Source organism: Pogona vitticeps, chromosome 1, assembly GCF_051106095.1.
Source record: "Pogona vitticeps strain Pit_001003342236 chromosome 1, PviZW2.1, whole genome shotgun sequence".
Lineage (NCBI taxonomy): Eukaryota > Metazoa > Chordata > Lepidosauria > Squamata > Agamidae > Pogona > Pogona vitticeps.
Genome location: NC_135783.1, coordinates 311,183,488 through 311,255,576, shown reverse-complemented (window position 1 = coordinate 311,255,576; position 72,089 = coordinate 311,183,488). Strand labels below are relative to the sequence as shown.

Here is a 72,089-nt window from a genome sequence, read left to right as displayed (position 1 = left end):
CAGCAACCTCTCCTAGAGTGGACAGGAGTTCCACACCATTATACCCTAATCGGCACTAAACTTTGTAGGCATAATTCTAAGTAAAACTGCATAGGCTTTCACTGTGACTGGTTCTTAAAAACTGTTCAAAGTACTTCCCATAGCTTATCTTGCTGGAACACTTCAGCTAGACATAAGTTTTTCAGATTCCTATGGCTATAAATTCTATAAATCTCCATTTTGTGAATTGCATCTAACAGACATTGACATATTGCTCACTGGGAGAAAAGGCCTATCTGGAAAGGTTTTGTGCCTCAGCATAGGCCTAACTCTGCTCTCGCTTCATAGTAAGAAAGGAAGCTGTCCCACTGCTAGCTAAGAGCTTCCTTTCTGAACAGGAAGCTAGGGCAGAACTAGGCCTATGCTAAGGCACAACGCTTTACCAGCTAGGCCTTTCTCCAAGTGAGCAACATTTAGATGTCTGTTAGTTAGAACCTCCACTATGGAAAATTATGGGGTTTGTAGTACAAGAATTTTTTAAAAAAATGCCTAACTTCAACAACTCTGTAAAGTAGGTCAGTATTGTCAATCCCATCTTTCAGATTTCAGAGGAATAGGCTAAGACTGCAATACTGTAACTCTCTTAAGACTACTATATTAAGTGACTTCAGATGAGGAAGTATATTTCAACCAGGGTATTTCTGGCTCTTAAACTCAGATTGTTAATTGTTGCTAAATATCAGATAACTGTGGTCTGAAAACAAATCCCAATTGATGTAATGCACAGTATTAAACAGTGTGTAGATATGCTTACAGTTTGAAATAGTAATGTTGGGTTTGGGACTAGGGAAGTGGGGAAGTAGGGAGAGTGGGGGGGGGTTAAACCTTTCTTTTCTTAGCAAGGTCCTGACATACACACATGACATTTGTATTGTTAAAGATTATCCTCTCAGCACCGGTGGTCATTTCCCTCCTATTGCAAACAACAGCTATTTTTTTGGGGGGGGGGGCATACATAATGTTTGACACAAACATAGTGGAAACAAAGGGTCAAATTGTCTTCTGCAGGATCTCAGTCTTGACTGGCTCCTCTTTGCTTTTGTGGAAACATTCACATGAGTTAAAAAGTGATAAATTGACAGCACATGGAGTGTGATCTTAATTTTCATCACCTTGCCACTTATCTAGCATTAACAGGAGGATTTATGGAACCCAAATGAGCAACTGTTCCAATTTGCCTTGCTTTTTCTCCCATAAACATCTATTTTGAAAACATAAAACAATGTATTCCAGCAAGAAGGCTTTTGTGTGAAGAGAAGTACTTTTACTAACCACATTCCAGTGGAAGATTTGAAACTTTAATTTTTTTCTAATTTTTTATGACTGGATAAAAAGTCATTAAAACTGTAAAGTGAAATTATTCTAACAGTTCAGCTATTGAATGTCACATAATTAGCAAACAAGAACATTGCCTTATTGTGAAGAATGATAAATTATTTGTCCTTGAAGGAAAAGCCTGCAAGCAAACAAAATATAGACTGCATAGTGATTTCCGTCCCTTAGAAGTATTGGCCACCCTGTGGTATTAGTAATGATCCTGTATATTTGGGGTTAATTACAAACCATTTCTAATATTGCAAGACCCTAGTTGTATTCAGAAGTCATCCATTATCTCTTATTTTGTTCTACTTTTTATCTTGTGTATGTTTATGTGATAAAGTTAAATGTTTTTCATTTGCACTGCATTGAACTTTCTTCCTTTATAATCACCCACATTTTGTTTTTGTATTGATCCACCTTTATCTTCATGCCGATAGAGATAGCAGTGTCAATTTGAGAACCAGTTCAAGTTTCTTTTATTTATCTGTGCTCAGATTAGTCCTTGTTTTGTATACACTGTTTTGTAACTGAATTTTATCTTTAGAGTTACCCTTTGCCCATTGGTTAGAACAGATAGAGTAGCAAGTGCAAGGGTCAGGGTGAATGTGGCTCAGTTGAGTTGAGTCCTAAAGTGATTAAAAATGAAGAGATGTCAGGACTGGGCCAAGAGATCTTGCTGCCTAAGGCCAAAAACAAGATGGCCTCCGTCAGAAGCCAGCCAAAATGGCAGCTAAGGTTTACTTCATTTCTAGCAACAAAGATAGCCTGCCTTAGGGGTTACAAGGCAATCTCTCAACATCATATCACTGCTCTGCCTCCTCTTCCAAGCATCAACTATGTGAAGTATCTGTATCAGTCTACCGAATGGTAGAGCCATCCCTCAGTCATGTACATGAATGTATGAATCCATTCAAGAAAAAAGGAGAGGGGGAACTTTAATACTCATTATGGAAGTAGGAACAGCAGAAATATTTGTGTGTGTGTGTGGTAGTCATATAGGTCATTTTTTCTACTATTATTTTTGTAATGACTTTTCAGAAACTGGCTAGAACAAAGTTCCTTTTGGCTATAATCATAGCTCTAATTCAGTACTTTTTTGGTGAAATGAGTCAAGAGTCTCTACATGTTACTGATTACTAGTGGTGTTGGGAATTCTGGTCTGAGCAATGAGAGTGATAAAGAGGAAGAATCATAAGATATTTCATATAGTGGTGGTACCTTGACTGCCTGCCATTATAGATGAAGCGTTATGCAGTGAGCAAGGATCACACAGGGAAGTGAATTAACTCAGGGAGACACAGAGAGTGAATGCGGGGGTGAGGTGGGGATTAGAAAAAGAACCCCCTATAGTTTTCTCAATGGAAATTGAGCTATTGGGTGCTCCTCTGTGGTATTTCTATTGCAGGTGATGAGGCATTTTTCCAAAGGTCATGTAGAAGAATCTCCTACATTTTTGCTTATCTTCCTCATCCCTCTCCACCCACTATCCCATTGTCCCTGATTTTATCTCCCTCTGTTCCACCTTCTGAACTGTGCGCCAAAGCAAATTTCCAGAGAAAAATCCTATGTCATTATTTCTTAAATATCCAAGGTAAGGGGGTGGCTTGTTATTTGGGGCCACAGAAAAGCCCAGAATTTCACACTCCCTTTGAATTCAGTGGGTTTTGCTTTTGTATATACTTAATGGAATGGAATATTTCCACAAACAAGGTTGTGAGAACTAAATCAGGAGCTTTGGTTGGCTAGTAAAACCTTTTTGCCAAGCTTTATGTTTGCAGATCAACACACATTAGCTTTATACCTTTTTGCTTCACCAGTGCAATATTTGAGCAATGTGATCAATGCAATTAAATTCCTTATCTCTTCAAGGAGGGACAGCAGATGAAAATAATAAGCTATATATAGGCCATTCATTCCTTATAGATATCCTTTTGTTATACCATGTAGTAAAATTAAAATTCATCTATTGGTATAAAGAAACAGTGGATTGTAGTAATCACTCAGATATATTTCAGCATGCATCCAGACTCATAGAGAATACAAAAATCATACAAACTCTGAAAGGGCAGCAGCAACTGTGCATTTTACAAAATAAATTTGAAAAGTGCTCATGCCTTGGTCTCACAACTTTTATGTTCAAAATCTGTGAACTACTGCTGAAAGATCCTAATGAATGGAAGTGGATGTCCTTCCTTCACATTGGGCAGCAGACCTTATTGCCATGAAAGAGCAGCAATTTATTTGTTGTTTAATTGACCAATGTTGTTAAATATTTCATGTTTTTACTGCTACAGATAGGTAGGGTGCTTGGGGGCTTTTTGAGTGGAGGGACTGCAGAGCATTTCCCAGCATTTTTCAATAGTGCAGTAGTTATGCTGATGTTGTAAAGTTGATAAAGAGCATCGCTACAAACTAATTTTCCAGGCTACATTAATGCTGATGATAGCAGCCTGATGCCCAGGCAAAGCAGGAAATAATGCAACTAATTTCTTTCAAAAGTAACATTCCTAACTCTGATCTAGATTCATTAGTTTTGCTCTTTCATACTCCTAAGTTCTGAAGCAACTTTGCTATTCTCTTCTGTTACCTGCTTTATAAATGGCATTGTTGTAACACATGCATTCTGAATGACAACTTCAGTTATTTCAGTGGCAAGAATTCAGAGGTTTGCTCATCATAAAAATGTCAAATGTCTGAATCCAATTAGAATCAAACAAAGAGGTTTTTTTTTTGCAAGATTTTGCAGCATTTCACAAGGTTTGAACATGTAGGTATCTGTAAAATAGATTTGTGCTCTTCATTTTTGAGACTCAAGTTGCGCAAATGCAGATTTGCTCTCTAAAATAATTGACTGGGCGTGGGACTCGTGACGGGCCGTCTGCTCATGAAGATGGGTTCCCTAACTTGGCACAACCACTAGCCGTGTTCCAAACCCATAGCTCCCCAGTGGATTGGGGCAGCAACAAAGTGGAGGCAGGAGACACCCTTGAAGCCATATTGGGCTCCAAATTAAGGGGGAGCAGAACCTAGCGGTTCAAAAGCATGCAAATGCAAGTAGATAAATAGGGACCACCTTGGTGGGAAGGTAACAGCATTCCGTGTCTAAGTCGCACTGGCCATGTGACCACGGAAGATTGTCTTCGGACAAACGCTGGCTCTATGGCTTGGAAACGGGGATGAGCACCGCCCCCTAGAGTCAAACACAACTGGACAAAATTGTCAAGGGGAACCTTTAGCTTTACCTTTTAGAAAGTGGTGGAGGAAGAATGCTGGACTGACACTGTTGACTGGGTGGCATGTGAGGCTCAGGAGGTGCTACCAGCTGAACCCTATTTGAAGGAAGGCTGGGAAGTGATTCATTGATGTGATCCTGAGACAGGCACATCTTGATGCAGTCTGAGAAATCTGCTCAAATGTGCCAAGATGAGACATGCTTGTAGATTGGAAGACCAGCACTGTACTCACTAGCTGCAGAAGAAGTGCCAGTCACAGCCAGTCTAAGCAGAGACTCTTCATAACACGCCACAGCCCAGTCCTAGAGACGGCCCTTGACCCATAGTGTCCCTTTGTCCACCACACAGGTCCAACAAAGCTGACCTTAGTTCTGCAGCAACTTATGGTATCATCATGGAAGGGGACACGGGGGCTGCTCACAATGAGAAAAAGATCTACTGTATATAGTTTCCCATTCAAGGCAAGCTGATATTGTTTAACTTTTATGAAGGTTATTAGCCATGGGACACCAATAGGAAAGTTTACTGAGATGTCGGTATGGGGTGAAATCTATTTGCTGAGGTATCCATTTCACCTCAATAAAAATACATGTCAGTGAGGTGGGCAATATGGGATTGGCAAGTTAAGTAACCATCCTTCACCATCCCTTCATATCTCTATTTGGGAAATGCCTTATCCTGCTGTTTGGCAATAAGGCTGCCAGAGCAAATGAATAAAAAGAGCTTGCAAAGTAATAAAGCTGCAATAAAATCAGAACTATAAAAAACAGAAGAACTAGAGAGCATATTAGTGCCAGGCCAGGTTAAATCAGAAGCTTAGGGGGGGAAAAGAGATCTTAATAAGCCTAGACATTACTTGGCCTTAAAAAATATCACTACAGGACAACATTTTCTGAGGCAGAGTTTGGAAAAGTTGTTTAGACTGCAACTCCCAAATCACCCCAGCCAACATGGCTGGGAGGTTTTGTAGTCCCCCAAAAGCAACTTTTCAAACTTTGCCCTTCAAAAACATTTCATAGTCAAGATTGTGGGGGGTGGGGTAACCAAACAAACAAACTTTAACATAGGGACTGTCAATCTCACCCCCGAAGACAAGGGAAATCCAAATAAAGGTCTGTAATGGTGGTCATGAGAAAATATGGTCCTTGAGATACCATGGAAATTTCAGCTCCCGTGAGATTCTGCCTTCTGTCCCCTACAGTCCTTAGAATGGCTATTATCTGCCCTTCAAACTAGCTTGAAAATAAGACAGGACAGCGCTGGTTCCCTTGGCCATCACATCCTCTACCTCCTGAGGGACATTGTGGCAATTTAAAGGGTCTCTTTGAGTTTGGCAAGAAAGAAGCAGATATCTATATTTGAGTTAAGTCTGCTACAACTCTTATTGCCTACAATTTATCACAACAGTAAATGAAATCAGCTAAAATGGATTTAAGCATCCATAGTGATTCCTTTAGCTGAGGGAAACAGGCTCATATGGAGACCTTATAGGTATGAAGTAGGAGCATCGGATGAACCAGGATCCTCATGGTGAGAGGACAGAATAAACCCTACATTTCTGATACAAATAAATTCAGAGTAGGAATGAATTCAAGCTTTGTTCAAGAAGCCCGTAAAGCTGGCTTCCATTTGTGCAGGTATGCTAATGGCCATCATGGAGACAACGCCTTCTGGCCATTCATCCATCATAGCTATGGGAGAACAAAGAATTGATTGTTTATCTGAAGAAGAGAAAAGTGACCTAAAGACAAGAATCTATGTGTGGTCAGTTACAGAAAGCTAAGGAAAGTCAAGATACCAAATCCCATATGGCTATATATCTGTCTATCCTCCACCTGTGGCAAAATATTGTGTTGTTGGACTTATTCAACTGAGGAGGACTTTCAATGTTATATTTCAACTCATCCATCCCTTCAAGATTTCTAGATTAGAGATGGGGACAAATATAAAAAAGTTTTGTTTTGTGTTTTTTTTTACAAATATAGCCAATTTGTTAAATATCTGTTGATCCTTATTTGTCAAATTTTAAGTCTTGATGAACATTTCCCCATTTTATTCATCCTTCATAATTAAAAAACACACATTCTGCCTACTGGCCACCAGTCAGCAGCCATCCACCCCCACAGCCACCCACTTCCACAGCCTACCTCACCCACTTCCTCTCCCTACCTTAGCCCCCCCCCCCGCTGACACCCCCTTACCATAATTGTCACTGCCAAGTTCTCTGTCAGGCCTCCACAGCCACGGCGTGTAAAAAGGGAAACTGGCTGCCCTTTGCAAAGATGGCAGCTGCAGCTTTCCTACCCTAAATGCTGAATCCACCATCTTTGCAAAAGGGGAGCCAGTTTCCCTTTTTACATGCTGTGGCTGTGGAGGCCTGATGGAAGCCTTGGCAGTGGCAGCAGTGATTATGGTAAGGGAGTTTTGGTGGGGAGGGGGAGGGGGAATAGTGGCAGTGCGGCAGTGGGGGCAGCTGGGGGGCTGGGGGCTGGGGTGTTAATAACCCCCCCATGAATTGACAAATAACTCCGTTATTCATTGATTCATGGGGGCAACTTCGTTCTTCATGAGTTGTCTATTTTTGAGGACTCAGGAAGTGGGATGACTCAGGAAGTGCGATGACTCACCAAAATGGTGACTCATCCTCATCTCTAGTCTAGATCTTAAACACATTCAAATCCTTCATGTGTTACAAGGACAAAGTAGAAAGGCAACATTTCTGACCCTCTCTGATGAGGTGTGTCTTCCCCTAGTTCCCAACATTGACTGATTTCTGTGGATGTGTAAGGAGGAGAAACATGACATAGGTTCTAGAATCTGCCTACAGATATCATTACACACCCAACTTTTATACAGGTCTGTGTGCAAAGACTTTCCTGTCTCAGACATCCATAAGAAAGGCAGAACAATGGGTCTGCAGGAGCTATGAATAATCAAGGAATCTGTAAGTTGACCCTGTAGCAAAACTGTCAGATTCTGTCTTTGTTCTAGTACAAAATAGTAGCCTAGACGTAGCAGTGCAGCTCAGGAACTGCTTTTGAACAACAAATCTAGCCTTTTATGCTTGTGGTGAAAGATCCCTGTCCACCTTCGTCCTTTCTACAAAGGAAGAAGTGTTCAAGGGACAGTTATCTTGCCCATGTCAAGCAGTCCTTCATATCTCTAAAATCTCCTTAGGGTTGCATTTCTGGTACTGATGCACCAGTTTCATGGATTCTGGTGATGGGTGTACTGCTTCAGTGCTGAAGCTAGGCTGAGAATCTGGTCCAGGCTCCAGGACCCTATGCTTCAGGGACTCTGCAAGATGTACTGTACTATGATTTTTGATATGAACAATACATGGGTTACCTAAATTCTTTGAATGTATCGGTGGAAGTAGGACTGTCACGGATGCAGACTGCAGCTATTTCACATTGTCACTGTGTTCATAGTTGCTGAAGTCAAGTCATCACACTGGCCAACCTTCTGGTGATGAACTTCTCTGTACTTAGGCTGGATCTTGGATAGTAGGCAGAGTCTGCCACAGGACTGAACCTGAAGCCTTACCAACTAGCTAGAATTCCTACTCACATACTATTCAAGATGAGAAAGCAATCCAGTAGGACTTAATGGAGAGCTAAAAGTAATAAAGGTTTAACTTTGTGCTAGTTGAGCTAAAGATTAGGAAGACAAGTAGTAAAAGGTGGACAGCACAACCCTATCAATGCCTGTTCTGATTGTATGCCCCATTTAATTCAGTAGGGCTTATTCCTAGCAAAACTGCATATCTCTGAGCTCTCAATCAAAATCTGTTTCAAGACATCTATTAGGTTCCAAATAAAATTGAGAAAAACCTTAAGATTATTTATTCAAACAATCAGCAAACTAATCTAGTTGCCTTCTGCATTTTTAAGAGCTTCTTTTGCCTATGTTGAATCAGCTATTTAGCTGATTTACATTGTAGTAACTCTCAGAGACTTTTTTTTTTGGTGGTGGTGGTGGTGTTGCTGGGGACCATTTTCATATATTATGTATGTTAAGTGGCGGTGGAGGGGAATAAACCAAGAAATACTCGGATTCCATGCCAAAGGCAAACAAAGGAGCAGGAGTTGTAAAATCAGAGAGTACTATACTAAAAGAAAGAAAGAAAATCATATTCAAAGTTTCTTCAGCATCCCCAGATTACTTCAAAGGTGATAGAAATCTGTTAAACTGTTTTGCTGAATCTGAAGACAAATATTTGTCCCCTTTTGTGGAAAACAATCATGGCATGTAACCTGCAATGGACTTTTCCTCTAGAAATGTGTCCAATCTCCTTTTAAAGGCATCTAGGCCATCACCACATCCTGTGGCAAGGAGTTCCACAGACAAACAAGGAAATATTTTCTTTCGCCTCTTCTCACTCTCCCATCACTCAGTTTGAGTGGCTGTCCCCTGGTTCTGGTATTGCATGAGAGGGAAAAGAACTTCCCTCTATCCAATTTACCCATCCCCTGCATAAATTTATGCATCTTAATCATGTCCCCTTTCAGGTGCCTTTTCTCTACACTAAAGAGCCCCAAACTCTGTCGCCTTTCTTCATAAGGGAGGTGCCCCAGCCCAGTCATCATTTTGAGTCACTCTCTCCTGCAACTTTTCCAGCTCCACTATGTCTTTTTTGAGGTGCGGTGACAAGAACTGTATGCAATATTCCAGGTGTGGTCTTACCAATAGGCCTACTCTAGTTGTAATTTACTACTGGATTTCAACTAGTGGTATATTAGTATGCTTACTATTCACTGTATATCCTCCCTATATCATGCCTAAAGCTATTGAAGTTTTGGATATGAAAGGTGTTTTCAAAATTTGAATGTATTGTTTTCATTTTATCCTTTGGCAGTTCAAGCAGGAATAGAACAAGGCTCAAGGAACTGGAAAAATGTGAGGTAGTGTTTGAAAAAAACAAGGAAAAGAGTAAAATAAAGCATAACATTGTTAGTTTGGTTAGTTACCTGTTAAATCTTTTTTAGCGGAATGTGAGAATGGAAGGGTCATGGATGGCTCTGTTGGCATGCTGTTTCATTCTGATCAGGGACCCAGATGACTTCAACTAAGCCACTCTTTACAAAGGGGTTGCTGGGCACTGCAGCCTCAGTGCCTCATACTTTCTGAGAAGCTGGAACACAAACTGAAGCAAGGGTGATCCTGCTGCTTCTGGGAGTTGGGACACAGTCTTTAGGAGATGGTGGATGAGGGAATATAAGAGCACCTTTGCCCCCAAAAGGGGCAGAAATGTGGAGAGGAACTGAGGGAGAGGGAAAAGGAGGAGCTAACTCCCAAGGAAAAAGAGCCGGATGCTTCAGAATGGGGAGAAATTCCTGTACCAAAGTCCTTATGCCAGAGGGGAAAGATAAGTACCCCTGTGTCAGAGGGAGAGCTAGACATCCCTGCACCAGAAAGGGAGGAAAACCCTCCAAGACACGGAAGGAAATTATGAAGGGAATAACTGACTTTCCTGTCTGGAAGGGTGAAAACCAACATAAGGATCAGGGAGAAAGGAAAGGGATACTAGAGATCAGGCAAAATCCAAAGAAACAAAACAAAACAAGACAAAAAACATGTGGCACCTTAAAGACAAACCATTTTAATGCGAGCTTTCGTGGACTGTTATATTTTATGGGATTTATATTATATTTTGTGGAGTCTAGAGAGAAAGACTGGGGAGAATGCTTAGGAAAAGTGGTCTGAGGAGTCCCTATTGGGCTGAGGAGTCCCTTGAAGAAGTTCCAGGTGAGTCGGACTATGTACAGTATATGAGGATCCCAGGTGAGCGGTCTGGGTCCAGCTTTGGGTGCCCAGCCTTCAAATATGAGTATAAGATAGCCCCTTGACCCTCATATTGGGGAGAAAGAAGGAGGGGGAAAAGGGGGGGAACTGCAACACTGGAGGGAGAGTCCCAACATATCTGCCCTCAGAGTGGGCATGCCACCTCTCACTCCAGGGAACACCTCTGAGAGGGAGAAACCTTTCAAGATGGACTGGACTAGTTGACTGAATTGGGGGAATCAGTGAAAGGAATTGAGTTGTCCTGAGAGACTCTGCTCGTCCTGGTGAATAAAACCAGAGTATGGCAAATTCACAAAGAGAATGGGGGACTAGTGCAAGAAATTAGGGTTACTGAATATCCATATAATTGTTTATTATCTTTCTCCATGATCGAACTTCCAGCTAACCCTGTTGAGTTTTATTCATTGTCTACAGATTGCATGAATGCAGGGATAGAAGGTGAGAATCCAGCTGAGGCTTCTGGGACTAGCAGGGCTCATAAGGAAGTTACATATTTTCCACTCAGATATCTAAAATGTTGGCTCTGAACTAAAATAACAACATCACAAAGGTGGTAATGCTTGATCAAGGATATAAGAGTGTAATGGAAGTCTGTTCTTTCACATGCCATGGAAGGATCATTCTGTTGAATGTCATATTTTGAAAGACCATTTGTAATAGGATTTTGTGTCAAATATATAAATTATAGCTAGAGAGGCACAGCACACTCTATTCTTGTTCAGTAAAATGCACTGAAGTATCAGAGGGATTTAGTGTGAACTGTAATAAACATTATATGGATGATACATTTAAAATCCATTTAAGAGCTTCACGCTTGGATTTAATGTGGTCAGTGGACCATAGCATCTCTTTTAGCTGAGCCTTTGCAGTTTTTTGGAGGGTGATCAATTTTAAAAGGGTATTAAGAAAGTTTTGATTCACAAGACACTGGCTGAAATAATAGCAACTTTAATAGTCTCGGGAAAGTTCAGCAGTATTTCTAAAGTTACAGCCCTCTCATTAGTGAGCATTCAAATATCAGTTCAAGGCAAACACACACACAAAATAATTCTATTTTTTTATATAGGTCAACCCCAGCCCCAATGTATTTCAGCATCTATTTTCAAGCTGCAGTGATGAGTGCCACTTTGAAAATGTAATTCTTTGTCTGGAAAAGGGGAAAATAAATTAGTTACGGGAACATGTTCATTAGAATGTGTATGGCTGTTGTCAAACCAGCACTTCTTGCATTGTTCAAGTTCCTATATCTATTGAAGGATATCTTTGTAGTAACCACAAGTGCTCTGTCAAGGATAATCCCTGATTCCAGATATGTGAAAGGAATTGCATGTTGGTTGTTCTGGGTTTTTCGGGCTCTTTGGCTGTGTTCTGAAGGTTGTTCTTCCTCAGGAAGAACAACCTTCAGAACACGGCCAAAGATCCCGAAAAACCCAGAATAACCATTAGATCCCGGCCGTGAAAGCTTTCACGAATATATTGAATTGCATGTTCTCAGGTGGTTTTGGTTGCCATGCATATGTTTTATCTTCAAGGAAATGTATTGTAACAAGGAAAGGCTAAAATTAGAGATGGGTTAGTATTGGTTCATTTTTCAGCCGAACAGGTGTTTGGCAGTTCCCAGCCCTGCCTCCTCTGGTGGGCAACCACTCAGATGTAGCGCCCAGATGAGGGGAGGCAGGGAAGCTGGGGTGCTGCCTCTGAGTGGGCACCTGCCAGAGGAAGCATAGCACCTCTGCTTGGCCAAAAAGCATACTGGCACGAACCACCAAACTGGCTGGGCGAGCCCATCTATCTAAAATACCGTGGAGGTGTTCAGCAACTCAAGCTGGTGGTTATGATTAGAGCTATGGCTATTCCATAAAGGGTTATTTTGCTGGAGGTCAGGAATCATATATATTGAAAAATCCCTCGTGCTATTCAAAATGCATGGATGACGTTTGAAATTATCAACTCGGTAAATAGTATTACTCTGCCACCTTGTATACATAGTAAAGGAAGTGGCACACAGCCTGCCTGTCTTTCAGAGGAAAAATTCTCCCTCTCTAACCTTTCTTCCTGTCATCTTTGTTTCACTCCAATCTTCTTTCAAATGCTCTATTTTCTTTTTAAGTTCTGAAAAATCAAAACTAAGAAAACGGCGTGGTCTCTGCACGATATAAATGCAGGAAGAATTTAAGGAAGTGGGCTTGGCCCTTGAAACCTTGCTGAATATTTGTTTTTTGTTGTTTTTTTTTTTAAATGGTCTAATAAAAGTATCTCCTGCTCCTGAACTTTGAAGTGTTTCTTCAGTCAGCTAATCAGACTCTTATGTCTGAGGAAGTGAACATGTCCACAAAAGCTCACATTAAAATATAGGAGTTAGCCTTTAATGTTCCACAACATTTTTGTCTTCTTTATTTTTCTTTTGTTTGGGCCTGATATTTCATAGATAAGAAAACCACACATCAGTGAGTACGATACAATACAGAGAAATATTGAAGATGAGTATATTGAAGCCACTTCCCTACATCTCTTATCTGAGGCAACCACCTCATTCTGCCTCTCAGTAGCAATAACTGCCCCTGCATGGTCAAGATTGATACCTTCTCCTTTCCATGCACCTTCCCCTCACACACATATATTTTTTAAAAATCCATTTAATGACAATAACTTCTTCCAGGAAATCGGATAGCAGAAGGCAGGAGATGCAGGCCTGGCTGCTTGGCAGACACAACTCTGTGCACAAATACCTCAATAATGCTCATATCTCCACCTTCTAACACTCTGCCATCAAACTTAGCCATCTCACCCTAATAGTAGAGCTGGCTCTGCGGCAAAATGCTGTGTTTATGCCAGGTACTGTGAAACTTGCATTTGATTACTGTTACTGCTGTGTGTAACCTCTAGACTCAGCTCCCTGTTCTCCATAGTATCAGATAATGATGTTTGCATCTGTTACATTCACCAAGTGTGGCATATATACTGCTTTCATTACTTTAAATAATTAGGTTGGAATCAGTCTGTTCAGTCAATGAGGAATGAGGAAGAAGGTGGTAAAAAAAACCCCACCAACCCCATTTTATATATAAAAAAGAGTCAGCTAACTATGTTTTCTAGTAAAGCTATAATATCCAGTTCCTCCTGAATGTTCTTGCCTCTCCGAAATGATTTTACTATGCAGTCTGATATAACTGCACCAGAAAAATAAATAAATAAAATCTTAATTTAACTTTGCAAATGGGAGCAAGCACAAATGAATCTGTTATTTCATGGTCTCTGCTTTGCTGCACATATATTAAATGTAAGAACTGTACACTGCTAGAAATGAAGAACAGAATTATTTTCTATACTTGGGAATTGATAACAGGTAAATTACTCTGGGTAATTTAAAGTTTTCTCCCTTCAGCTGGGTAGCTTGATTTCTTTGGTAATAATTCTGTGAATGCAGAGCGCTGAACAGCTCATTATGTTACAGCGCACGTTTTCTGAAACAGGACAAGCTACCTAGAACACTGTCTCTTAGTCTCTCAATCTTTCTTTTTCATCCCATTTACCTGGGAAGGAACGAAGTGATGAGGAATCAGATTTAGGGAAATGAGTAAAATTTGTTTTGTTTGCATTTTAAGATGCACTACTGCCTTTTGCACTTCTGAACCTAATACGCTGGCCAGAACATAATTATAATGGTCTCTCATTTTTTGGAGAAAACCACACACCAATGAATTGGGTATGATACGGAGAACATCTGGAAGAATGCTATATTGCCTCCCATTTTTTTGAAGTACATAAAAATGCATACATTGAAGAAAATTACACACAAAGTGCATATTTTAGGAACACCAGCATGCAAAATGGTAGGCATTAGGAAATATTTGGTTTTGCTTGCAGAAATACCTGTACTGGGGAAAACTATGCGGAAAAAATGTTTATGCATTTTTTTACGCAATTTAAAAATGGAAACCTCTTGGTGAAGTAGGTGAGAACCACCTTGTACATGATAATATACAGATGTCATAACATGTCAAATAGACAGATCCATCCATCCTCAATGGAAACTGATGGATGACCTGCCAGGACTCAAAAATGGTGCTTGCGATGTTGTTTGGCTCTCAGCTTTTCCAGGGCACAAATAGGGGGAAGGGACCCAAACTTTCATCTAATGACAAAATGGCATTAGATGAAATTCTCCTGAAGAATCAGCCTGTTTTTCCAAATAAAGGCTAATATGTTCAAAATACAGCACCTTATCCTCCCTGGAAAACAAACTTGTCTTTTTCTGACCCTTTCAGATGTCACTAGCTTTCCCTGTGAACCTCAGCTAGCCAACAAATGAAAATAATACTAATCAAGGAGGTAAGCATATTAATCTGTTGTAGCCAAAATATTCCTTACCCCTGTCAAGAGACTGGGAAATGAGGGAATAATGGGTGCCTTTGAAACTTAGGCCTGTTACTTGTGGTGGGATGGGTGGATCAAAAGAGAGAGGGAGTCATTGTTTGTTAATGGAAATGCTTGGCCAGCTGTATCTTACCTGTGTAGTCACAAGACATTCCTGATAGAACTTTCTCCTGGTACCATGTTAATCAGTGAGAACTAATTTCAGCAGAGAAGGAGTGAAGGGAGAAGGAGTGAAGTTACTTTAACAAAAGCTGAAGTTCTGTTTCAATGTAAGTAGTCTAGGATAGTTAGCTTTCTTATTTTCTGTGGAAACTGTTTTGCAATTGCCTTAGCCTCAAACTATTTTGAATGTGTTTTTGCTTCACAAATCTTTTGATTGCCTCTGAACCTTTTGGAATTACCTTTTGAAACTGCTTGTGACTTGATTTCTTTTGACTCTTTTGCAACATCTTTAATAAAATAATAAAAAATGTACAGCAGTTTGGTTACTTTGAAAAGAGGGTTTGCAGGTAGTAAACAAAGACCTTACCTCATACCCCCTACTCGAGCTTGTATATTTTGTATATATTCCTACCTGGCAGAGTTGGCATGAAACTTTGTGAATTTTGGTAACTTTCTGGAACTCTGAGGAGTCAGGTTATTCAGAGTGTTGAAGAGGGGACCAGGTAGGAAGACTTTCCCCATCCTTCAGCACATTGACCCTCCCCCCTCCAAGCTTGAAGAGTCTGGGTAGTGTGGCTAAGTGGTTTGTGAGGTCCTCTCTGTCCCAGCCATGATCTTGACACTTCCAAAATACTTTAAATGCTACAAAGTGTTTCAACATATACTTGGTTAGAGATCTAGTTGTAGTTGGACATGGAAATGCGATTTTTTTGTGAATGAATTTGGAAGAGCTAAGAGTGGTAGTGCCAAATACATTCTGGGAACCATCTTCAAGCCTATAAGAGAGAAAGTGAGAAATAACAGAATCTTTGAGGAAGGTGTTGATTAGATACCTGATGGTAGTTCATCTTCAAGGAAGCTTACAGACAGTGTAAGAATTGAAAGGTAAGGGCCAAGAAATAAGGCATAGGCCCATGGAAGACTTTGAAGGCAGTAGAAAGAAGTGGATAGAGTAGATACTTAATTACAATATTATGTGATCAGGGTGATGACAGATATGAATGATTTGAGCACTGGAATTTTGGAAGGTGGAGAGCCCAGAAGACTGAAGAGCTAAACACTGCTGGAATCTTGATGAAACATCTTTCAAGGGCCCAGAACACTTGGACAGTAGACTGGATATATTTTTGCAATGCTGACTCAGTGTAGGACAAGACATTGATATTTCAGGTCATTGCAGACCTGCACAAATTGACATTGTGCTTTCCTGGAACATGCGTAGTGTGGTCAGTGATCATACCTAGGATGGTATGGAGGGCATGGTGTGACCCCAGGTGCATTGATAAGGCCAGGAAGGGAGTTAACAGGGAAGTTGGCAGGGCCATTGGGGCTCAAGACGGGGGCGGGGTGTCAGTTATTTTGCATCCCGACATTAGAGCCTGTTGCACAGAATTATACAGGGAAGGTGGGATGCACTTATCTGATGTAGGGCTAGATTTGTTCCTTCATGATTTTCAGCCTTGGCGGGGGGGCTCAGGGCATACCGTGTAGCCCCATGCCATAGTGGGTAGTGCAAAGCAGGATAGGAGCAGGGGATTTACAGGGGATACACCCAGTAGGGACTAGACACCCCTCCTCTCAGAAATGTAGTAAGACTCTGCTGAAGGGAGGGGAAAATGGGATCCCAGGGGGTGTGGTTTAATTGTGGTCCCGACACTAGGGATCAGGCTCCGTTGCATATGGCTGAGAGGGGTGGGGCTGGAGAACAGCACCCCCCTTTTCGTGCAGGCTTCCTCTGGGGAAAGGTCTGGAGCAGTCAAGTAAGACTGATAACAATCTCAGGCCAGTTTTGCAGTACAGCATACACCCCTTAAAACAGGGGGAAATTAAGGTGTTAGTAATTTAATAAAGTTGTGGCCCTAATTTAACCCACTTTATAGTGTCTTGTCTCGTTATTCCGGGCTGGATGGGCAAAATCTGAAGCAAGAAAAAGTGTTTCTCTTAGTTGTGGATGTGTATCTTCAGGTCAACTGTGAAGCCTTCATGAAGCAAAGGTAATGAGAAGCTCCTCCTGTTTATAAAGGAAATTTCCAGTGTCCACTTATTTTCCTTGATTACTGTGATCTTGTATGAGATGTTCATCTGATTAATAATAATAATAATAATAATTTATTGTCATTGTAAGTATATACACAGTATACCCATACAATATAGCTTCCATATATATAAACTCTTGAATAGTAAGGAAATAAATCAGTGCAATTAAAGGGAAAATAGGTAATCTTCAATAGCTCTGAAACAGATTTGTGTACAGAATTCATCTTCAGCTCCTTGATAAAGATATGTTAATTTGGAACTGGGATACAATAAATAAAGTGTTATCAGCAGCAACATCTCCTCCTCCTTCAAAATGCCTGAAAACTGTACCAGTTTACTAAATCACTATTGTGATATTCAAAAGATAAGTATAATTAAATGATTACACTTGATCCAACTTCTGCTCAACTTCTCCATATTGTTATTATTAAATATTAAATGTTTAAAGAACAATATTTACAGAGGCATTATTTCCCCCCAAATAGGTTGTGCATAAACTTATTGAAGGTCAGTGTCTTTAATTCATCCAGTTTGTTATATGAACCCCATGCTGCAAACCGAAGCTCTCAACATTTGTGGTCTTTGAAGAAAATCAGTAATAATGTTAAATATATTTACACCTCTTCCCAATGATTACACCTCTTCCCAATGACCTTCAAAGATTCCATTCAGGAGCAATGGGTTTTCTTCCTCATACTGTTAATATCATCATAAAATGGAACAGCTTTTATCAGACTAGCTTGGAACTGTTTTGATAACTTCTTTATACTAGCCTGAACAAACTTCGTACTGTTACAGTGATTTTCGAATTCATGCACAAAAGCTAATATGGTTCCTTGCAGGATAACAAACAATTCATTTTCATGGACTTCATATTTGCATATATGCATTGTGGAAATTGACTTAGTTTTTTCTCCAGAAGCTGGTAGCACTTCAGAGGAAATTAGAAAAGCCTATCTCCATCAACAGCAAATGAAGCTGGCTCACATATTTCAATCATTTCTGATGTTTCTCCTGACAATATCTTCGATTGCCACTATTAAGCCTATAGATTTGATTATTTGGATACCTGTCGTGCATAACCGGAGGGTGGTTGTTAAACACACACACACACCAACTGGATTAATCAAAGCAGGATTATAATTTTCTGTAACACCTGTTTCAGCCAGCTGCCTCTGATTCCACAGGCTGCTTGTCTGAGTCTTCCCAAATTACAAAATAAAGCAACCTGGAAACCAGGAGAAAACTCAGTGTCCCTTTGCTTGGGTAGGAGAAAAACATTTGACGCAGAGAAATGTTGGAAGGTATTCTTGGTTTGGTTCATATTTCTTTCGCCTTGAAAATTGCATTCAGTAAATTAAATACAAAGTATATCCTTTGTCTATATATTTTCTTTTTCTCGTGCAATTATTACTGTGGTAACTTTCTAGCAATTATTTCCTTTGGCACAGATTCTTCTGCCTGCAATGAAGTGCTCCATTAAGGCAGGCTTAAATGCAACTGACTGAATCCCATTTCAGGCATTCATTTTCCTCATGTGCTTAGAATTGCTTAAGGAAATGGGCTAGAGAACATGCTAGTTTTGCCCATCCATTGAGTCTCTACTATCCTGTATCATTGTTAGGTCCTTCCTGGAAGAGAGAAATAAGAAGGTAGTGTTGGTGTTCGACACCATGGCTGCTGGTCTGTGGGATCCCTCAGGATTCTGTTTCGTCTCCTATATTATTTAACAACACGAAACCATTGGGAGAGGTTGTCTGGAGTTTTGGGGTTGTGAGAAAGTAAGAGCAAGAACTGAAGCTCTAAAAGTGTGCTATCCCTCAAACCTGACCTTGCCAAGGGATTTGAGACTGTTTATACTTTTTTGCCTCCTGTAGGGGAGTTACGTCGAAGACCCAGGATCTACATGGGTAGAAATAGTTCAGAGGGGAGCAATGGTCAAGGCGTGAATCAAATGGAAGAGAGAGAGAGAGAGAGAGAGAGAGAGAGAGAGAGAGAATTGATGGTGGTAAATGAGGAGGATGACATCATCATAGAAGAGGAGATAAGCAAGGGAGTTGTTTGGGCTGAAGAGGCAGAATGAGCAGAGAAAGAGAACAAAGAAAAGGAAGATGAGCTCTCCATGAGATGGTGATGGGTTGATCTAGAAGATTCTTGGACCAAGGAGACAGTCTGCATGAAGTTACCATCAACAGCAATATAGAAAACAGAGGATATAGGAAAGAGATGTAAACCAGCACCCAAACCATCATACTGGGGAGAGTGCAAGCAGAGGGAACAGCATAAAAGAGAAAAAGAAGGAGTGAGGATTCACTTATCAGAGCCAGAGGAGACAGAATGGATGGTTATGGTATATCCTAAGAGAGGAGGTCCCTGGAAGAGGGAGGGACCCTTGCCCATGCCTCCAGAGCAAGTGAAGCCAATAGAGGGGGAGTGGGCTCACCATCCCTGCTGTGGAACAATATGTACCAGCTGCAGTATGGACTACATAAACCCACCAACTGGGAGAGGATTGGCTGGTACTCATGAAATTGGAAGAGCAGATATTAATGGACCGTTGGTTTAATCCATCCAAGTTCGAAGACCCTTTTGGTCCCTTTGAAGTTATTATTGGTGTTGCCAAATAAAGATGGTAAGTTCTCGACCTGATTTGTTATTGAAGTCTGCATTTGACATGGAAAGAGACAGACTAGACTATGAACCCAAGCACAGGGGATCAGTGTCACCAATATTCAGATGACACTCAACTCTATCTCTCCTTGCCATCTAAATCTGAGGAAACGGTTTCAGCTCTAGATCAGTATCTAGTGTCAGTAATTAACTAGATGAGAGTGAATACACTGAAACTTATTCCAGGCTAGACAAAGGTGTTCATGGTCAGTCAGAACAGCATGCCAGGGAACAGGGATTCAGCCTGTGCTGGATGGGGTTACACACCCTCTGAAAACACATATGCTTGGCTTTGGGGTATTTCTGGATTCATCTCTGAGTCAGGTTTCAATTTTGGCAAAGAGTGCATTTGCACAGTTAAAACTACCTGTGCCTGTTCCTAGAAAGGCCTGATCCGGCCATGGTGACACATGCCTTAGTTACATCCTAGCTGGATTATTGTAAAAATCTCTACATAGAACTCCCTGTAGAAAATATCAGGAAACTTCAACAGGTCCAAAGCACAGCAGCAAGATTGATAACTGGGGCTTGACAGAGGGATCTGTTTATCTCAAGGACCATATCTCCCTTTATGAGCCTGCTTAAGTGTTAAGATAATCAGGAGAGGCCTTCATCTTGGTCCTGCCAGCTTCACAAGTGCATTTGGTGGGGACATGGAAGAAGGGCTCCTCTGTTTCTGCTCGTAGACTCTGGAACTCCTAGGCTGGCCCCATCTTTACTGTCTTTCCATAAGCAGGCAAAGACTTTTCTCTTCAGGTAAGCTTTCCCTGAGTGACTGGCTAACAGTTAGGGGTTTTAAATGAAGGAGTACCTTACTGCATTGAAAGTTTTTTGGTGTTCATTGTGTTTTTTAGTACTGTACTGTATTCATTTGATCCTTTTAGTATTGTATATTCACTGTTGTTAGCTTAACTGCTGCCTTTTAATTGTTTTAAGATGCCTTGAGTCTTTTTAAAAGAGAAAGATGGGTAAAAAATATTATAAATAAATAAATAAATAAATTTTGAAAAGTAAATATTAATTTGATCATTATTTATTAGTTAAAGCTATATCCCACCTTATCTCCAACTTGTTGAAAATCAGCCTTGACAATTGCTTTGTGTTTAAGTGAGAAGTAATTAACTAATGGTGAAAAAGTAGTCAGGTTGGGAGTTAGCAAAGATTTTCACTTGAAACTGTACTATCATCCATATGGCCAGTGACAGAAGGGGGGAGGATCAACTCGGCAAAATTTGATGTTGAAAGTGAGCCTTACAGATATCAAAGACCGCCATAAAGACAAATAAGTAGGTGCTCCATTGTCAAGTCTGAGCTCTTATTAGAGTAAAAATGAATAAATTGAAACAGTGTCCTACCTTGCACATATAACAAGAACACAGAACTGACCAGAAAAGACAAAACTGCTTGGAAACGTGATGTGGGGAGCAGAAGGAAAAGATGAAGACCAAATATGAGATATATTGACTCAACAAAGGAATCCACTGTTAAGTTTGCAAGTCCTGAGCAGAACCTGAAAAAGCAATATTGCTAGGAAGGTCAGGGAGTAGGAAGAGAGAGCAACCTAGTATGAGGTACTGTTGGTTTGCAAGAACTCAGCAGAGCTGTTTATGATCGGATGTTTGGGAGGTCATGAACTTACATAGTCCTCACACATTAAGTGTATAACATCTTTGGAGGGTTATTTACAAAGCAATTGGATAGTGACAAGATGCGTGGAATAGAGATTGTGACAGGACATAGACAGCAAAGCTCTGTTATTATCAAGTAAGACCATCCCCAGCCACAAAGCAAGCAAGCAGCAATTTCATAGCTTAAATGAGTAAGCTTCAGAATATTTGTTCTGTCTTCTTTTTTAAATGTATTTTTAAATATTTAAAATATCTTTTTTAAAAAAAAAAAATTTTAATTTATAGTCCCTTAGTAAAAAGTTATTTCCCTGGTTTCCTAAGATTTTAAAGGAAATTTTTGTATGTTCATGTTTTTTCCATTGCTTTGCCATTGCTTATTACTTTGTGTTATTGTCTTGCATTGTTTTACAGATAGTAGTGTACACAGTTCTGATCTCCTTAGGGAGGATATGTGGGATATAAATGATTTTTAAATAAATAAATTGGGTCTCATAACCTAAAAGCAGCAGCCCTGTGGTTTTCTATGTCTAGGCTGAAGATGGCAGTCAGAAAGGTAACTGATGCATGAGATGCCATAATAATAATGTATTTTCTGACTGTGGGCCAGAATTTATAAGGGTGCAGATGTGGACTATGAGAGAGTGATGCTAAGCTCGCTGCAAGGCTCCTGGACGCACTGCTTTGTTACTCATGTCACGATCTGTTCAGGTGAAGCAAGCTGAGGGGAGCAGGTGCAGCAGGTTGATGGGCCAAGAAGGAACGCTGTGCCTGGAATACATTATGAGTCACTGAGCAGCTGTTTATGAGAAACACAGTTTTTTTTTCCCTGTGAGAACTTTCATGAGTATTCCTGTCAGAGTCTGGTCCGTAATGCTGTCCCAGCATTCACTGTTCCTCTCAGGACAACATTTTATGTACAAAAGCGAAAGCCACATTTTTGAGCCAAGGATGCTATGAACTGGTACATGTTGAGAGAAGTCCTACGACACATTTGTATTCCCTACACATGCAGGTGGTGCTGTGGGCTCTCATTTCCTCTTTGAGTTTTAGAGGTTTCCAAGAAGATTAAGCACATGTAAGATGATCTGTGGCACAGATACAGTGCACAGAAAGGTGATACTTAGCATGGCAGGCTAAAGTCATTCCAGCAGGAGTTTCAGGGCAAGGACTGGATTGCGGAAGCAGTTGTGAAATCTATATTTTAGCATGCAGCTCTGCTAGGGGAAGCAGACATGTGTTTAGATGCTGAGCCACAGTTGTGCAAACTCAAAATGTCATCAGCTGTCAAGCATAGTGCTGTGTATTTCTGTAAAGCTCCAGTGTCTGAATAATGGATGCTCATTACTTCCTAATGAGATGTCATGTTCTGAAAGAAGGAACATTCCTCTCTGAAGGGGGCATCTGGGAACCCTAACTTTGAAGGATGGGGAAATCACAGATTTAACGAAGTCATCCCATTTCAGGAAAAATATAGCAATCACCTCTACCTATTTTCCCCTCCATTGCTCTCTGCACCACCAAATAATTCTGATCCCTCTGATGATGAAAAAGGACTTTCTCCCACTTCTAAAGAAAAGCACACAATTAAATCACAGCTTGGAAGATGTTCCTCTTTTTTTTTTTTACTGCTTCCAGAAACCACCATCCAGCACTAGCTAGGGGGTTCTGGGATTTGTAATCCAAAAAGTAATGTTTCTGAGCTCTGTGTTAAAGTCCAGTTGAAGTTGCATTATAGCCCAGTTAACCTTTTAACTTTCATCTGGGTAGATGGGACATTTTAGTCCCCCTCCTCATATTTTGTTGCAGACGTTGCACACTACAGTATTACATTTACAAGGGTGACATTTTATTATACAGTATTTTTACCTGAAGAGTTGAAGACAGGATCTTTTAGTTTCATCTATTTTTTGTGGTGCCACCTCCTTTTCAAACAGTGAGGATAGTTGATTTGCAGCCGGGGCAAAACTGGCATTCAGAATTCCCTGAAAGAGACAGGCATTACTAGAGAACAAATTCAAGGCATCCCCATCAAAAGTAAGTGGTAGAGAATTCCACCCTTTTCAGGAATCATCTGTACCTTTTCCCCACTCCTTTGCTCCCTACTACAACACTACATCGTTAATCCCTCTGGGATTTGAAGCAGGGATACGTGAAAATAGCAACTCGGTATATGAGGCTATTCCTGGAGTTCCTCCCTGCCCCCACTCCCTTGGAAGTGCTGCAAAATGACAACAGTGTGCTTTAGAGGAAGCTCTACTATGGCTCTTGCAGAATCTGTGGACGTGATTACAGTGCATAAAGATGAAGAGACCTGCAGAAAATTGTTCCAAACCTGAATATATTGTTTCCTTATAACATTTAACAGCAACTCCTGGAAACATATCCAGGCACACATGGAATATATGAACTGCTGGATAGCTCAGTGTTTTAGGTATCCAGCTGCAAAGCCAGAGGTTGGGTGTTCAAGAAGGTTTTATTTATTTATTTATTTGATTTATACCCCGCCTATCTGGCCCACCGGACCACTCTAGGCGGCTTCCAATATAAAATCAGATAATAAAAACATAGACAAATACATAATAATCAAACAGCAACAGCAGTAAAATAAAGAAGGAAAAGTAAGAGAGAAATCAAGAATTGGCTGGAGGGAAGGCCTGGATAAATAACCATGTTTTTAGTTGGGTTTTAAAGGTGCCCAGCGTGGGGGCCGCGCGAATTGTTCCAGAGGCGAGGAGCCACCGCCGAGAAGGCCTGGTTTCGTGTTTTCTCCTTCCGGGCCTCTCTCGGTGTCAGGCTCCTCAGCCTCACCTCCTGACTCGTGCGGGTGATCCGGGTAGATCTTGGTGGGAGGAGGCGTTCCGCCAAATATCGAGGTCCTAAACCGTTGTGCCTCCTTAGCCAGTAGGTGGATTTGATGAGCCATAAGGTCTCTTTCATCTCTGCAGTTTGATGATGATGATGATGATGATGATGATATGCACCCAGTGGCCATGAGTGTCCAAGGGGCGAAGGAATGAGAACAACAAGTGAATACTCCACCGATTCTATTCAAAAAAGGCAAAGTGGAGATATTGATATCATGCAAAGATGGAAGGACGTGGCGAACACATCCACAGACAGGTCACTACAGGGAATGAACAAGGCCAAAAAGGGATGAAACCAGAGAAACAATGCTGGGCATCTTTGCACTGTTCTTTACAGAGGGCATTCCTTACTCTATAATTCATGAAACAAATTGAGAAGCATAGAAAGTCAAGCCACAGCATGGAAGAGAACAACCTTTGGGCTAGGCTGGGAAGAGTGAGACCCGAAGCAGAGAGCAGCCAACAAACAGATGTGTATAGGTTTATAGGTGTGAGTGCTGCTGTTCTATAATCTACCACCTACCTTTGCAAAGACCTAGGGCCGTAAGTGTTCACACATTGTGTGTACTCACTCAAAGTATATCTATAGTGATTCCCTGACTCAAAATACAAAGTGCATGTCTCCTGCCCTTGCTTCACACATTTTGTATGTTTTATCGATTATGGTTTTAACATTAGTCATAATGTAGAGTGAGTACATTAAAGAGGTGTTTGAAGATAGCTGACCAAAAGAAGTGACTAGCCATTAAATGACAGAGAATTGTCCTTATTTATCAGTAGTGGAGTTAGTTATTTTTCGAATATACCTGCCTCCTCCTTATGTATTAAAAAAGTGTTGGGGATTGTCTCTAGGTTTTCTATTTCTGTACATTATTCAGATCACAATTTTTATTTGAGTGTACTGATTTTATTTCACAGTTCTATATAGTTCTCTGTACTTTATGTTCCTTTATATGCTCATTTTTGTCTCTACTCCATTAGCTGTAATGTATCTTCTGCCAACCACTTCACTTTTTCCTGAGATCTCTACTTTTGACTTTACTGCTGTCACATCTGCTTAGACTTTGGCCAGTTTAGAGCAAATAACATGTGTGTCTCAGCTGACTATGTGATGTTATTGATGCCTTCATGAATAGCTTCCTTAACAATATACCAATGGATCAATTATTTTTAATCACTGTGCTTTTTCTTTCTTTTTACAACTTTTACTAAGATGAAGTGTGTAATAAGGGAAAAAAATCAATTTGAGTCTGAACTGAAAATTTCCAGAGTACCAGTATTAGTCTTTCTCAGCATGTCAGAGAAAGGAAATGGAAAGCAAGGCAAAATATTAGAGAACTTCAGATACTAACAGTTTCATTTTAGTGTGAGCTTTTGTGGAACAAAATTCACTCTCCCGGATGTTGTGAGTCTTCCCTGCCCTCTTTTTTGCGCTAACTTGTTGAACTGAAAGCTTGACCAATGACGAAATACTTGAATGAAAGGACAAAGACCAAGACATGTTAAAACTGTTAAAATGCAGGAAGTTAAAATACTTGTTCATGTAATAAGAAATAAAAAGTGTAGGTTGCTATTGCTGATTGCTCAAAATGAAATCCTATTCTTCAAAAAACATAAGCAGAAAACTTAAGCATTTTTCCCACTAAGACAGCAATTTCATAATGTTTCTGAATGCTCATATTCCAAATGAAATGTTTATAGCATATCCCTTAGCAACTTTCAAGCAAAATGCTGGGTATGTCTTTCAATATGTCTATCTTGGATTGATCTGAAAATGAAACAAGAATTTGATTAGAAGCATCTGGGTCACATGTTAAAGTCCCAGTTCCTCATTCATTCATCACATCTCTACAGTATATTCCAGCATTCACATTACACAACCTGTTAACTTTGCACACATTTTCATCAAGCTCTCTCCCCCTTTGATAGACAGATCCATTGATTTCAGCAATAAACAAAGTTTGATGACCAAGTTGTGATAAAATGTCAGCATCTTATAATGCTTAGCTGTTATAGAGGAAATAGAAAGTAAAATGAGCATATTGAATGGTGTCGCGCAAGTGGCATGTGATTACAAATTGGCAAAAGTCAACGTAATTAAATGAGGTGATACTAGGAATGTCTTTGTTAAAACAGATATTAACCTGAGAAGCTGTTCTGATTCAACTTGCTTGAAATATGCAGATATTCAGTTAGAAGAACGAAGATTTAATATTTAATAACGAATATGTCTACTTAATCCAAAGATACATTTCATTTTGGTATAACAAAAGAGCTAATATGGATAAATAAAATTTGCAAATATTAATTTTGAATTTCAATTTTTTAAAAAATATCCAGTTTTGAGCTTTTCTTTGTATATTTTGAAAGCTGAAATCCACAAAGTCTTTATATGCTAACTCTCTTGAGAACCCAAAAGACAAAAACAGGATTCAGTTCTTGAAGAACCAAAGGAAGTTAGGTAGAAACCTGATGAGGGATGGAACACGGAGAGGCATACAGAATCTGGCTGCATCAGCCAGGATCATTCCTACCATTAGGCAAAATGAGGGGACATCACAGGCAAAAAGATTTTGGTATGATGAAATGGCCGCAATTTATTTATGATTGCATATTTCATATTCTTGCTAGAAAAAAAATGTTTGAGGGATTTCCTGCCGCTTTGGCAAAAGAACTTGGATGGCTTTGCATATTATTCATGCACTTAAATGTTGGTGAAGGTGGGCCATTAGTTTTCTAATCCACCCAAGGCAACACATTGTCTTGGGACAACTTTGCCACTGGATGGGGAAAGAGGCAGCAAGTTGTTCTTTTCCACTCAGATGGTGCCAGCCCACAGGGACTTGGATCCCAATGTATATCCAGTTACAGCGGTGCCTTGCTTAACGAGCGCACCGTTTAACAACAAATCTGCATAGCGACGTGTTTTTTGCGATCGCTAATGCGATCACGTTGTGATGTTTTGGATAGGGAAAACATCGCATTGTGATGATCGGTAAGCATTTCGCTTACCGATCTTCGCATTGCGATGTTAGGGAAACAGCTGATCGGCGGTTCCAAAGTGGCCGCCAGGTGCAGAAAATGGCCGCCCACAGCGTTTTCGCGCTCTGCCCTCGCTTACTGAGGTGGCAAAAATGGTCGCCGGATGGGGAGTTTAATGCATTCCTATGGGATTTTCCCTTCCGTATAGTGATGTTTCCAGATAGCGACGTTAATCCTGGATTAACGTCACCATGCAGGGCACCACTGTACTTAAGAATATATACACCTTTTTTATTTTGCTTCTTGCCCATGGAACAAATTGACTGGAGGTGATGGATGTTTTTACCTACTATCTACTGTCCACCTGAACCTGGTTACATGGAAACAATTTTGGGAAAATTGCAAGGATATCTTGGAAAGCAAGAGAAATCTAGTAGTCCCAGTGAAAGCTCAAGGGATCAAGAGAGTGGGATTTGCTACTCAGGACTTTGGAGCACAAGAATCCTTTGGAGCTAAGCTGGCTCACAAACCTAGAGCCTTGGACTTGGGGAGAGGCCAATGGAAACGGGTGGCCCCTATTGCATGGGGGCAGTGAAGCAATTCTGGATTGTAGGCTAATCTTTACAGGAGCTATTCAAAGTGCTGAATCCTATCTCCAAAATAAGATTTGGGGTTTGGATTAAAATTTGAAGGGTATTGACCATTACAAAACAGTGCCTACAAACCTCATCGGCATAGGGACAGCCCAGAAGGATACCACAGTTGGCAATATCAAAAGCTGCTGAGAGGTCAAGCAGGACTGATGGAGACACAGCCCTCATGTCTAAGTCTCAGCATCGGCTATTCACCAAAGCAACCAAAGCAATTTCTATCCAATAATCAGGCCTGAAACCAGACTGAAATTGATCTAAATAATCTGTCTCATTCAGGAACTCATGGTTGGGGGAGTAAAATATTTCACATTGCTATATAGCTATGATTTTATTAGATATATATTAATGATATATAACAATCCTGATGGTGGATGTTTAACAGAGCATCAACTTTGTCTATTCACTGCAGCCACTGTGATTTTGTACAATATACAGAGAAACCTCTGGGAGTAGAAGTTTCTTTTTATTTTCTCTTCTCATTTTAAACTAATCGAAGATTAATAAAAATGTCCACAAATTCCCAATTCTAATTATTTAGTTACCATAATCACTCATTTCCTCTGAGACCAGCAAGCTATCTCTAGCATTTGTTTAAGGTATATTCCATTCGGAGCAAGTGAATGGATTTTCTTGTGTATTAGAAGTCCAAATACCTGCGCCTTAATGCATAGATAGATCCAGAAGGCTGAAGATCTTCTTACTTCATGCTGCTCCATTACTATTCATCAGCTGGACTGCGGCTTCATTCTCGTGAAGCACTGTAATACAACAACCAACTGAAAATGCATGGAATATAGAATAGTGAATTGACTTTGCAGCTGCTCTGCTTTCAGAAATGAACTCCTGGCTTTGCAAATACAATGACTATTATGATTTGCTTTATTTTTGTTGCTCCATGCCTTCTGAATAGTGTTAGAGCCAGCAAACCTTTTGACTGGGTTGAATCTGTCTATTAAAATATGTTGAGGCAAAAGAGCTACCAGCATTATTTTTCCACAAGGGATGGAATCCATTTCACCGTCCCTTAGATAATTTTGGAATATAATTTTCAAACTATGGCTAACAGATTCCACTCATCCTGGCCTTACAAGGTCTAATAAAATGTTGAGAACATTTAAAAATTGTTCTTCAGATTTTTCTGAGTTAATAACATTTAAAGATTTCAAAGAAAGAACACCAAGAGAGTTAAGTAAGAACAAACAATAGAAAGAACACATGATTGTTGTGGGTTTTTGGGCTTTTTGGCCGTGTTCTGAAGGTTGTTCTTCTTAACATTTCGCCAGTCTCTGTGGCCGGCATCTTCAGAGGCTGGCATCTTCCTCTGAAGATGCCGGCCACAGAGACTGGCAAAACGTTAGGAAGAACAATTTTCAGAACATGGCCAAAGAGCCCGAAAAACCCACAACAACCATTAGATCCCGGCCATGAAAGCCTTCACGAATACAGAAAGAACATACTTCATAAAACATATAGTTATGCAGAACCCAGTTCTCTAAAGAAAGAGGCTTCAGAGGGTTGCAGTTCTTACTCTGTCTCTGTCTCCTTTGAATGAAGACATGCCATTTTGTTGTCTTTACATTTATTTGAAGTTGAGCATCGCTGGTAGTTGACAGCATTCACACTCCCAAAATATGCCCTGAAATCTTCCAGAGCTTCATTTAAGTCCCAAGTATGCTGTCTGCATCTATCTTTTTCACATCTCTCTAAGTTCCTTAACAACAAGGTTAATTCACCTTTCCTCATGATCCCAACTACTCTAGCCAGGTGGAGGATGAAATAATTAATCATCTTCCCACCTTTCTGGCCCATATGCAAAAGTTTTTGTCATTGCTTCCAACTTACAGCTACCATAAGAAGGTTATCAAGTTATGTATAATATTTAACCAGTTGTTTACCATTGCCCCAATGAGTTTCCATAATTAAGCAAGGAATTGAACCCAAATCCTTTGACTTATAGTTCATCACTATGTTCACTACTACACCAAATAGGCTCTAGAATTTCCAAAGTTAGGAGCTCATAATAATTTCCGTTAACACTTGGAGGCACGATTAGACAAGACTCAGTTAAACTGTTTCCCCCTATATACAATTCCTTCAGCTTTTACAGAGCCACTTGGGGAGAGATATGCCTGAAAAATCATTCTGAACAATCCCAAGTCTCTTACAAATGGAAGCACTGAAAAGCAATGCAGACATCTTGGAGTACTGGGGAAAGACATAGCTCAGTAATAGAGGACATACTTTGCATGCAGGTCTGAGATACAATCCACGGCATCTTCAGGAAGCCCTGGAAAAATTCCTGCCTGAAAGTCTGTAAAGCTGCTGACAGTCATAGGTGACACCTTGGGCTATGAGATGGATCAATGGTCTCACTCAGGGCTAGGCAGCTTCTTATGTTCTTACCTTCATTCCTAGGAACATGATAAAGAAGTTGAATTCATCTTCCAGTTTCCCCCATAAACTAGATATCAATTACCCACAACTTCCCTTTAAAATCCATGTTTATACTTGGAACAGCTGGAAGGAACATCTATTTTTCTCCTTCAAAACACAGCACTGTCAGGTGTCCCATATTATCATTGCTGGTCACACTACCGTCAGTGAGGAGAGACCTCCCACCTAGATGGAGCTCTTTTGAGATCTCCATGCTGGGTCACCCACAAGCAAACATGCAAAAAATTGTAGATTAACAAGTCTTGGTAGGACTGGAGAAAATCGTATGTGCATGTATATATCCACATGTGTGCATCTCTGTATGCATGCTGAAAGCTGAGACAGATCTCCAGATGTGTAAAACTATAGAGGCAAAGTAAGTTTGAGGCAGGGCCTGAACTGAGGAGTCAGGCTGAAAGGAACTGGAGCAATGATGCAGCAAAAGTTCCACTACTCATACCTAGCTATTTGGTGTTTATGTCAGCTGATATGCTATTCCTAGTCTGACATAGCACCTAATAGCTGATACATGGGCTATATATATAAAAAAAACTTTCTTGTGCAGGGTGTAAAATGTTGCTTGCTTTCTACATCTTGATACGAGCTCCATTTCCCTATTCAGGGACTAAGTGTAAGACTGACGTGGTCCAGAATGTTCACACAAATTACAAACCATACAAATGAAACAAATCCAAGTTAAAGCACCTCAGACATTCAATCTCTCTTTAAAAACATCCAGTGAATGAGAACCTGTCACTTTCCAAGGTAGTCCATTCGACTGTTAAAACATTCTTAATCTCAGGAAGGTCTCCCTAATGTTTAGTCGAAATTTCCTTTCATGTACTTTAAACCTATTGGTTCGGGTGTTACCTCTGGGGCACAGAAAGCAAGCCTGTTCCACCCTCTGTGGCAGCCCTTCAAATCTGTGGAGATGGCTTTCATAACACATTTCAGTCTTTTCAGGCAGGAAGAGGAATGTGGTCCATATGTTGCAAGTCAGTGTAGCCGCTCACACACCAGTCCGTGTCTTTTTGGAGGCAGTGACCCAGCATTCCTGGCCTCCTTCAACTAAATGCAACATGTTTTCTCCCTAGTCCACATGATTCTGCTTCAAGAATCACAATGGGTTGTGGCAGCAGCTACACAGTGGCTGCTCAAGTTCCAAACTAATAGTTTGAGACAGATTGAGAAGTTTCATATATGATGCATTCCAGAAACTAGAGATGTGGCTAGAAACTGCACCTCTATCCTCTTCTGCTACAGCAATACGAACACTGGCCTCTTAAATCTCCTGCCACTTGTTTTGTGACTCTGTTGGGCAGATCCCCTGGTAGTTTGCTACCTAGGAAAGTAATCTGCTCTCTACGGCTTGGTTTCATGATTGTACATAAGTCAGGTCTTATTGCTAGTTCAGGGACTCATATACTACCACTTTTCCCATGGTAGCAATTGGCAAGACTGGGACTGTGTAGCCATGACTCAACCTTGTAAAAATTATTTTTTTGGACTATAAATTCCAGAATTCCCTAGCCAGTCTGTCTGGTTGGTGGCTTTGGAGGATGGTAATCCAGAAAACTAATGATTCCAAATTATGGCCGTGGATGTGGAAGGATCCAGTAAAAGGTTTGGCCAGCTGGATAAGGGTTTTAGATCAGCAAAAACTGTCTGTGAAAAATCTAATGATGATGGTCAAGGCAATGGGAAAAAGAAAATCACGATTAACAGAATTTTCTCTGGTGTTTGTTAATTGAGTCTAGAGGTTAAATGAAATTAATGCATACTGTCCAAATTATTCTAGCAATGTGGCAATTTTTCCCCCTTATCTTTGCAAGGTCTTTTCAATAATTGTAAGTATATCATTAAAGAGGAGCGAGCAAGAATCAAAGCAAGCATCAAATTCAAGGCTTTGCATTAGTGGGTATAAGAATCCTAATGAAAGAAAATCTGCCCAGGAAAAGGTTGTTGAGACAAAGAGGAAATAATAAATGCTAATTAGCAAAAATATCTATTTAATGAGATGATCTTATTTGGCACTCTGGGCTTGTAGGGTGATATTATTAAGGATATATATATTGTAAAGAAGGGAAAGAAAGACCCATAATGTTGTGTACGTTTATATATCAAGGATATTAATACTTAAACATAAGCTCTCATCTCTGGGGATCTGAAGTCTTATTTGTTATAAGGCTGACACAGCAACAAAACAGAACCGAGCAAAAAATAAAAAGCTAATTCCATCTCTTTATGCTCTCCTTTTCTTTCATCTTTTATTAAACAAAATAAAGGATCTGGAAATAATTTTTCTTAAATAAGGAGGAAAAAAACAATCCTGACTTACCGTTCTCAAACTGAACTGCCCATTCATCAGCACTGCCCCAAAACTCTGCTCTGCACAGTACCTTCAAAGTTTGGAGAAAATCCCAGATGGCAACATTAACATGGTTTTTAATTTCTTTCCAAGGTAATGCACTCTGCATTTTGAAAATGCTATCATCCACAGGCAAGATTCTTGACGAGAGATGCCATTGTCACTTCTTTGCTTACTCACTCTATGGGAAATAAAACTGGAATCATCCAGCCTGTTTTTCAAAAGCAAATAGCAGTTCCAATGTTATCCAATCAATTTTAGAAGTTTAATACTTTTAAAAAGCAGGATAATTGTTGGGAGTATTTGATTAGAAGGAAGGTGGATGCATGAACATTCACAGGCATCCTGTACAGATAAACCTTCTAATTATTTTACTCTGTGGAAATACATTTTAAAACCGATTTCTTATAATTATTCTTTCTATGCACCTTTGGGAAAGGCTACATTAACATGCACTCATTTCACATGCTAGCAAGGTTATGATAAAAATCCTACAAGGTATGTAGTATGTGGACCGAGAACTCCCAGAAGTACAAGCTGGATTTCGAAGGGGCAGAGGAACTAGAGACCAAATTGCTAACATGCACTGGATTATGGAGAAAGCCAGAGAGTTCCAGAAAAACATCTACTTCTGCGTCATTGACTATGCAAAAGCCTTTGACTGTGTCGACCGCAACAAGCTATAGCAAGTCCTTAAAGAAATGGGAGTGCCTGACCACCTTATCTATCTACTGAGAAATCTATATGTGGGACAGGAAGCAAAAGATAGAACTGGTTATGGAACAACTGATTGGTTCAAAATTGGGAAAGGAGTACGACAAGGATGTATTTTGTCCCCCAGCTTATTTAACTCATATGCAGAATACATCATGCAAAAGGCTGGACTGGATGAAATCCAAGCCAGAATTAAGATTGCCAGAAGAAATGTCAACAACCTCAGATATGCAGATGATACCACTCTGATGGCAGAAAGTGAGGAGGAATTAAAGAATTTCTTAATGAGGGTGAAAGAGGAGAGCTCAAAAAATGGTCTGAAGCTCAACAGCAAAAAAATGTAAGGTCACGGCCACTGGTCCCTTCACCTCCTGGCAAATAGAAGGGGAAGATATGGAGGCAGTGACAGATTTTACTTTCCTGGGTTCCATGATCACTGCAGATGGTGACAGCAGCCACGAAATTAAAAGACGCCTGCTTCTTGGGAGGAAAGCGATGACAAACCTCGACAGCATCTTAAAAAGCAGAGACATCACCTTGCCAACAAAAGTCCGCATATGTCAAAGCTATGTTTTTTCCAGTAGCAATGTATAGAAGTGAGAGCTGGACCATAAGGAAGGCTGACTGACTGCCGAAGAAATAATGCTTTTGAATTGTGGTGCTGGACTGCAAGGAGAACAAACCTATCAATTTTGAAGGAAATCAGCTCTGAGTGCTCACTGGAAGGACAGATCCAGAAGCTGAGGCTCCAATACTTTGGCCATCTCATGGGAAGAGAAGACTCCCTGGAAAAGACCCAGATATTGGGAAAGTGTGAAGGCAAGAGGAGAAGGGGACGACAGAGGATGAGACGGTGGGACAGTGTCATCGAAGCAACCAACATGAATTTGACCGAACTCCAGGAGGCAGTGGAAGACAGGAGGGCCTGGCATCCTTTGGTCCATGGATCACGAAGAGTTGGACACCACTTAACAACAAAACAACAATAACATTAACAACTTAGGTCGCTTGGTGCTTTGAAGTCCTACGAGGAGGCAATAGTCAGAAGGTAAGTAAAATTGCCCATTCATAGGTCAACATAAGTTGGAGACACCTTGAAGGCACATAAAAACAACTACAGGCAGAGTGATGGGGGAGAGAGTACTTACTCTCTTTCACACACAATACTTATGCTTTCCTCTATTCCCTCTTTTTCTTTCTTTCTGTCACACAGAAACACTCGAACAAGTTAAGAGTAAAGCAAGAGAGGGCTCTGACCTTCCACCTCTGACAAGGTATGGGCAAAATTGGGCTGACAGACTAGTATCATGCATGCATTCTAAGTTACACATTTATTGTGGGTGAATGGATGCTTCTGTTGTAAGTAGAAGGCCATGAGGGAGTAGAGGAATAAAAGGTATATGTTGGAAAATACTGTACAATGTGCACTAGCATTCATGGGATGAGGGCAAAGCAGGGGCTGATGCATATTGTGACCCGTAATTGAACCTCACTCCCTTTATTAGGAACTTAATCCAGATTAGATGCCCTGAGTTTTCTCTAAAAACAGTAATAGAACCATAGCTGCTACCTGTATCCTGAAAGTTGAGCATAACATCTCGTTATGGAAGGGTAAGTAAGGTGGCCTTTGTTTTTTAAAAAAAAGATAGTGGAATTTGAATATACCTTTATTACATTAACTTCAAGCATGCATTACACATTTCCTGAAGTAAGTTCAATTAAACCCACTGACTGAAATTTTTATTTAGTTATTACATTTTCCTTTTCATGTTTCTCTTCTCTCTGGAGAAATCCTGTTAGTGTACCTACACCACATAAAGCAGGTGATTATTTATTTATTTATTTGTTTGTTTGTTTGTTTGTTTGTTTAATTTCTACACTCCCCATCTGGCAACCCAGGCCACTCCTGATTAACTCCCTCAGCGGCCTCATATAGATATTAAATAGCATTGGGGAGATGACTGAGCGCTGTGAGACTCCACAGTTAAGCGTCCAGGGAGTGGACAACATCTCCCCAAGCTACACTGTCTGAACATGGCCCTCCAGGAAGGACCGGAGCCACACGAAGGCCTGACCTCCAATCCCCAACTCAGAAAGCCTCCCCAGGAGGATACCATGGTTTACAGTATCAAAGGTCACTGATAGGTCGAGGAAGACCAACAAGGACATTTTGCCCTTATTGGTTTCCCTCAAAAGGTCATCTTACAGGGCGACCAGTGCCATCTCCATGCCATGACACAACCTGAACCCAGACTGGAATGGATCGAGGGCATTGGTCTCCTCCAAAAGTGCCTGAAGCTGATCAGCCACCACTCTCTCCACCTTATAAAAGGAACATTGACAATGTTGTTTATGTCATTCACTCCCAAGTTGGGCTGTTTCTGAATCAGTCTAATGAGTGATTCCTTGAGGGCACCCTGCCATCAAGAAAAGACCCATCGGTAATGGCAGTAGTCCATTCTACTGTTACAGGTCTAGCCGCTTTCATCAGCCAGGCCAGATAAGGATCTAATGAAGAGGTGGTGGCCCTACAGTGATCAAGTACCGTGTCGACCTCAGCTGATGTCACAGGCTGAAATTGTGTCAGGTTCTCCGGGCAAGGCACAGCAGCAGACATCTCGGTACCCCCTTATCCACAGAATCAGTATTCACTGATTCACTTATCCTCAACCTGAAAATATTAAAAAAAGAAAAATCTTAGAAATATATATTTCTAAAGGTGAAGTTACCAGATCTGACCACTAGAGATAGCCAGAGCATGCTATGTATAATATTAACTATCAAAATAGCATTTGCTATAACCCACATTTTTCAGCATCCATGTGAGGAGGGGGGGCCTTGGAACTGATCTCAAGCAGATATGGGGCCCTGCTGTATTTGACTTAGGTAGTTTACTCATCCACACCAATGTGTGGACATGAAGAGGGCTAATAGCTTGCTCATATCATGCATCAATGGAAGCTCCACTCCCCTGTAAATACACAGATTTCTAATTTGTACACAAACAGGATGATATGGGCAACTATAAAGAGATCATTTGTGATATATTGGTGGGATTGGGATTTGAGAGTTCCAGCTTCTTTTGTCTAGTGAGACATTAAATTCAGTAGGTGATTTTGAGCCAGTTATTCTCTCTCAACCTTGACCTACCTCATAGGGTTGTAGGAAGACAACAGTGTATACCACCTTGAACTCACTGGAGAAAAGCAACACATAATTGTGATGAAGGAAAGAAGAAAAATGGTGGATTGATGTAACATATAATTAAATATTGTCTGAATCAGAACAGATGGTAACAGTATTAGGAAAATGGAAGAGTATGATAGCTATGGACAGATTTTCAGGAAATCTTGCTATTTTGATTTGAACTAAATACCATTTCCTTCATTTAAATCCATATGGTAGAATTAACTGCTATTTCCTGATCAACTGCAGAAGTCCTATCATAACAGTGCACAAAACCGTATCTAATATTTGTCTGACCTTCAATATTATGTTAATTTATTTAAATGTTCTTTGTTAATTAAGAACATTTCAGATAAAAGAGCATCTAAATGACTTCGACCAATTAACTATATCACAGAACTTACTGAAATTATCAGTTATCATAATCAACAATAATTATGGAAATAAAAAAGAAACACAACTGATTCCAAAATGCCAAATGGCCTTGTTTTCATCTCTTTATTTTCCTTAGTGAAACATGCAGCTTTCTTGGCACTCATTTACATTCTCAGCAATCTACATTCTTTACATTTCTCCAGAGCTTGAAAAATTACTTCCAGTGCAAATGAATGTATTGACATGCTGATGTTCTCCATAACTGATCCATGGCAGTAAGGTCCTCTGGGTCTCACCACTGCTCAATTATGTATGTCTTCAAAAAGGCATAAATTGTATTCAATTTAAAAGTAACTTTCCACAATATGGGTTAGCTGTCTGCTCTATACAGTTACAGAAGTTTGGTAGCACTGTTGGTACCAACCAACTGTTGGAATTTGGAGTAGTGAGGTAATTAGACATCTCTGTTAGAGAACTTTCAAGTCATCCCTGGATTACAGAAGAGAATGCAAATTTTCACTTGACCAGGGAAAAATCACTGAAGGGGTGGCAATGGTAAACCACACCTTGAATATTCCACGTATCTTGAAACCTTATTAGTATCAAAAGTTGGAAGTGGTTTTGTGGCCCATGACACATGTGTGTACATACAATATTTTTGCCTAATGCTGTATTTTTTCAATGGCTTTGTCACTGTGTTTTTGCTCTCGCTTGCCTTCTCTGCATTGTCTGGTCCATTTTTTTCTAGGCTCTCATTTTGCCCTCCCCCTTCTGCCCCTTTACTTTTTTTCTGGTGTCTCCTTTTCCCACTTCTTTGCTCGTGGCTGCCTTTTGCTCTGTTCCCCAGTTTGCTCTCCCCTGCTTTATTTTCCCCAACTCACAAGGAGACAACATTAGCAAAAGGGATTGTAGCAGGTAAGTGCAGAGGAAAGCAGAAGAGGAAAGGCAGATCAGACAGCAGAAGAGGCAGTGAAAAGAGAAGCAGGCAGGGAGGAGCAAACCCCCAAAGGATCAGGCACCAAACAAAAGAATGGGAAAGATGCAGAAACAAAACTGTAGAATAAGAAGTCTCACATCTTGTAATGCTATTACTCCACACCATGCATGGTTCCACAAGGCAGGATGAGATCAAGTACATGCACAACCTACCTATCTCTCTAGTCCTTCCCTTGCTCCTGGCATTTAGAGTTGGGCACAAACTGGAAAACCAGGACTTTGCAAAGAGCCAGGGTCCTTGAAGCTGTGCCTGCCGCTTCCACACACGCCAGCTACTCAGCTGAGCAGCAGGCACATGCACCTCCAAAGCGGACCAGGGTCTGCTTCCTGTGAGAATTACAGTGGCAGGAATGGTGGAGGAAGCAGCCTCAAGATAAGGTGGGGAGATGATGGGGCAGTGGAAGGGGCTTGGTCAGACATCCCCATTTGCCAAACAAAATGAAGCACTGATAGGAAAACTGTTTGGTGCTTCATTTCATTTCGGCAAAACAGAATCCCCAAACTGATCCACAAACTGAACCATGAACCAGCCCAGTTCGTGGATTTTTTCTGGTTCGTGGTTCGGTTTGTGCCCATCTCTCTTGGCATTATGTAAGTGGCGCCAGTTGTGAATCACTGGAAATGTTTGCCCACATACAAAACAGACGTTGTCCTCCTCCAGTGACAGTCACCCTGAGATTTGTCTCCTAGCCTGCAGACCGGGGGGGGGGGGGGGAAGCAATTCACTGAACTTTTAGCTAGCCCTGGTGGCTGAGGGCTGCCTGAGACTTCACAAACCTAGATATTTGAAGAATAGTATTCTATACTAATTCTAGTCCTCCAACCCACCCCAAAAAAGATATTTTTCAAGTTCTGCTTTCACCCATGCTTTGCTTTCATCCTTAATCTTCTGTTCTTGATCATAAACTAGTATCTACAAACTGTCCTTGTCAAGCTTATCTTTTATGTCCCTCATTTTAGTCACCTTCCTCTGAACCCTTTGTTTCTATCCAGCCACAAGGACCAGGGATCGTTGCACAAAAAAAGACCAGCTAACAACACCCATCAATCACAGTGACAGATAGTCTCTCCCCCCTTATCACAACAAAAACATGCTGATCACCCTATCTCCTGAAAAGGACAAAAGCTGTTCCCACAGCAATAAACACTCAACTATCCAACAAACAGCAACAGAGCATGGACAGAGTTCCTACTCCAGTCCTCTGAAGATGCCAGCCACAGAGACTGGTGAAACATCAGGAAGAACAACCTTCAGAACATGGCCAAAGAGCCCGAAAAACCCACAACAGCCAACATAGCTCTCTCTTTCCCACTTGTATCCTGACATCAACTCTGTAAGGTAAGACAAGCTGAGAGAACACAACAGACAGAAGGCCACCCAGGAAGTGTCATTGACAAGTGGGGATTTGAACCCAGATTCAAATCTTGTCCAACATTGTATCCACTACATCACACTCGCTCTCCCCCTTCTACATCCTGCTTCACATGGGGCCAGAAAGACAATGGCAAATCAAGGCAGCCGACTATATTATGGTGCCCACTTTTCAGCAGAGACAGCTCGCCCCCACAGACAACTTTGGCTGTGAATCACTGGGTGATAAGTTATTGACTGATGAGATTCCAAGGGATTTGATGCAAGGATTGAAGAGAAAAGAAATTGGCTCAGCTTGTTTTTGTTGACAGAGCTGACGAGACTGGGAAAAAGAAAAGGTGAATACAAAGCAGCATCTTCTGCTGTTGCTGTTGTAAAGGAAATGGCCCATTTATCTGTGTAGCCATTCTCTTTATAACCCTTCAGAGAAGATAGAAAGGTACCCACTCTTTTTATTTATTTATTTATTTATTTATTTTATGGAAGGCCTGAGAAACATTGACTTTCTTTACCAGCATCTGTTTTCTCAATCTCCGATTCAGAGCATCCAATATATACTTGGTAGTTTGGACTGGAACCAGGACTGCTGCTGCTATCATGCATAACACATGCTGCTAGTTCTTTAGTCTTGTTATCTCTCTAACGGTGCCTCTTGTTCTTTTAACAGTTTGTTTGGTACACAGAAAAGGGAAGGACAGGATGCCCTTGGTGGACTACAAAAGCGTTGCCTGCTTCTTGGGTCCGTTCAGCCTGGCAAGCTTGCCACCGTTTAAAGATGCCTTTCTTTTCTTTTCTTTTCTTTTCTTTCCTTTCTTTCAAGAAATCATTTGCGGAAGATGGTCTGACAAGCCTAAGCATGCAGGCTGCCAGGGCAAATAATGAAAACAGTCAAAGTTCCAGCTTGTCAAATCTCCTAGTTGATAACAAGGACAGAGCCCATTTTGCAAGAGGAGATTTTTTTAAAAAGAAGAGGCAACAGCACCATTTGTTCGAAATCATATATATATATTTTCATTGCCGTCTATAAGATTCGTAAGCCAGGCACATTTGACAGTGTCGTATCGAAATATAGGAAACATTACAAAGTGAAATGGCATTTGTTTTAGGTGTTTACCAACTTTGAAATGGATTGCTCCCTTTATGCCTCTAAAAGCTAGCATTTCCTGTTTCTTCCTTTGATTCAAAGTGAGGGCAAGTATTTTATTTTAATGTATTCGCATTGGTGAATATAAAAAATATTTTATTTTATATATTTTATAATAAATTATTTTATAATTTATTTTATTTTATTCCTCTTCTTTTTGTTTCATTCTGCTTTGGGACTTCTCTCTATTTCTATTTCTATTCTTTCTTCTGAGCCTGACAATTCAGAAAACTGTGGTCCACACAAGGAACTTTGCCAAACCCTTCTTTCATACAGAAGTCCTATCAACCTCATAGGACCAATTAATTAAGCAAGGTTAGTAAGCTATGTTTTAGTTTGCTTATTTTTTAAAACATTTTTTTGCCTTTCCTTCTTGTCTCTTCTTGTATCCTCTAAATCAGTGGTCCCCAACCTTGGGCCTCCAGATGTTCTTGGACTTCAATTCCCAGAAATCCTGGCCAGCAGGGATGGTGGTGAAGGCTTCTGGGACTTATAGTCCAAGAACATCTGGAGGCTCAAGGTTGGGGACCACTGCTTTAGATAACCATGTTATTCTCATTTGGACTTGAGGCTTGCAGTGTGGCTTTTTAGTAATTGGCTGAAGCTACACTTTCAGGAAGGACCAAAATACCTTTGCAGTGACCTTGGTTGTTTCCCTGGCACAGCTTTAAAAAGTGTGGTGGCTTCAGCTGCAGGCAGTTTCTTGACCAAACCTTTAAGAGAAAGCAAGGAAAATATATATATATATTTAAAATAACTAATGCAGCACATCAAAAATATTCTATATGCAGTCCAAAAATATTTTCTCACTTCCCTGCCCTCTGCTGAGCATGGGAAGTGATTCATTTGCCAATACCTTGAAGTGCTTGCTTACTGCGACGGGGCAGTATATAAGCAGTTCACTTGTTTTTATGAAGCCACTTCATGATATTGGCAGGAGCCATTTCCATGTGAATGATCAGGCTTGATTAGATTGTTCTATTCAAGCCTGACAACTCCCAGGTGGCCCACACCAGCCAGTGCTCTGCTGCTAGTGTTGCTGTAGCTTTACCTATTTAGTTTCCCTGTCAGCTTTACTGGACTTGTGCCTTTCAGAATACAGGAGAGGAAAGTTGGCTGCCTGCCCTGAAAAATTAGGAGATTTTATCTCTCGATGTCCTGTAACCTTTGGAAATTGTATTTTATCTAGAGGAAGAAGAAAAAAGATATTGGAGCTGCTGATTGGATAGAAACATGGGTGTTTCGTCTGCCTCACAAGGGAGTGACATGCTGTGAGTGCTTTCCATCACAGATTTTTTTGGTATAGGAAGATGGACTACTATTTCGCATAGTCCTGTCTACAGAGCTCCAAATATATTTTGTGCCACTGCACTGGATTGGTCCACAATTGTTCGAATTGTAATGACACAACTATGCAGGTCTGTTTTTGTTTGTTTGTTTGTTTGTTTGTTTGTTTTTGCTCCACCCACTCCACCCTGCCTGCAACTGCTTACATCCCCATGGTTACCAATATATGGGAGAGAGACATACTACTATCACATTATTAAGCTCATTTTGAAATGGATCCTTATTAAGTTATTTCACACCCAGATCCTGTAACAACGAGGTGAGACTTTTATCCTTTAAAAATGCAACCACTTTATTAAACAATTAGTTTAAGGACCCACAAGTGGATGTTTTCATTTCATTTAACTAGCTCCCAGCCTTTCCATTTTCTTGCAGGTATTACTGTATTTTTCGCTCCATAAGACGCACCTTTCCATAAGACGCACCGATTTTTTAGGAGAAGAAAACAGGAAAATATAATCTGTTTTCTTCGCTCCATAAGACACACAGACTTTCCACCCCCCCTGTTTTGTGGGGAAAAAGTGTGTCTTATGGTGCGAAAAATACGGTAATTTTTGCTATGAGATTGTGAAGCTAGTTTCCATCTTTTCCTTCTTGACCATTCTTTTCTTGGCTAAATTCCTAAAAGGACATGCATGACAAGTTGTTCTCCTCCTGTTGCCTCTTTGTGGCTAATAGTATGCACAAGGCAGGAAACCTGGAGACATTTTTGACCAGGAGGAACTAAGCGGACACATTAGGCAACATGAAATGAAGTTCTTTTCTGGTGGACTTGAGGTACAAAACTGAGAAAGATCTCCCTTATCCTCTAGTGAAAATTCATGTGATCACTAGCTATCTTCACGTTCTCCATATTATAGCTGTTGTGCATAACTTATGCAGCAACTTGGTGATTCTAAAACAGAACCCTCTTAGCCTAGAATTATATCTGCATGAGAATGCAATGATGATATTGTGTCACAGAGCAAATCAGTATTCTATAACGGAGTACTAAAAATGAGGGTTATAGGTAAAAACAAAATAAACAAAGTAAAAATAAAAGAACAAAAAAGGCAAAAACATGGTGGGACCTTAAAGACTAATTGTTATACTTTAATGGGAGCTTCTGTGGACAAGCTTATTATGGACATAAGAGAGAGAGATAACCTGGCAAATATTTATACGTGAGATCATGGCTGGCTGGTTAGTAAGCAAGTCAAGGGATATTTAACAGTGGGGTGATAGCCTCTTTCATATACAGGTTTATTCCACTGAAGCTTATGCTATGAAGGATGTAAGAGCCATGAATACCAATGGTACAATAACATGAATGTTAATTATATGGAGGAAACTGGCCTTTTACAGCTGCTAATAACATTTTCTTTATGGGAGGTTGTCTGGGGTAATTCACACATCACAATGATATGTGAATTACCCCAGGCAAGGGTATCTAGCATGTGTTTATATTTTATTTCACATGTCTCTGAATTATTGTCCTGATTTCTTTTCTCCCAGAATGGCCACCTTTAGATCATGTGTAGAATATCCAGGTAAATTAAAATGATGTGAAATGAGTTTCTCTTTGTTGCCATTCCCGATGTCTGATTTGTGTCCATTAATTCTTTTGCTTAGAAATTGTCCCTTTTGTCTTATGTACAGTGCCAAAACAAAACTTACAACTTTTAAACTGGGCTTTAAACACCAAATTTGTCATAACTGTAGCAGACTGTAACAGGTCTTGCTTGTACCAAACTGGGGAAGTTTGTATGGGTTTTGAGTTATGATTTTTTTCAAAGCAAAACTGTTTTCTCCCTCTGTTCAAAAAAGAGGTGACTCTAAACTGTCCCACATTTAAAATAGCTTACATGAATTGAAAAGATCAATCTTGGTTGCCTTAAAAGAAAATAATTGTTTTTCTTTATTGGGAAAGAATCCAGGCTGTAAGGGATGAAATATTGATCCTAGAAAAGGGAAAAACAGCAATTTAACCAAGAATCCCATGGTGAAGCAGTTAAACTGCAGTACTGCAGTCAAGCCTTTTCTTGAGACCTGAGTTCAATCCCAATGGATTCAGATAGCTGGTTCTAGGCTGACTCAGTCTTCCAATCTTGAAAAGTTGGTAAAATGATTACCCAGCTTGTGGAGGACAGGACATTGTTTGCATAATTATGTTGTAAACTGGTCAGAACGTGCTTTAGCACTAAGGGGTAATATATAAGTCAAAACAACAATTGATTGTAAAACTAAGCATGCATGCTACAGACTTGACAGAAAGAAAAGTTTCTGCAAAGCCTACATTGTAGCTGAATGGGTGGAGGAGAGAGATATTTAAAAAGCTGCAAGGCAACTAAACCAATATGAAATGGAGTTTATAAAAAAGCTTTACTTCACAGAAAGTAATGGAGTGTCCATCTTCCAGAAAGTGGGATCTTTTGCCATGTATGTGCGGGGAATTAGTATACAATTTTGTAAGGCATATTCAAAGTATTTCCCCCAACATATGAAAGGAATTGTGTTTTGTCCTAGACAAAAGTGCTTTCGGCAAACTTTCTATTACAATTTCTGAGAATGGCCTCCTGACATGTTTTCAAAGGGGAAATCAGATTTGTGTCTGGGGCAATTCAAACCTTTGACCCTGTCAATCAAGGCCTAATTAGCTGTCTCTCAAGAGGAGAAAGGTTTAACTCCTCCTATATATATCCCCTTGCAAGCATGAATCTAAAGTCTGTTTGGCCATGGAGGAGTTAAACCTTTCTCCTATCGTAACCATTTCACCTGTCTTACCACTGTGCAATTGCTTAGTAATTTAAAAAAATGCTCCTAAGATGCATGTGCCATTGAGTCAATTCTGATGTGTGATGACTATATTATTTGTTTATTATTTATTCAAAATATATTTATCCTGTATTTCTCCTTAAAAGGAACCATATGGGTTTTTGACTTCCAAAATATCCCATCATATACATAGCAATGTCTCTAGTTTTTTGTAGTTGCCTGCTCTGGTAATTACATCATCAAAATATGTATAGATATGTTTTTCTGGGTTTTTATTTCATAGTTTTAATATTTTCAGACCATGGATAAGTGAAACTGTGGACACTGTCCTTTTGTGAATGGTATTGAGCACAAGAAGTTATCAAACTTGGGGGTTCTTGGACTGCAACTCTCAGAAGCCACCACTTTCTCTGCTGGCCAGGATTTCTGGGAGTTGTAGTCCAAGAACATCTGGGGACCCAAGTTTGAGAGCCACTGTTGTAGACCATGCTGACTGATGACATTGGTTTCCTTAAAATTCAGGCTGCCCTTTTCTGTTAAAAGCGTTGCAATTTTCTCCCTGCTGACAATATGGGCATGGATAGTTCAGAGGTTTGTGCAGTAATATCGGTCCATTTCCTGGTGGTCTGAATCATACATAGAGATAGTATTCCACATTTCTGGACTCAAGGTTTTTTAAATAACTGAATTACAGATTTATACAATGATATATAGAAGCAAATGAATTACAACAATCTTGCAGCACATTGGCCGAGGGTCTTAAATCAACACTTCAGTTGTCCGTTCTCTGGTCAGTTGGCCAGATGCAACCATGCTTCCTTACCTTCAGATGTTGGGAGTTCAGTTCCCCACTGCATCTTCCTGACAGGGCTGAACACTATGATCCATAACATTCCTTCCAGCTCTCCAGTTTTAAAATTTTAAGATTATTACAGTGGACCCTTGACTTACAGACGGCTTGACTTACAGACTTTTTGAGTTACAGACTTCTCTGGCCGCAAAATTTAGGTTTGACTTGCAGACTGAGATTTGACTTACAGACCAGAAAAAAACCAAAATGGAACAAAAATGGCCTGTTACGGGATTAATCGGTTTTCAATGCACTGTAGGTCAATGGAGACTTGACTTACAGACTTTTTGACTTGAGAACCGCCTTCCAATACAGATTAAGTTCTCAAGTCAAGACCCCACTGTATCTGCACAAGAGAAAGTAAGCAGAAACATAAACCATTCTTCTGTAAGTAGTTTCCATCCTGTCATTTTAACTCTTATTCTTGCCTTGCATTTGAATTTGCAATACACACACACACACACACACACACACACTTTTTCAACCAACCACATTTTTCATTATTATGTGAAATGCAGCAGGGTTGTAGACAGACAGACAGACAGACAGACAGACAGACAGACAGACAGACAGATAGATAGATAGATAGATAGATAGATAGATAGATAGATAGATAGATAGATAGATAGATAGATAGATAGATAGATAGATAGATAGATAGATAGATAAATAGATAGATAGCAGCCTATACTTCTGTACCTGTACAATAGCACCTGATTTTAAAATTCAGTGTGGAAAACAGATCCTAATTTACGTAAATTAAAATAATTTCCCAACCTCCTTAGAAACAGTGGTTTCTAAGGTTTTGTTTTCTATGTGGTTTCCATAGCAGAATGGTTTCTTTTGTTGTTATGTTGGCATACTGTTTCAATGAGTGCTTGCTGGCAAACATGCCGATTTGATAGATTAAAATGTCATTAACCAAATACTAAAAGAAATGGTGGGTCTGCCTGTTGTTGTTGTTTTATTTTCAGAAAACTCTTTATTTACCCTGGATTATATTTACAAATTTAAAATGGTTGTGACCAGAGATATTATTTACCTTCACACAAAATGACAAGGAATACAAAGTGAATGTTTGAGAAATGGCCTGTTACTTAATAATAGCTTTTTATGGCAATAGGCAGATGTGATAGACAGATGGGTGTATGAACAGGACTAAGTGCATTATTAGCTGCTCAGACATTTGTTGAACATCAGCCAAAACTACTGAAACATGGCAATCGGACATTGTAAAACATATCCCACTGGGAGAAAAAAATGTAATTTGCATAGCATCAAATGGTGCCTTTTTCCACTGGCACAAGAAAAAAGAATCATTATATGAATTCAGATCATCCAAAGTGGTACCGGTAATTTCGTCAACACCTCGATGGTTTGCTTGTTTTTAGCATGCCTGGGTAGTGTTTTAAAACAATAAACAAATGTATTTATCTAGTCAATGTATCAAAGATTCTTGAATCCATCATCTTAAAGGCTGCAATCCTGAAATAAAATGTAACTGGGAGTAACTCTATCATTGGGAAGAAAACTGCTCTGGTATAAACCATCAGTGAACTGAAGCTTGAGTCCAACATGAATCCCTTCAAAACAATCTGTTATATTTGACATCCTGGTGTGCTAATTTTTTATTTTGTTTTGTGCAAGGTTTGGTATATTTAGTAGGGGTAAATCTACCCCCTTGGACATATTCTGTGATGTTGTACAACATTCCTGGTCTTGAGGGAACTTTGATTAAAGATAGCTGCATTATGAAGAAATTGGCACATGGAGAAATAAAGAATAGCATTGGGCCCCACCTGCCAAGGAATATTTTCCTGTCCCATTGTTTCATTAACCCCAGTCTAGACACCAAACCATTAGCCTTGCGGCCTACCTGAAAGTGTCACAAACCTGCCTTCTCTAAAATAATCCTTAGCTGTTAACAAATATATTCTGTCTGAGTTTCCTTTCTTTCTGGAAGTGTGCAGGAAATGCCAAGCGCCTCAAAAACTCCAGTTTCAATTTCAATGCACATTCAAGATTACTGAGTCTCACAGCATTTAATGAAGACCAAGTTCTCCAACACTAATGATTAGTTAGTTTTAATTCCTCTTCCCAGGAGCTGCCTGTATCTGTGAAAGGGCCATCAACTTCTTCACAGGGAGAGCCAAAAAGCAAGATAGCCAAAAATTATGTAAAATAGGTCCAGGGCACTTTTCCCCTCCCCCCTTTTCTTTGGCCAATTTTTACAAACATTGTGATATATTTTATTAGACAACCCTTTGATTTCTGAACACCTCTGTGGTCAGTTCTTTCATAAATGCATTGAATGACAGTGTGGAACTGATTAGACTCTATCTCTCTGACTGCTGGATTTAATGTGCTGGCCAGACTAACTTGTTTAGTAGGTTTCCAAAGAAGTAGCTGTGTTAATCTGTCAAGCATATCAGATTACAAAAAGAAACAAAAACAACCAAAAAAGCAAGAGACAAAAACATAATACATAGGAATATATGAAGAGCCATGCTGGATCAGGCCAAGGACCTATTTAGTCCAGCTTCCTGTATCTCAAAGAGGCCCAGTCAAGTTACTCTGGGAGCACACGAGACAACCAGATAGCTGTCTTCTGATACCCCTCCCCTGCATCTGGCATTTTGAGGTACCTTCTTTCTAATCCTGGGGATTGTCTATCCCAATCATGGCTTGTAACCTGAGATGAATTTTCCTCCTGGAATCTGTCTAATCCCCCTTTAAAGGCATCTAGGCCAGATGCCATCACCACATCCTGTGGCAAGGAGTCCCACAGACTAACAATATGCTGGATAAAGAAATATTTTCTTTTGTCTGTTCTCACTCTCCCAACACTAAATTTGTCCCCTGGTTCTGCTATTGCATGAGAGGGGAAAGAGCTTCCTTCTATCCACTTTATCCACCCCCTGCATAATTTTATATGCCTAAATAGTTAGGTAAGGCTAGAGTCATGCCCCCCCAAGACTAAAGAGCCCCAAATGCTGTAGCCTTTCCTCATAACACCTTTTAGATTAACTGCTATATGAGCTTTTATGGATCAAATCCACTTCCTCAGACATGAGAATGAGACTATAGGGCTGTCATATTTACAAATGGTCCCATGACCATGGGGGGGGGGTACAGATAATGGACAAAGTGACAATGATTTTGTAGTAATGGAATAGGCTATCCGTCAGTTAATACTGCTAGTTATCAGTCTAGAAGGGAACAATAGCATAGTTGACCTAAGTGACAAACTGTGGGGATCAATGGAGAGTTTTACACTTGGTAATGACTTAAGAATGTTTGATTGATATTCAGTCCTTTCAAGTGGGTGTCCAGCCTCCATCCTGCCCTTGCTGTTTTCTCTTTCAAATCTCATTTTGTAGTGTTCCCCCCCCCCCAAAATGGCGACTTTAATGTCATCCAAAGAGATTGAAATGTTCTGAAACAGATTTTTGTGTCTTGGTATTCCTGATGTTAAACATATGCCCATTAATTTATTTGTGTAGAGATTGTGTTGTTTGTTCTATGTAGAGTGCAGAAAGGCAATGGATGCCACAGATCATGTTTGCAGAAGAACAAGTAAACAGGCCCTGCTGTTATGTGTGGCATTGTTGGGGCCTGTAATTATGTTGCCAAAGTAGATGTGGGGGCAGTTGGCATCTGGGTTTGTAGCAGGATTTATTTTCTATCTCTGTTTCAGTGTTGTGTCTTGCGTTATCTGTCAGTCGGGCTTCAGAGAGTGAAATATTCTTGTCAAACTATCTTCAGCCCATTCTTGATGAGAATGTGTTCATCTCCGAAGCTCTTGGTGGCAGGCAACCTCTAAAATCTCAACGACCTGTTGTGCCTCTCTTCCATTCCCCCTCCCCATTCCCACCAGCACATTATATTTGGGGTACTGTGGTTGAGGGGAAGGGTAGAAAAGAGGTATGTAAATCTGGAATGTCTTGTTTGTTCTCATCTTCTCCAATCTGCTCTGCCACAAGAAATCTAGCTCACCCAACCTGATCCTACACATCTCTTCTTTCTTTTCCCCCCATTACTCCGAATCAACACTGATAGTCTTGGCACATGTTTTTCTATAGCAAAATGAAATCAATGAAAGCAATCTGAAAAAGCATAGCCCTTCCTGTTTTGAGTTCCATTGATTGCCATTGACCTGTATAAGGGAGTTGATTAATATGGTATCCTCTTTTTCTTTCACACTCTTACATCTACACACATAGAGTTTTTACTTTATGATCTCCACAGCTCATGTTGCCATGATCAGCTCTGCCCTTTCTTACTGTGGCATTCAAATATTTCATGGCCTAATTAATTAAACACATTTAATTTTAATGTTTTATTTTAATTTAATTACAGACTAATTAAATTACATCACTATCCTAATTGTGTTCAGCCCTCTTTGGGCAAAAGTTAAAATATTAATCTAATTAATTTAAAAATAATTCATTTGTTCTCAGCTCTGGAATTGCAACACATTACATAATTGCAAATTGACCTAGGATACAGATTGGCTCTCGTTACTGAACTAAACACACACAATGAACTAACGATAGCCAGGCTAAAGTTGCAACATTATTTTATAGGATGAGTTCATCACGACTCCCTTAAGAACCAGTTATTTCAGTAGGATTTACTCAGCAAAAATAATTTTGGTTGGACAGATGCCACACTTTAAAAATACATAGTCTCCTATCTTCAGCCTTTAATGATATGGAATGTTGTCAACCTTTAAAAAAACTTATCTAAAAACTTTTCTCTTTCAATCATGAATATAGAAGTCAAACAACCCCTTGGAAATGGGGGAATATATAATTTGGGGGTTGAATGATAAAAGGACTCTAACATGCAGAAAGTGAATCTCGGTAATAAGCAGAAGCTAATTGGAAATGGACTTTAGCACCTCTGAAGGAGGTCATATTGTGAGTCACAGTCTAATGGTGAATAATACTTGAAAAAACAATCAGCTCTCTAACACGACAAGAATGATTTGCAGTTAATAATAGAGGGGGGAAAAGGCCAGGCTTTTCAGTTACCCTTGGCTTCACATAGGACAAAATAAAATACCACTTCAGCTCTTGGGAGCTGCTTGCTTTCTTCCCAGTCATTAGTGCTTAGTTATATCTTAGCGATAAAATCTGTCATTGCTGACTTTATTGACATTAAAGTTGATTTATTTGCATGCCTAGCGAGTAAGAACTGAATTATGCCAGCATTCACGTTGCTTGAATACTTCAGATCGCAAGTGCATCACTAGCTTAATTGTCTTTTGCTGCTTCACTTGCTTTCTAATCTTGATGGAAAATGCTGGACCAAATTCTCTTGAGCTCAACCGCTTATATAATGCCGGAGAGAATTTGCTCCCTAGATGTTGAAGGAAAACATCAGAAGGGCCAAAGCAGCAGCAATGTGACAATCAAATACGGTGAAAATACTTTTGCAAAAGGGTACTTAACAGGGAAATAGAATGGGAAACTTCTCAAAAATGAATTTCGAGTAGCTGCGTTCGAAAAGCTGTAAAGGAGAAAAAAAAATCCAAATATTTTTTCAAAAGTGAATAGTGTTTGAGCGTGTAGCAAATCCATAACAGGCTTCACTGAGGAAGTGAAAATACCCCATCTAGAATTATTATTTGCCAAGGTAAAAATATTTCACATTTCAAACAGTAGAGTCTCGTTCAGGAAAATATCATTCCTACTAATACAGGCGTTTGGGTTGCTAATGGCAGCATCCAGGAAGACAAGTTTCTTCAAAAGTTCCTGAAGTTTTCAGAGACAAGGAGAAAGAGGAGGAGGAGATGGACGGAAGGAAAAGGAAGAAAAAGAACTTTGGGGGATTAAACACTGGGCTCGATCAGATGAGCCTGCTGTTTGGAACATTGTGGGAATGGGTTTGTTCACACACAGGAAGAGGAAGAAAGGTTTAAGGATAAAAGGAAATATTTCCCTTAGTTTGGCTTTGTGGCTTGTAAGACATCTCTCTCTATTCCTTTGTTTTCTTCCTTTCTTTCACCCCTTCTTGAATCCAGCAAGGACCTGCACATGAGAGCTCCTTAAGATTGTTTCTTCTACAAAAATGCCCAGCCAGAAGGACAATAAGTTAATTCCTTGAACTTAACTACTTGAACTCTGTTACCTGTTATGCTCTCAGAACACATGTATGAACTCCCTCATGTTCAAAGACATGTCTAAATAAGGGATCTTTGAACCATAGTAATACTGCATCTCTTGGCACAGATTAAGCTGAGTGTATCACACTCACACAGAGCTATTCAACAGGGGAATTTTTACTGAACACAAGAATTAAAATATGCATAAAGATTATATTGGAGAATAGCAAAGATTCAGCGAAAAGAATGTAATGAATACGAGGATATATAGACTCAGAAGAAGCCAACTTGTACTGCTGGGAGGGTTATGAGATTCAGGCTGTTACTGCAAAGTTCTTCTGTGCCTGAGGAAACTATTTACAAAGGTGTTAGAAGGATAAGAAGAGGAAAGGAAAGAAGGATCTTTTCCTAAACCACACTCATGCAACAAAGGAAAGGAAGGGGTAGATTGGAGAGCTAACGTTATGTGGGAAAAAAACTTCCAGACAATAGATTATAGGTGGTAAAGAGCCCAATCTACCCTCAGAAACTGAGCCCACTGACAATATGAACCTCTGTTGAATTGGGTTTGGCTTTAAAAAAAAAAATTAAAATAAAGTGTCTCCATGATGTAAATGCATCCATGGATTATTTTGCCAGCGAAGCATTTTGTTTTTGTTTGTTTGTTTGTTTTGAATGTATTTATTATTTTAATTTTATTTATTAAATTTATACCCCACCCATCTAGACCGAAGTCTACTCTTGAAAGCAGCCTAAAATACTATTTCACCAGAGAGTGATTTGTTTTAAATCGCTTGCCATTTATTTCAATCAGTTTGGCATATCTAAACCCCTCTGTTGGAATAAATTGGCCTTAATGGCAAGAGGGGAGAAACAGGAGTGGAGACCAGGAAGATCAGCAGCAGCAGAGGCAGGAGAAAGAGTGCCTGGCTTCACCGCCCAGAGCAGTTGGGTGGCATGGCCCTTACTCAGAGGCAGCGACTTTGCGGTCGCAGCTCCTTTGGGCCGGCTTCTTGGAGACAGAGAAGCTGGGTAGCTGCCTCTTCACAGGCACCACATTGCCCAGCTCACCCAAGCAACAAAGCCTGATGCTGTGTCCTAGAGTGCAGAACCAGGCTTCGCTGCCTGGATCAGCCGGGCAGTGCAGTCCTCGTTCAGAGGCAGCAACCTGACTTTGTTAGCATGGCTCCTCTCAGCTGGCTTCTCAGCAGCAAGGCAGCCAGGTCACTGGTGCTGAGCAAGCGCTGCACTGCCTGAGGTGGTTGAGGCAAGGTGGCAGCAGTGGTGAGGATGCACACACAGACCCAAAAGAAAAAGGGGGGGGGAATCCCTCTCCCACTTTATCCCTGGTCAAAACTGACCAGGCCCTCACTTTGGTTAGACTACGTATCTTGGAATTCCAGCTGGAACAAAGTAAAGGAATTATTGTACAAGGATCCTAAGGAAGGACAGGTTTAGAGTGGTCCTAGGCCAGAACTCAGGAAAGAAAACAAAGCTAACAAGATCCTTTGGCCCCTACTGTATCTGGGCCGTTTTCACTATTTCTGACCTGGAAACACTCCCTCAGTTCCCCAAATTGAAGATTTAGCCAAAGGATCCTGTTAGCTTCTTTTTCCGTCCTGAGTTCTGGCCTAGAACCACTGTCATGCTCATCCCTGCCAGGCCTGAGGCTTATACAGTATGCATTTCAGATAGAGATGGAAAGAGCAAGCATATTCACCCCAGATAAATAATATGGCAACTGTGGGTCTTTTTATATAATTTCTAGTCAGACTGATTAAAATGACCTGACTTCTTGTCAGTCTTCCATCCTCTTAACCTGTTCTGCCATGATCATAACCTTGCCCACCTGGGTTTTCCTATCAGAAAGCCAAGGGACAATGGAAATATTATGGGCCACTTCCGTTGTAGGAAGAAGAACTGAGAAGCCTCTGTTTAAGAAAATGCAGAGCCGTCTAAGATTGTTTGCCCTTCCAGATCATTCTTGTAATACAAGAACAAAAGAAGGCAATCCATCCTGTGTTGCCTCTTTGTAGGAAAGCAATCTGGTGAGAAGATTGTGTTGGAATTATTGTAACCTTTGTATGCTGTCTTTAAGAGGTTTTGGCTAGGAAGGAACTTTGTGGGCTGGGGTGACTGTCAGTTCTTCCCTCTGTGCCTCAGATCTTGAAGAGATCAAGGTCAACATCTCTCTACTTAAGAATTCTTTTCTCTGCCTTTTTTTAGTTGGTGGTCTGTTAGCTGGAGTATGTATTTAGTCAGCCATGTAGTGAGACTGTTAGTATGTAGTCAGTATGCAGTTAGTTAGACAGTTAAGCTCTGTTCATGTAACCAGTCATTATTTTTCTACAATATGCTTGTTTTTATCTATTCCGAACCGAGCAAATGGAAATGTTTTTTTTTAATTCTTTATCTCAATCACTGAGACAGTGAGTACCAGTTGATGAGAACAAACAGTAAGATTGGTCTACTGAGGAGAGACTTGAAGCTAATTCTGCAATGTAGGTCCTTGAACTTTTTTGCTGCATAGCTAGAGGTTTTAAGCACAAAATTTCACACTCTGGCAAGAGATTATTTGGCTGGGGTATTCATCAGTTCTGCATACATTTTGATAAGAGTTGTTTAGAGCTATATTCCTGTCCATTCTTATAGAAGGCCTGCCTCACTCGATAACAGAAGGCTCACAACGCCCCCATTCGCCACTGGTTTTAACCAATACTTGTCCTGGGTCAGACGGTTTTCTAACTGAAAGAGGCTGTGAAGTGCACATAAATGACCTGGCAAAAAGAAGACTCTGCAGGGTTGTTGTATAAACCCGGGCAGTTTGGTAACAACTCCTTGCATTTCTCTGCATGTAAGCTGTTTGTGAGTACTAAAGACTATATCTTGATCTTGATTTTACCAATAATCAAATTCAGTCATTTTTCATTTCGCCCAGGTATATAAAACTGGCTTCAATCAGCCATGTATTGTGGCTGCTGTAACCAAGTGCTTCCAAACAATTCTGCAAGTTTTAACTGAAAAACATATACAACTCACGTTTGCGTAATTGTAGTATGAATTCTCTTTCCCTTCAGCTTTTTCCCATATTGCTGGGAGACGGTTATAACCACCACATAAACAGAGAGAAATAGATGCTTCCTCACAATCTAGTGAAGAGAAACCATGCTCTTGGCCCTGGCTATGTAATCCTTGCATGCAAATTGTTCTGAACTGGCAGATGCATATGAATTTGGTTCTCCTGAAAGCAAAGTCTCACAGAATAATTTAAAGGTACAGGTAATGGTTAGCACAAACGTCTCCCATGTTTGAGAAGATGAGACAATTTCTTGTGAGACTGAGCAGGATATATAAGTGTCTCACATTAGAGCCATACCAAGAAGAGTTTAGTAATTTAGCAGGAAGTGGGTTGCTTGTTTTGTTTTGTTGTGTTGTGTTGTGCATTATTCATGTGAACAGGATGTTTACAAGACTGTTCAGAATCCTGGGGCTTTAAACAATATCTCAAAAAGTTGTCTCTGTGAATAGCCACACTAACATAAAGTAATATTAACGCAAGATAAATACTCCAGATTCTGGCTGGAGATGTTTTTCATCACAGCAGCACATAAACAGAAGAAGAAAACACTTTTATAGAGCCTGTTGTTAAACATCCTTGGAGAGATGACAGCCTTCACCAAGTTCTTTTGAAGATTTGAAATAACACTTTCAATCTCCTTACCGCTGGATTAAGTTTGGGCCCCAAACAGATTTATGCTGAGTATAATGGAGATGTGGAATGGCTTGTGTAGAGCAATGCAGCAGAACGTTGGAATTGAGCTTAGAAACAAAAGCTTCTGGACTGAAAAAAATTGACTGATTTGGGGGTTACACTAACCATGTTAAAGTTCAGCTTGGCTTGTGATTCACCCACTCCAGCTTTTCTGACTGTTATACTCAGCAACCCCCAGCTTCTATCCTCCCAGCATCCCCCAGATAGATTTAGGTCTATGTGCAAGGGCAAGGTAACACACAAAAGCCTGAAATCCTTTCCATACAACTATACCTGTAGAAGGTTGATTTTACAGATTGATTCATCAGCAGATGCTTTTTAAAAAAAGAAATATAAATTAATTCTTATTGCTTCCACAACTCCCAAAATATATTTCCTCTTGTGGGACTTTAAAAATCTAAAGCAGCCAGGGGTGGCTGACAGTTGGGCAATGGTGCAGGGTGGATTCATGGAAGGACAGTAGCTCAGCAAGGAGTAAAAAGCACAGCTTCTCTCAGGGAAGAGGAAGGAAGAAGGAAAAATTTAACCTGCATATTGGAGGTCAAGCTGTAGTTGATAGCACTGAATTTCACCCTCCCCTACAGGTCAGAGCCCTTTATTTTCCACATTTTCATGTCCCCCCCCCCCGACTTTTCAGCCATATATAATTATGTACAGATGCTTTCAAATATTTGGATAATTGTACAGGCTCCCATCTGTATAAAAACAAATTGCTTGTAATTTCTAAGACAAATAATTCAGACTGATGGTATTTGCACACACCCCTACTTTCAAGCATCTTCAAAAGCCTCTGTTGCTTGTCAAGAATGCGGGAAATAATTGATTATTTAATTAATTCCACATTTCCCAACAGAAATGGAGTCTATTGAGTATTGTATGAGGATTATATTGAGTGATTGGTCTAAATCCGCCAGTACTGTCAAATCTGACTCGTGGCAGAGGTCCAGGTCTTCTAATCAGGATGCCTTTCTAGAAACCTAACCTGGAGATGCTGGTGGTTGCATTTGGGACCATGGCCATGCAAAGTAGATATTATATGACTGGACTACATCTCCTCTCCAATGTCAGTTTCCCTCCTTCTCCCTTAGGAATTGCAGAAGAAGCAGAGGAAGGATAAGGGGCATCAGCATTAGGAAGAAATGGTGAAGATGGTGCACTTGGAGGGAGCTCCCAAAGGTTCCTGCTGTTTCTGTGCTGTCAGTCAACTGAGGAAATGCCTGGCTCTTCCTGAACAGTTTCTGAAAAGCTTAAGAAGCTCAAGCCCAATGGGCAGCACTCCTAAACCCTTTTTACTCCAGCCACTGATACAACATTCATTTGAAACTGATATGTAACCCTCTGCTGACATATTTCAAGAAGATGGTACTTTGGAACAGTGCAAGGGTTCTTGGAAGTCTCAGGGAACCATGGGATGTAATTGTTTTAGAGACTATATCTGTAGAGCATAATACTCAGTGAGACTATCCCTCCCAGGCTCCTTTGAAACTCCCATGGACCCTTGCTCCATTCTCAGGCCCTACTGGGAACCATTTCCTTCTTGAAAGGCCAAGCTAAGGGTGACAGAGCCCGTATAGAGGTGAGAAAATCTCCTATTTAAATTCCAGTTTTGCGGCTGTAGCACTCAAGATTCTCCCTGGGGGAATTCTTGGCAAATTCTGGGAGCTGCAGTCCAAAAGAGTCAAAAGTGTCATGCCTAGTTCCGTATCTCCTTTGAGCCTGTCCCATAGGATGCTGGTTGACTGTTGAGGAACCAACACACTAGACTAGATGGGCTTTTGGCTGGTCCAGCACGGGTCTTCTTCTCCAAATTAAGCAGGAAATCCACTTCTGACCTATTTACATAGGACACAAGATACTCAGTGATTGGCTAGACAGAGCACATTTACAATCACACATAGAGACTTGGGCAACGACCCTCAAAATTTCTTCTGATGATCCTGTGAATAAAATATATGTAGTGTATGGGTGCAGGTGAGTGTGCATGCATATATTCGCATATGGGCATATGTAGCTAGGAAACCAGATGATGGAAGAGCATGTTTGCTCTCTGTGCTAGAACCTCATATGACTTGTTGAGGTAAGGGAATACAGTCGTGCCCCGCTTTACAATTACCCTGCATTACGATGAATCTGCTTCACAATGATGTTTTAGCGATCGCTTTTGCGATTGCAAAACGATGGTCTAAATAGGGGTGGGTTTTTTTTGCTTTGCGATGATCGGTTCCCTGCTTTGAGAAATGATTCTTCACAAAACGATGGTTTTTTAACAGCTGATCAGTGGCTTCAAAACGGCCGCCGGGTGATTAAAATGGCTCCCCGCTGTGTTTAGGGACAGATTCCTCGCTATACAGGCACCGAAAATGGCCGCCGTATGGAGGATCTTCACTGGACAGTGAGTTTTTAGCCCACTGGAACACATTGAATGGGTTTCAGTGCGTTTCAATGGGCTTTTTATTTTCGCTTTACGACGTTTTCGCTTAACAGCGATTTTCCTGGAACGGATTATCGCCATTAAGCGAGGCACCACTGTAATATGGTGAACTTCCTTCGAATTGCAAATCCTTTTCATTGCTTTTGAGTTCAATGGAATCAGTGAAATCCTGTCACTGAAGTTAACACATAAGGCATTGATCTGGAGCTCTTTAACATTGTTTGGCAGTGGAGACCTCTCTGGAAAGCCTGGTATAATTCTTTGTATATTGTGAGGAAAACATAACAAGGGATAGATAATGTTTGGCTTTAAAAGGACTACAGTATCTTTTAAAAACTGGATTAAGTCTGCCTTAACTAGGTTGTGGATCCTGCTGGGGCTGAATTAACCATTATGCTAAATACGCTATAGAAAATAAAGACCCTGCTGAAGTGTAATTATCTTGTGGTCTCTCTACATCACAAATTGGCCTTTCCTGCCTCATGGCTGCTTCCAGATTGTATTGCAAGGCAAGAACAACCAGAGCCGATGATGATGATGATGATGATGATGATGATGATGATGATGATGATGGTGATGATGGTGATGATGGTGATGATGGTAATGATTTGCATAAATCACAAGAGTTGTATCCTTGGTTCTCCAGCAGATTTGAAGTTTGAAACTATTTAAGAATGCCTATAATTTCCCATATTGATCAGCATGTTTTCCTTTTAGTCAGTGGTCCTTGCTCTTAATCCCGCCAACCTAGCGGTTTGAAAGCATGCAAATGCAAGTAGATAAATAGGGACCACCTCGGTGGGAAGGTAACAGCGTTCCGTGTCTAAGTCTCACTGGCCATGTGACCACGGAAGATTGTCTTCGGACAAAGCGCTGGCTCTATGGCTTGGAGACGGGGATGAGCACCGCCCCCTAGAGTCGAACAAAACTGGACAAAAGTTGTCAAGGGGAACCTTTACCTTTACCTTGCTCTTAAACCTTTTTGTTTCAAATACTGCTGCTTATGCTAGCTGAAACTATCCATTCAGGAAAAACCAGGTGGAACCCCTATGGTGCCAACTCCTGCTGTGGTTTAAAAATGGTGTCCAATCTGCATTTTTCTGCCCCAGCTCTTACATTTAGACCTCAAAACAAGAGAAGAAAAAGCTCCAGAATAGGGTAGAAGGTGGGAGGCAGAGATGTAATGGCAGGTAGACTGAATGGGCTGCCACCAATAGGCACAGAAAAGAGTCGCAGAATGGAAAAGTACATATTAAAAAGGCCATGTGTTGCAAGTGGTTTCCTTCTGTTTGCAGCCAATTTGCAATAAATAACTATTCCAGATTGCTGCAAGGGTGTAGTTCCAGCCTATACCTTCAGTTATCACAGGAAGGGGAGGAATGAATAGATGTTCCTTCTTTTCTAGTACTATAATGGGCCTCTGTTTGAATCGGGTGTGTGGCCCTCTTCTTATTACAGTCCTCTGCAACATACCCTCTATGATACATAGGATTATATCCTGCATTATTTTTAGGATAGTCTTGATCCTCTAAAGAATTATTTTTGATCACTTTGATGCATCTTGAACGAGAGATGAGACACTCCTATTACATAATCCAAAAAGAATTAGGAAAAGACCATGTAGTCCCCAAGATAACACAAATGTAAGAGTGGGTGATACCTTTTATTGGACCAAACACACACACACACACACACACACACACAAATTAATGGCAAGCTTTCATGGCGAAGATTCTACTTCATCAGGCTGAGGGGTGTGGCCTCAAGCACCATCCCTTACAGCGTGGTTGGAATTTTACACCCACTTGAAGACCAAAAAAGTTTACCAGTTACTCTTTGTAAATAGCCTCCTTCCAAAACACAAAGTTTGGCTGTGTGGCTGTGAAGATGGCAATATAGAGATATAGCAGCCTCTAGCACATGGTTGAGATTATAATTTTGTTTATTGTGTTTACATAAATTGACTTCCAAAGCATGTATATGGAGAGAGTGGCATTCCAGAGGCACACTTCAGCTGATGCACATATATACGAACTTTCACAGAAACAGCCTGTATGTACAGGAAAATTCCCTCTCCACCCTTATAGCTCTATCTGCGGTCTACAAACTTTCTCACGAACAGGAGCAGAATGTGATACCCAACACTCTATTTATTGCACCAGTTTTGAATACATGGAAATAGCTCTGTTTGCTCACCCAAACAAATAAAGCAGCCTTGTATCAGTCAGACTATTCTGCGATCTTGCCAAATGGTGTTGACACTGACTGGCAGCGCCTCTCTAGAGTTCCAGCTAGAAATCTTTCTTAGTGAAGTTCAAAGTATGTCAATCTATGAGTCAAATATGGTATGACAGCAGTTCTCACATCTATGACAAGTTCTGTCTTGGATCCAACAAACATTAACCCTCTTTTCAGTGACTTTAAATCAGGCTTATGTAGATTTCCTGCATTTCTCCAGTACTGTTGTGATTAACAGGGATTCCCGTTAAACTTATGGCAATATTAGGTGGTCTGATATGTTTACACATTTTCCTCTTTTAATATTTAAATTGGGCTTTCAAAGTAATTACATTTCCAAAGTGAGGTGAGGAACAAAGGTAAAATTATATTTTTGTTGTAAAGAGTAACATTTTCTTTTGTTTAGTCGTTAGGTCGTGTCCGACTCTTTGTAACCCCATGGACCAGAGCACGCCAGGCCCTCCTGTCTTCCACTGCCTCCCAGAGTTTGGTCAAACATTTTCTAGTTACTTTCAAAAAGTTCATTTCAAGTGGCATTTCAATACATTTTGAGAATAATTATGTTAGGACTTCATGTTTTATGGCATTCTCTTATCAATCTCAAGTGGCAAAGAAAATGCTTTGTTTAACTTTTGTGGGTTTGCTAAGTATTTTCAAGGTAAACATCAGGATTGGCCACTAGGGGGAACTAAAGGGGATGTCTCTATCCTGGTGTGCTAACAACAACAACAACAAAAAACAGCCTGAGACTTATTGAAGGGCTGCATTGTGGCTTGTGCAGTGGACTTGCTCCTCTGTGGTCCAATGGGGCTGAGAGAAGATGGCAGCAACCATGTGGGAGTGCTGCCCAGCCCCCTGGGAGCTGCCTGGCCAGACAGATTCATGCTGGCACTTCTGGATCAGCTGGCTTGGACAGCACACAGAGCCAGCAGCTGGCTGGTGGATCTGAGGGGAGAGATTTCCAATCTGGTCTGCAGGCTCAGCAAATCAGGAGCTTTGGCTGCAAGCTGCCCCCCCCCAGCTCTGGGGAGTGTAGCAGTAGGGCCACGATGCATGAAGTTAATGCACATCACAATGACTTGTTGGGGGCAAAACCAACAACAAAACCAATCTGCCTGTCTAAAAGTAACAAGTAACTGAATGAGTTTCTTTTAAAATACAGCATCCCATGTTCTGGTTTATAGGTAAAAGCTCCAAAGTACAGCTCTATGTCCATGCTTTTGAAACAGAGCTGGTTATTACAGTAAGTGATATTATTTCCAGGGGCTGCCCTGAGGAAAACCATCTTTTTTTAGCATCACTTGAAACAACATTATGCAACATTATGCAAAAGTACTACACTTAAGGAAAAACACCAACCCTGAAAACATCTGGCATGAACTATACCCCTAAGCTACGTTTTAAATGGTCTACACCAGGCTTGTCCAACCTGCGGCCCGAGGGCCGCATGCAGCCCAGGTCAGCTCATAATGCGCCCCAGTGCAATTTTTTATTTTTAAAGAAATTCCAAAGTTTCAAGTTATACTGCTGGCACTTGTGGCCAGAATGCAGCTAGGGCACGTCACAATGGTGGGGGGGAGGAGAGAGGGAAGGAAGGAGCGGGAGGGGAGGGGAGAAGGGGGCTGCGTGATTGCATTGTGCCATCCCCGTCAATAGGTGAACCCCCTCCCGGCCCCATAAAGCCACCGGAGTCGAAGCTGGCAGCCTCTGCTATCTGAGATCGCAGCTGCCGGTAACTGCGCTTGGAGTGGGGCTGCGGAGGATGGCTAGGGCTGCCCCCCCCCATGCAGTCCAAACCAAATTTATGTGCGGCCCAAACCAAATTTTCATCTTCTAATGTGGCCCAGGGAAGGTGAAAGGTTGGACACCCCTGGTCTACACCTAAAGAAAATAAAATTTAATAGATCCTAAATGGTGTCAGATCACTTCATATTCTATACATTTAAGTTTGCTTTTCCTTTGGAATTTTGTGATTTTTATCCAAACTGAAAACATTGTATGTGTAACTTTATGGTGAATAATAATTAATTAATGACGATGTTAGTTCACCCATGACTAATATTTTGCTGCTGAGAAGATGCCTGTCAGAGAACTCTATCGCCCTTCCTCTCAACAGAGTTGCATCTGACTTTGTATTGTTAATATCTGTGTTTTCTACATATTTCTGAAACATTTTGCTTTGCTTTCACCTTCTTGCTACTGTCTGCCTTTTTTTTTTTTTTTGGCCATTCCTGCCACCTCATTGTTCATTCGCTTTCACAGATCATAAATACATATACTAAGCACAACAAGCCACAGCTGGGATCCTTAGGTCACCCCATTATTAACCTTCTTCCATGTTGGAAATTAAACATTTGTTCTTTTCTCTTTGTTTCCTCTCTTTGCGGAGACATTGTAATCCACAAGAGAGCTTTATCTCTCACCCCCATTAAGGCTGAGTTTCCTGAGCAGACTTCTTTTGAGGAACTTTATCAAAGGCCTTTAAAATGTCCAAATAAATTATATCATTTTAATGAGTGCTGCTTTTACCATATACATTGAATGCCCATTTGGTTCTTGACACATTAATGTAAAACAACCAATTTGGAGAAAGGTTGAGTGCAGAGAGGGTCAAACAGAAGACTCTACCATTTTATACAGTTTCTTTTATGGCACACGAGAGTTTCAAAAGTTTAAAATGTCTATCCTTATCTCAATATGAAACAGAGAGTTTCTGCGTGGACGTAATATTAAGGTCACATAGGTCTCACTGAAACTTCGGAGTGGGTGGCACTGTGTGTCACATTTCATTTCAATTTGATTGCCGTCCCAGTATTTCCATATCTGGTATATACATAAATTGTCTCCTGGAGATTGTGGTATCTAGCATTTGTTTTCCTTCGTATAGTCATCTTGGGGGTTGCTTCCACTGCACTCAGGCATTCACAAAAATACTATGGGGGAGCTGTGTTACTCCGTTGCAACAAAAACCACAGAGGTTCTGGTGACATCTTAAAGACAAAGAGGTTTAGGATGACATGTCATGGACTGCAACCCCTTCAAATGCCTCTGAGGTCTCTGAAGAAATGGGCTGAAGTCCATGCAAACTCATGCGGAATGAAGCTTGAGAGTTTTGAAGGTGCTTCAATACTTTTTTGTTCCTTGTGAAAACACCAATCATTATGAAAAGTCATAAATAAAGGGGAGGGAGAGGAAGGGCCTTGATATATACTTATTAATTGTATCCATATCTAACTCCCCTCTAAGGGATCCTGGGTGGCATAACTTATTCTTTCTCCCATTTTTTTTAAAACTTCAGAATAACCCAGATAACTTAGGCTGCGAATAAGAATGTGTATTCTGGACTTCTTGGACTACAAATCAGTAATTCTCCATTGTGGGATTTCCATTTGCCATACCCAGACCTTATATACATCTAAATTGTGCTGAACTGGAGAGAAGGCTTCATGCCTTGGATAGGCCTAACTTTCTATTTGAAAAGATAGTTCCCAGGAAAAAGGAGAATTATCAGATTTGTTGTCCAAATAATTCAAAATAAACATCCTTAGCTGAGAGCAAGAGTGTCTGCAGGAATGTTTCCAGAGAGCAAGCAGTGCTGCATGCTGATAGGTTTCCAGTCTACTATTCACGTGTATAATATACAATAGATTTGAGCCTTCAGAGGGACCAGCACCATTCCTTTACCATGCTGGATGGACATTTTACTCCTCTGTTGAGAATCCAGTGATAATGATTGGCTAAAAGGAAATGGTAAGCCCAAACATATCCACTGAGAATCATATCTGAATGGGGATCTGAACCTCAATCGCCTCAGTCCCAGTCTGACAACTATAGTACAAACAATCACCTCAGAGGTTAACATGAATTTGTTATATAGGATAAATGATTGATTCTCCATGAAACTAACAGATGGGAAAGGAAAAATTTAAAAAAGGTGATATGGATATAATGCTGAAAGAGCAAAGTGACAGAAATAAACATTACGAGATATTTGTCCATGTTATTAACGTAAAGGGATGGACCTCCTTAACTAGCTATTATTGGAGATCATCATACTCTGGGGATATCTGAAAATCAATTAGATCTATTGGATTGTTTTTCTAGTTTTCTATTATATGACTAGAGCTTTTTAATCTGAAGTGTGAACAACTTCTAAGTCTTCTTCAGCACTTTTAGAAAACTCCAGCTTTGTAAGACTTGGGATGGTCAATTTATTTATTTTTTCAAAATTTTCAAACAGAAAACTAAAACCAAAACAAAAGGTCAACATAAACAAATATATGAATTCCAATTATTGACAGAGGGTTCAATATTAACACATTTTTCATTTAATCTTGCAGTTATAAATATAAGAAGTCATTAAAGGCTTGGAGATCTTCTTTATCATTATTGCAGTTTGCATTTAATTCTTTTTCCACAGTCCATTAGAACAAAATATAGAAAAACAGGTAAAGATTTGTAGAAGGGTGTTAATGCTAATAATGAAAAAGCTGACACAGCTAAAGATTTTCTATAGCTTGTTATAGCTTGACAATCAATCAAAATGGAGACTACAAGCTCAAAATAGAAGACTGAGACATGGAAGGACTGCCATAAAAGAACTGGAAAAGACTCTCAAGTGCAAGGATGTGTCGCTAGATGCCAAGGCTACTATAATTCATGCTATAGTACCCATGGTCATTATTCACAGAAATGAGAACCAGACAGGGGCAGGGAACAAGTATGGTAGCTGTGTTTCCCTCCCTATCTTCCAATCTTGTTGCCCTCTTCATATCTAAAAAAAATGCACATTTTTTCTGTCCATGGAGATATCCAGAACCTAATTAGGATAAAAGATTTCCTCAGGAGTCCCTTAAAGCTTTATAGATCTCCCAGGCAAAGAGAACAGATTCTATTATTTGTCATAGCTGACATTATCCCAGTGAAGGGTTAATACCAGAATGAAATCAGTAATCAGTATTAAGATCTTACAACTTGTTAATTCTGTACAAGTTCTATCTATTTACATCATACTAGGTTCCACACTTACAAGTAGCAAATCCAGAAAAATAACAAGCACAGTCTTACAGTTATGAGCAAAAACTGAAGGCACATACTGTATACTTAAATCCAGAAATCATACAATTATGCAAAAACTGTGAGTTTAAAATACTGCAGGCTTACTTAAAATACATCCTTGCGGGTATTGAAACTTAGGTTGTAGGTATAATTTAAGTCATGTATGAATCAAAAATTGAAAAGCATTAAAGCACAGGAGCACATAGCTTATAAAGGCAGGGAACACGTCTCTATAATATTTCATTTAAAAGTAAAAAGCTTTAATAACTTTGAAAGCTTTAAAAGTTTTCTTAAAAATATATTAAAGAATGTCGAAGTTCTTATAATGAGAAAACACAAAATAAAAAACATTACTCAGCTATAAGCATCCCATAAGCACACAGAAATTTTTTTCTCACTAAGCCTTTAGCCAAAAACCACCTGATCACAATAATCACCCAATCTCCTGAAAAGAACAAAAACCTGATCCCACAGCTACAAATATTTCAACAATCTCACACACTACACCAGAACACAGACAGAGTTCTAGTTCCTGTCCTCAGAAGATGCCAGCCACAGAGACTGGTGAAACGTTAGGAAGAAAAACCTCCAGAACATGGCCAAACAGCCCGAAAAAACCTACAAGCACCGGATGCTGGCCATGAAAGCCTTTGAGAATAAACTGTGTCAGAGTTTATACTTTTCAACCAATAGGAAGCCTACTTGTTTAAGGTCAGGAGACCCTTTATTTCAAGGCATTCTCCTCTCAGACCAAGCGAAACTCCTGGCATCACCATGGCTTGGTCTGCAAAGTATTTGGCTGTCAAGGTTGGAGTAAAACTGCCCCCCCCAAGCATTACCAGCTAAACTGATGTAATTTACAGACAGTACAATACATATGCATATTATTTTCATCAATACAACAAAATATATATGATTTCATACTCCTTTCAGAACTCATTTCATATTTATTATGAGGACAAGTCCTATAAAACAAACAACACCTTTATTTTTCTTCTTCTCTTGATTAGTAAGAAACTGGTTAATATAACATTCATCTATTTATGTTTTTACAATTTTTGTAAGCAATTTCACTTTACAATATATTGTTATTTTCATTTGTTTAACACAGGTTTCAACGTCCATTTTGTGGTATATCTTTGTTAATTTACATTCTAAGTAAACATAACTCAAGTGGCAAAATAAAATGCATTTTATTTGTTTTCTGTTGTTGTCTCCGTTTCACATAATGTAAGCATTCTATTCTTTACATTTTTCACAATGAAAACTGGCATGAAACTCAATGAGCTATTACTGCCTTGTTATCTTACTAGTTACTTTGTGAACCAAAACAATTGGCTGTTTTGGCTTTTTAAGGTCTTTTGGTTTTGTAATATAAACTTATATCTCCACTTGTATTTTTTCAATACTTCCACTTCTAATGCACCTCTCTAAGGCACAATTTAAAAAGCAGTTTTCATTTTTAGGGCAACGTTTTTGTATCCCCTAAAGTCAATTTTTAAAATTCTGATAAAGATCTTTTGTGCCTGATTTTCTAGCCTCCAACCCTCTATAAAAGAGGATTCAAGTTTGTGATGTTTGATTTGAACATGAAGATGCTGATTAAAATAGTGGCAGAAGGCAGGAGCGATATTGTGCTCATTTCTACTCTTTCTCCATGTTTTAATGTAGGTAAAATTTAGAATATCTTCTCTTCTTAAGCCAGCCAGCCAATGATCTTCAAATTTTCTATGCAGGTTCTTCTCTAGTTTGCTTTGCTGGGAGTGGGGAGCTTGGTATATAGAAAGCTGAACACTTTCTCTGTGCTGGCACATCAGTCTCTGGAAGGGTCTCACCAATAATGCTTGACTGGTGCCAACACTCCAAACATTTGGGCACCAGATCAAAACTTTCTTGCTTCTCGATGCATTTTGCACCTAGCTTGCTCTACCATTGATGCATCTAATTCATTTTTATTAGGATGTTATTCTTTGGCTTTATTGCATTGTTCAGTGAAGTAGCCACATTACTCGGTTTTAGCAAAACTAAAAAACATTTTATTATGATATTGTTTTTGTTTATTATATTATGATGTATTTTAATGTATTCTGTACACTAACCTGATAACCTAAGAGAAAAGATTAAAAATAATTTCTCTGAATACACTTCTCCTTTGTATTGCACTGAGCTGAGCAGCAGGGCTTTTGTTATACATTTGTTTTAAAAGTCAACCAACCAACCAACCAACCAACCAACCAACCAACCAACCAACCAACCAACCAACCAACCAACCAACCAACCAATCCTCTGCTGCTGTTCATCTCCAGGACGTGGCCTGTGAAAGGTCTCATGTTTATCTGGTGCTCTCTTGTTGGCAGTGTGGCAGCTCCTGGTCTGATGGCGGCAGCCAGTGAGCCCCCTCTCCTGTCTTGATAGCTCCATGTGGCAGCTAGAGAGGGTGCCAGGAGGCTGACACTGGTCAGGGGAGGTATGTATGTGTATTAATCAACTGTTTATGTTTTGTAGTTACATTTAGGGGCAGAAGAGTTGTCTATGGATTCTGAACTACACTGAGTCTGGAGCTCCTAACCCCAGCATTGTTGAAGGGAAAAGGGTAAGTTAAATAATATAATAATGGCCAGAAACCTATTGATGTTCATGTAAGGTTTGTGTACCATGCTGTGCCTAACTGATGAGGTACTGAGATATCTCTTGGTCACATGTGTGGTCACATGCCTGATGGTGAAATCAAGATGCACTTCGAAATGCCACCAATTAGATGGTGCAGATTACACAAATGCCAAGAGAACAATAATAGCACTCTGAGCAATATCTGACATTCTAATTGAACTTAATATATCAGGAATTATGCAGATGGTGGGAGAAGAAAAAGCAAAGACAATTAGCTTCATTTGTTGTGTTACCAACAGCGAACAAATAACAATTTTAACATTCCTGTTGGAGATTATTGTGAAAGAGCAAATAAGGTACAACAATTGGGATTATTTTGACACATTACATATTACCAGGTGATACAAATAAGTTATCTGCAAAGTAAGATACAATTTTTGAACAGGCATGAGAAAGTGAAGAATGGAATATACCCTTTTCCTTTCTATGCATTGTTATAGAATTCATATGTCAAATTGTTATAGCATTCACAGAAATATGTATTACTAATTTTTTTAATTAATTTTTTTAAATCCTGAAAAAGTGGTTTTATTAACCCAGCCATCATTTTTATCATTCCCACTTTGTATTTCTCCTTGTTTTCTTCAATTTCCTCCATTCATTTTCTCTCCCGGAATCTTTACACCTTCAAGTAGTTTCTGAAAATTGTCCTATTAATCTAATCGTGTAATATCACTTATATTGAACAACTTGGTTGGAGTGGGGATAAAAGGTTAGATCTTAAACTTCATGCCAAGTAATATAATTCCATTATGCATTGGGTTGAGAAATTGTAACCAGATTAGCTGTCATTTAATTTTGTTAACAAACTACAGATGAGCTGCTTGTATGATGCCAGTTCCCTACGTCCAGATTGATTAGCATCTGTAAGGGTAAGGAAAAAAGCTGCATATTCATTAAATGACCAGCTAGAAATATTAGAAAATAAAGAGGTTGGTTGAATACGCCCATCTTTTTTCTCCTTAGAGAAGTAAGAATATATAAATTCTTTTTTTTTCACGGTGCGCGTGCACACACACACACACACAACCCCATCTGTTTTATGATTGTGGGATATTGTGTGTCTGTATCCATGATTCAAAATGCCAGGGAATGTCTTGATACTGCTGCACAGTATCATGCCTACACTGCCAGCAGGAAAAAAGATGCCAAGTTTTATATACCAAAAGGTAGCCTGAATGTTAACCAGACCAATGGCAGCAGTCAAGATGATCCACAGGATACCCTCTTGTGCTCAGTATCTTTCACAAGAAGACATCAGGCAAGGGAAATCTTGGAAGCTGATTCCTTTTTTGTCAGTTAACCATTTCTCACCCAAACACAAAACAATTGTCAGGGCTGTTTTTGAGGAGTGTTAATGGCAAGAGCAGGCTGTCTGCTAAAACTCTGCCAGATTTGGTGCTGATCAGAAGGCCAGTTTTAAAGTTATACAATTTGTTTGGGCTGCTCTTATTTTTAGAATTAGCTTCTTGATTGTTGATTTGCTCTGCAAGTACAAGATTATTGCTGCGCTGTCATGCAGTAACAATTCAGAATTCTGTTCCTTCTTATGGATGCAGAAAGGCACCTACTGAAAAGTAAGCCTGCACATCAGATTTGATCAAATCTAGAACCCAGTAACCAAATTGGCTTGATCTGAACTGATTTTGTATGAGACTCATATTGAAGCAAAATGGGCAAACTTGGTTCTGGAGTGAAGCCTTTTAACTGATTCAGTGATTCAGATAGGTAAAAAGAGAAAGAAGGGCCAGGATTGTGTGAATGAGTGATGATGATATGCATGTGCAAAGTAGTATTTTGCTCATTAGCAGCCATAATATGCAATATGATGCCAGAATTTTACCTGAATCACAGTGTTTTTATCTTTTACAGATAACCAGAACACAACCCCCTGAAACTATATGTTTTGAAATCTGGTACATTTACTCCCCTTTTCAGGGTCTACTGTGTCTCAAAATTTCATATATATCACAGGAAAAAAATTATAGAACGATAGAGCAATTTCTAGCACAAGTAAATTGAAGTACAGGCAATCTGAATTTACAAATTGATCCAGATAGAGAGCTACAAATCAAAACCGACAGGATCCAGATTACCACGAACTGAACTGAGAGCCATCCAAAAATTCTACGTTGGCCTTCTAACTAAGCAAGGTGCCCTGTGCACAGTCGAGCTCAACAGAATCCCATTTTTCTATGACTGTTAACATTTTAAGATAGAGTGTCATACTTCATTTCTTGCCTGCAAGAAAGTGGAAGGACCGGGACGTTGATCCTGCTCTAAAATGCTGTGCCTCTGAGTCAGTCAAGGTGCAATCAGACATTGAGAAAGGCGCGTGTCTGATTGCACGAGAAAGAGTCAGTTTGCTGGAACTGATTTCCCTTAAAGCCATTCTTATGTCCATCGGGGAATTGCTCTAGCCTAACCTTCAAAAGTAGGAGTCATACTGTGGGGGCGAAACGGGCCAGCTTGAGCATGGATTGGGATTGGGCTGGAATGCTATTGCCTGTATGTCACGCTGAGCAATAGCTCACACTGGATCATGCCACTAGTGGTCCAAAATGCAAGCTATATGCCCATATGATTATACTCTCTCTTTTTCTTTTTAAGTGGGAAGTAAGGTATGTTTGTTGTGGGTTTTTCGGGCTTCTTGGCCGTGTTCTGAAAGTGATTCTTCCCAACGTTTTGCCAGTCTCTGTGGCTGGCATCTTCAGAGGACAGCAAACTGTGCTCTGGGTAGGCTTGAGAGTGGGTGCAGTAATCCCCTGACCAGCTAATGACACCCATCAACCACAGGGACAGATAATCTCCCCTCCTTATCAAAACAATACATCCACAACAAAACACATTAATCAACCATCTCCTGATTAGGACAATAGCCTACCTCACAAACTAGCCTTCTCACAGCCATAAATACTCCACCCACTCTCAAGCCTACCCAGAGCACAGTTTGCTGTCCTCTGAAGATGCCAGCCACAGAGACTGGCGAAACGTTAGGAAGAACCACTTTCAGAACACGGCCAAGAAGCCCGAAAAACCCACAACAACCATTACATCCCGGCCGTGAAAGCCTTCGCGAATACAATAAGGTATGTATTTTAGACTGGGTAGGAGTTCAGTGGTATACCACATATAAAAAGCCCCAAAGTCACTACCTACGCAGGTCTAGAGGAGCTCCTTCCTCCATTCTTTGATCCATGGAAGGGGACAAAGAGGATTTAATGCAAGCAGGTTTTATTCTAACAGGACTAGGAAATACAGAACAACAGTCTCTTGGATTTTCTTTGTCTAGCTTCCATCACATCTCCTATGTTTGTCTCATAGTCCAACAACCCTCCAGTGAACACCACTGGGAGTGAGCTTGGTTTGGTCTGTCTTAGTGTGGTTGTCTGTGTCAACTTGAGCCATGCAGCACACAATAAGGATGGTTGATAGGGCAGCAGTAATAAATACTCTTTTTTATTCTCTGGGACCTGGCACTGGTGTTCCTGCTTGGTGTTGTCTCTGCCAGTGATGGACCTTTGTTGCCATTGGTTTACCACGTCTGGGATTCCTGGGATAGGAATGCATGTTATGTACACACTACTTTGTGTATCTTGGCTACATAATCATTGAAAAACAAAACTCAAATAAAATTTATCCTCATCTATTTTCTTAATTTAAAGAGTCTAGGATTACTAACATACTTGAAGAACTTTCCATATTGTTATGTTCAACAGAGGTCAGCACACTTTTAAGCCCATCCTCAGAAGACAAGACTCACTGGAAGAGACAATAGCATTGGGAGAAGTGGAAGCAGGAGGAAAAGATGAAGACCAAACATTAGATAGATTCACTCGATAAAAGAAGTCATTATCTTGAGTTTTCAATATGATGTTAGGACATTTTGGAGGTCACTGATTCATAGGCTGAAATCCTGTTGCTCAGCATAATAAGTCACAACTAGAGTAGGCCCATTTGATTTAATTGAATGTATGGAGGTGTTGACTCATCAAATACTCACTGATTCTGTAGCCTTACTACACTAAGTAACAGGTTTCAGCCATAGAGTCCTTTTAAAACAGACATAACATGATGCCACAGAACAACAATTAGCAGGAGTATAATTTTGTGGTTCCTCAACTGTGCATATGAGGATTTACATCCCTCTTGCGCATCCATTAGTATCTCTGTTTAAACATGACATTTATATTTTAGCATGCTTATATTCATCAAAAAGATGGCTAGATGTAAAACAGAAAGGCAAACCAACAAAGGTTTTTAATAAAGAAAAGTAGTGTCAACTACTTGGTTTCATATTAGGAGGAAAACAACAGGGAAATGGTAAGCTAGAAGTGTATACACACTTGGACACAGCGTGTTAGCTATAGATCATTCCTAATGGTGTGTACCTAACAATTTCCAAAAACAGTACCCAAGATTGAGGTGGTACAGGTCTAGTCCCTCGAGTCTCCTTAAAGAAAACCACAACTGTTCAGTAACAGTACAACAGATGTTGCAAG

The 72,089-nt window shown here is 40.1% G+C and overlaps 1 long non-coding RNA gene across 1 annotated transcript; it reads left to right on the top strand.

The window, feature by feature from the left end:
• Positions 1 to 39,997: 39,997 nt before the first annotated feature.
• Positions 39,998 to 70,156, top strand: LOC144588727 (uncharacterized). Its single transcript, XR_013544412.1, has 4 exons — positions 39,998 to 40,673; positions 41,548 to 41,629; positions 67,423 to 67,510; positions 69,460 to 70,156. It is a non-coding gene; the product is annotated as an uncharacterized LOC144588727 (long non-coding RNA).
• Positions 70,157 to 72,089: the final 1,933 nt, after the last annotated feature.